Source organism: Protobothrops mucrosquamatus, unplaced genomic scaffold, assembly GCF_001527695.2.
Source record: "Protobothrops mucrosquamatus isolate PMUCROS unplaced genomic scaffold, P.Mucros_1.0 scaffold_281, whole genome shotgun sequence".
NCBI classification, from domain to species: Eukaryota; Metazoa; Chordata; class Lepidosauria; order Squamata; family Viperidae; genus Protobothrops; species Protobothrops mucrosquamatus.
Window position 1 is genome coordinate 1,072,851 of NW_015386357.1, and position 62,528 is coordinate 1,135,378.

At 36.4% G+C, this 62,528-nt stretch overlaps 2 protein-coding genes across 2 annotated transcripts; both read right to left on the minus strand.

Annotated features, from left to right (window-relative positions):
• Positions 1–11,303: 11,303 nt before the first annotated feature.
• LOC107302685 (NACHT, LRR and PYD domains-containing protein 1b allele 5-like) lies at positions 11,304–30,116 on the minus strand. The gene is made up of 13 exons (XM_015831819.1): positions 30,011–30,116; positions 27,504–27,551; positions 27,259–27,303; positions 27,126–27,169; positions 26,981–27,030; positions 24,893–25,110; positions 24,554–24,804; positions 23,507–23,638; positions 23,125–23,263; positions 22,015–22,068; positions 20,745–20,822; positions 12,578–12,867; positions 11,304–11,324 (listed from the first exon to the last, which is right to left on the minus strand). The coding sequence occupies exons 1-13, from the start codon at positions 30,114–30,116 to the stop codon at positions 11,304–11,306; spliced, it is 1,476 nt and encodes a 491-aa protein (XP_015687305.1).
• Positions 30,117–31,569: 1,453 nt separating this feature from the next.
• LOC107302686 (NACHT, LRR and PYD domains-containing protein 1a-like) lies at positions 31,570–39,890 on the minus strand. The gene is made up of 11 exons (XM_015831820.1): positions 39,715–39,890; positions 37,598–37,692; positions 37,192–37,239; positions 36,948–36,992; positions 36,815–36,858; positions 36,670–36,719; positions 34,591–34,808; positions 34,252–34,502; positions 33,150–33,281; positions 32,774–32,912; positions 31,570–31,729 (listed from the first exon to the last, which is right to left on the minus strand). Exons 1-11 carry the CDS (start codon positions 39,888–39,890, stop codon positions 31,617–31,619), a joined length of 1,311 nt encoding a protein of 436 aa, XP_015687306.1. The 3' UTR covers positions 31,570–31,616.
• Between the last annotated feature and the right edge of the window lie 22,638 nt (positions 39,891–62,528).

The following is a 62,528-nucleotide window of genomic DNA, read 5'->3' on the forward strand; positions in this document are numbered from 1 at the left end:
ATGCCTTTTCTCCCCCTTCAAGTCAAAATTTCTGGTAACTACAATGACTAGTCCCTGCAGTTTTCCTGGCAGTATTTTTTAGATGGATTTACCATTGCCAAATTCCTATGGCTAAAGGGTAAGTGACTGACTCAAGCCATTCAGCTGGTTCTGTGCCTAAGATAGGGCAAGAAGTTATAGTCTCCAGGTTTCTAGCTTGGAGGCCTTTAATTAGTACAGATAGTCCTTGACTTACGACCACAATTGAGCCCAACATTTATGTTGCTAAGTGAGACATTTGTTAGGTGAGCTTTGCCCCATTTTATGAGCCTTCTTGCCACAGTTGTTAAGTGAATCACTGTTAAGTTAGTAACATGGCTGTTAATTGAGTCTGGCTTCCCCCTTGACTTTGCTTGTCAGAAAGTCACAAAAGATTATCACATCATCCCCAGATGCTGCAACTGTCATATATATGAACCAGTTGCCAAGAATCCAGTTTTAATCACATGACCATGGGAAAGCTGCAACAGAAGTGTGAAAAACGATCATAACTCACTTTTTTCAGGGATGTCATAACTTTGAATGGTCGCTAAATGTTGTAAGTCGGGGACTATACAAACTGGCTCTCTTCCATGCCCATGCCTAATTTAAATTTTATTTTATATTTTTTAAATTATTCTGTGTTGTTTTAACAGCACATTTACATTCCTGATATCTGTTCTATGAATGCCCCGGGTCTCCACAGCTCCCAGACTCATTCATAGAAAATTTTAAAAAATGGTTGTAGCCTAGTGCTTTGTTTGAAAACACATCCTTGTGCTCAGAGACATATTCCCAGTTTTCCAAATGTATTTATTAATCAGAAGAATAGGCAGTATGCCAGGGGAAAGAATAATAAGCTAAAGTTACTGTTCTTTGCTCCTGTTTAAACTCAAGCATACATAAAAAGTGTGAAAATGGCATTGTATACAGTATGAGTGTCAAGAAGTTAATGTAACAATGGCAATTGTATTGCCATAGGCAAAATACGCTATCACCTATTGTTTAACTATACTTGAAATGACTAACCCCTGAATCCACAACTTTGTGTTGCTTGAAGCTATATTCCTTTGACTACCCAATAGCAAAGCACTTATTTTTAGCTGAACTAGTTTTATTAAAAACAAAAATGTTAGCACAGGTGCATTAATTCTCTGCTTAGCTTGATATTGGCATATTAATTTTTTAAAATCCTTCCTCCATACAACTACCCCAGAAGGTTCCCCCACTCAAGAACAAAAGCACCATAAGAAGCCTGAAAAAAATGTCATCATTACCACAAAAAAATGTGTGTCTCTATTATAAATGGTGATGATGAGCACTTTTGATGCAGTGCATTATCGATTCTGCAAAGAGTTGAAATACTGCATGATAGGGATACCACACATTTTGAGCTTTACGTTTTCAAGTATTTATGAAGCAGAATAGTGGCTAAGAATTAGAAAGATTAGTGGTGGAATCTTTCTTCTGCATCCATAGAAGCAACATGGGGTGTGATTCCAAACAGCTTTCTACTGAGTGTTCCAAAGACACTAGGTTTATTTCTAGATAAACATGTATGGGAATGTCCTGTGAGAATGGCTAGTTAGAAACATATTTTATCTCATTGTGAGCAGTTTCAAAGATTTGAACAAAGAGGAGAGGAAACACAAACACCCACTTTCTGCATTGTTTTGTCATGTTCTAAGTTCCATATTATACATGAAAATGGATGGGGATAGAACATATATATGGGCAAGTGCAGGAAAGAGATGTGCTAAATTGCCAAGCATAAGTCAAAGAAGTAGAACTCTGCTCTTTGTTATTTAGAAAGTCAAAAACTATTAAATGTATAAAAAGATACAGCCAAGCAGTGTGGAATGATCATAATAACCAGCACAATTTTAATTGAGATTAATATGGATAGTTCAGATTCAATTAATATGCTCCTCTCCTATACAGAAAATATTTAATTGTGTCCTGGACCTCAGTCTCGCTGAAGATCCTGGGAATGAACCAATGATCAGAAAGGCTTGCATGAAAGAAAGCTGTTATTCTGGAAAAATATATGATCACCAAATAAATCATGACCCTCAGACATTTGTAAGTTTATTCATGATTTTTGCTTCAAGGAATCTTTTTTGGAATTTCTTCATTTCTTTTAATTGCTGTTCTTTCTTATAGGCTTCCTGCAGAGACACTATCTATGCCATTCTAAAGTCTTATCTAACAGATATCCAGAATTGTAATTTTCCAGAACTTTTGAATGCTGTGAACGACATAATGCAGGTATGCTTTTATAACATTATCCCAAATATTGGAGTGTTGTCATGTAGGCAAGATTGTTTTGATAAATTAGCATTTAAGTAACTGTTTTCATGCAAGGGTGTGGTTAAAATTACTTTAAGTATACAAAGTTAAATTCTGATAACTAGCATTTATAAGTGGGGCTAAAAAAATCCTGATAGAATTCTGTTCTAAGAAACAGTTGCTAGCCAATAATGGCAGAATTGGATAAATGAATCCATGGTCATAAAACAATTGCCTATGTTCCAGCTGGTATAGTTGCATTGAAAGGACCTGTCTTTTGGCAAAGTATTGGGTTGACTTCAGGGAAATCAAGTGTTTGTATAAAATAACACTGTTATTTCCCTGGCACTTACCTCATATTTCTATAGGCAAATACAGTCTTTTCAACCTTAGACCCCTGTGATGGCCTCTAGAACTGGGAAGTATCCAGATTCAAAGAAGAAAATCTGATCCAGGGTTCACATGACTGTTTCTGCATGCTTCAAAAGACCCTTTTCCTTTAAAATTTGGACTGCTGGACCCTTTTCCTTTCAAAGTTGGACTCCTATATCATAGAGACAAGCAACTTGTGGCCATGGATTTGCATAGAAGTCTTAATCTACTTTCAAAAGAAATCAGTTGACCTTTTTGGAAAGAGTCGTCCCTTGCTTTTCCATGCAGGCAGGGAAAAAAGGAAGTGAAAAGTGCAGAATATATGTAGCTCAGTGTTGAATTATTCCATGAAGCAAGTTCAGAGAAGAACAAGAGCTAAACAAAGAGAAAAGCGATGGCTGAGAAAAAGAAAGAGCATCGCTCATGTTTAAGTTCAGTTTTACCTTCAGCTACTTCAGCCTCCAAGAGGGAGCTAGAGAAAACTAACCTAAACAAAACATCAAAGTTACCGTATCTCTCCATAAAGCTTATTTACTTAAACAGAATGCATTCAACAGTAAAGATGTGAAACCATGGTAATACTATTTTAAACAGGGCTTCTATAGGTAGTCTTCGACTTACGACTACAATTGGGCCCAAGACTTTTGTTGCTAAGCAAGACAGTTGTTGAGTGAATTTTCTCCCATTTTATGATCTTTCTTGCTACAGGTATCCCAAAGATGCTTTTTCATGAGGCAACTGGACTTTCTTGTTTTTCTTTGAAGATGTTTCGCTTCTCATCTTGAGTGAAACATCTTAAAAAAAAAAACAAGAAAGTCCAGTTGCCTCGTGAAAAAGCATATTTGGAATAACTATGACATGGATGACTGAGAATCTCCATAGACATATTGCTACAGTGGTTAAGTAAATCACCAGTTGTAAATCAGTGGTTAAGTAAATCACAGTTCTTAAGTGAATCTGTTGATTTCCCCATTGAGTTTGCTTGTCAGATGGTCACAAAAGATGATCACATGATCCCGGGACAGACACTGCAACCATCATAAATATGCATCAGTTGCTAAACATCTGAATTTTGGTCACGTGACCACAGGGATGCTGCAATGATCATAAGTATGAAAAATAATAATTAAGTCATTTTTTCAGTGTCATTATAACTTCAAATGGTCACTAAATAGTTGTAAGTCGAGGACGACCTGTAACAGATTAGTTTCAATATTTGGCATTAATCTTTTCTTTTTTTTGTTATGCATCTTTTTCAGGCTTTGAATGACAGTCACACCCAAGTTCAACCTCTGTCCTCATCTCAGACTCCTTTAATTGAGAATTATGAGATGCAAATGAAGCAATGCAGTACTTTGCAAATTTTGCAACAGCTCTCTCAAACCATCCACAGGAGTTTATCATACCTCATAAGCCTCAAGAAATGATAACTAAAGGAAGAGAATTAAAATTCTGCGAAAAGAATTATTGATCCTCAAATACTTTAAATTATCTATGAAAGAGAGAGAGAGAAATCAAGCACAGTCTATCTCAACTTTATCCCTTGACATAAGATTAGCAATATCTAAAACAGATAATTCCACACTGTAGCATGCCCTGAGCAAATCACAGGAATAAAATTCATGAAGCCAGGTGGCCTATGAGGTGTTCTTATCTAACACCAATTTGGCAGTGCCATAAAGGAAAGCTAGATCCCATCTTTTCTAACAGAAACTGGCAATACCAACCATAGAGAATTACGTAATACAGAAGAATCCATGGGTGCCATATACAAAGGTTTTTTTTCTCTGCTAATTATTTTTTTTTAACAAATATCACCTTTCCAGGATTGCAATGCCTAACTATAACAATAAAAGCAGGGCTTCCCAAGAAAAAAAAATTATGTAGCCATTTTTTTCCTTCACTCTGCATCATAAATCTGACCTTCATTTTGGTTTTGGGGGTTCAGTATAATTACAATAATCTTTCTGAGTCCCACAACTGATGCATCAAATTCTAGTTCCATTGATTACCAAAAGGAAAAGAGACAGGCAGGACTTTCTCCCAAGTGAGGGTCTGCTAAATCTGGAACCAGCCTTTCTTTCTGGGCAATGAAATACAGAACAGCCATCTGCTATTCTTGTATAGCATCCATACTCTGCTTTCTGAGACTACACAGGATTTTTGTGGAAGTTAAAACTAAGTTGCTCACGGCTACCTAATTCAACAATCTGTACAAAGAGATGAATGAGCTATCATGGATATGCTAAGAAAGGCCTGTTTTGGGATTCGTGTATGGCAGAAGAAATATTCATCTCTTTTAAATATCTTGCACTTATTTTCAGGTTGCTTCTGAGAAAAATATGCTAGAAAAGAAGTCCATAATAGTTCTTATGTTTTCCTTATATTTTCTTCCACAATAAGCCTTCTTGATTCCAAGGGGCTTATACTCAGGAAAGTGCTTATAAGATTATAGCTTATAATTGAATATTCCATTATGTCTCTTAATTTATTTCAATCCAAATGACTATTGCTTTGCTCTTTATTGTGGCAATTATTTTCTCTGTTTCTTGCACTAAAATTTTAGTTATATTTCATTCTTATTTTTTATTTACTTGAAAAAATTATATTGTGCCTTTCATAAAGTTTTTTTTTAAAAAAGAAAATTGGATCTGTAATAGATTTATGCTAATCTTAATGTCAAGTGATAAGTTATTTGATGATACTGGCTAATTATAAGCAAATGTAATATATAAATATGTATGTAATACATATATACATAAATATATATTTAATATATAAACACCTTCTAAATTAATTTATATTTATAATCTAAATTATAAAGTTATAGTGTGGTTTGTTCATTGCTAAAAAATAAATATAATAAAAGACACATTCATTTAAGATTTAAAAGATGCTTAGAGTATTTTTTGTTTGTTTGTTTGTTTGTTTATATCCTACCTTTATTATGTTTATTTTCTGAGACTCATTGATCTTTGTACCAGATATATGCAATTTTCTAATGGCCAAGAGCCATGTTTAACGTTTGGGATGAGTTAGGAGATTGCAGGGGGTGAGAACATTGGTGCAAATGTATATTACACATGTGAGAACAATTAGGATTTCTAAGATTGTTTTTCAGAAGCAAGCATGTTGAAGACCACTAGATGGCAGCAAACAGATTCATAAAAGCCACAAATGATTCTCTGCTGCTATCTATTGGTCTCCTGGATTTTTGCAGCTCAGATCTGGTAGCCCAATAGTTATATGCTTTGTGATTTAAAGTAAAATAAAATTATCATCTAAAAAGGACTTCCTTAAGACACAGATTTAAAGTTCTTAACCAGCTCTACCACTACAAATGTGCAAGAGTCAAAACTGCAAACATGCAGTGGCAAGACAAGAGACAAATATTTTATACATTCTAGAAACATCCTTTCCTTTAAGGTTTATTTTATTTTGCTAACATTTGCATTCAAATAGATATCCTTCATAATTCTTATTTGACATGGTTCTTTAGGTACATTGCTTTGAAACCATAAATTAGTTGTTGGCATCTCCATCAATTTATTCAGTGATGACTGAATTTAAAAAAATTGCTCACTTTAACCCACAGTTCATTATTTTTTCTTTATTTAATTTGTCACTTCATTAGCCCATTTTTGTCCCATGCATTTCTGATTAGATTTCAAGGTAATTAATTTTTATCACTTCATCATTTTGTGCTCCATATATTTGAATGGCTAAATAAAACTTTTAAAAAACAGGAAAAAGAAGGTAATCTTCTCAAAACTCATATTAATACCTATAACAGAAGCATGATTATAAAATTCATATATACCATACTTTTTTAGACTTCATAAAAGGGCAAATTGTGGACAATTGAATAAGCCACCAGTCCCCTCTAATTTTATTTGACTATATCCCACCTTTTATTATTTTTACAAATAACTCAAGGTAGTGAACATATCCAACACACCTTCTTCCTCCCATTTTCCTACGACGATGACCCTGAGAGATGAGTTGGGCTGAGAGTGAGTGACTGGCGCAAAATCACTCAGCTGCTTTCATGGCTAAGACGGGACTTAAACTCCCAGTCTTTTGCTTTCTGGCCTTATAATTTAGATCAGACATGTCAAACTCGCAACGTCACGTGACGCCGCGTGACGTATTGGAGCTTTTTCGCCGTAGCTGGCAATGGGGTGGGTGCGGCTTCGGCATGATGAAACCAGCCCGCGGGCCGGCAGTTTGACACCCCTGATTTAGTTTATAAATTTCTTCCACTCCCATTTTTATCTTTCTTTTTACATATCCACTGCTTTTTTATTTAACTTCTGCTTTTTGTTTCTTATTGGTGTCATTTATCATGGAGCAGGGTTGTTACAGTGTTTTTTAAATGAATATGGGATGCTTTTTTGTGAAGGAAGGATATAAACAGAATGAACTACACACAGAAACCATTATAGTGCACTCACTTCTGCTCAAGGAATTTGGTACTTCCAATTCAGCTCTGCTGGCTAGGTTGGGAATGTCTTATGTAGTCACTAAAACATCCTAAAAAAGGAACATTGTTTGCCAAGTAACTATATATGTAGTAGACTTGGTAGTGACATCCATGGACAAGAGGGGTAGACTGAACAGGCAAGATGGTGGTCATAACACTGGTAACTAAAGTTTTTTGTACATCCATGTTTGGATTGCCCCTGTGGATGCTATTGGATATATATCTATGGAGATTCTCAATCATCCAGGTCATGGTTATCCCAAGGATGTTTTTCCAAAAGGCAACTGTACTTTTCTTGGTGTTTACTTTGAAAAAGTTTCACTTCTCATCCAAGAAGCTTCTTCAGTTCTAACTGACTGGTGGGGGATGGAAGATTTATATTCTTTGTTAAAATTGAACAGCCCTCCCTCAACAGAGGGGGAGGGATACCACACCACCTGTCTCCTGTTTACAACACAGTCCTTTCAGAAGTCCCACAAAAGTTCCACACCTATTTATATTCTGATTCAGGTGACTCCTGAATAAACCCCAAGTGGCCTCAATGACTCTCAGAGAGCTAACAACCAACCCTCAGAGTGCTAATGACCAGATGACTGCAAAGAATATAAATCCTTCCATTCCCTCAGGTCAGTTAGAACTGAAGAAGCTTTTTGGACGATAAGTGATACATTTTCAAAGAAAATACCAAGAAAGTATAGTTGTCTTTTGGGGGGAAAAAAACACGCCTTCTATTGGATAGACCAACATATGCTGCAATTAATGCTCCTCCACTAGACATCTTGGAGGTGATTGGGGTGCTAGGGCCCTTTTTAAATTGCAAAATAGATGTTGTGAGTTTGAGTATCTTGGAATAGACTGCTTTCTGATGTGGTGGTTTCTCCTTCACGGGAAGTATTTCAACAGAGACTAGATGACCATTTGTCAGGGAAGCTGGACTAGCAGATTCTTGTAATGGGTAGAAGGTTAGACTAGATGAACTCCAAAATCCCTTGCAACTCTCACGTTCTGTTAGGTTATGGCTGTACAATTATATTTCCAGCTCTTTGCTGTATTTCTGCAACAGAAACAGGATGTTAATTTTTTCTGATAGAGAAATGTGGACAGCTAGAAGGGCTTTAATATTAAAAGAGTAAAAGACTAGATTAGGATGAAACCTTATCCCCAATAATAAAGTAACCCCTTTATTATCTCCAATAATAATATAATCCCTGTCCAGGAAGGAAAACATAGGAAACCCAATGTTGCCCTTGTGATATAAATATCATAGAAACCACAGCCCATGTTCTTCTATATTGCAAGTTCTACAGAGATTTACGCTACCGGTTGATTACCCGTTTATAAATTTCAAGGGCACTCTGATAGCTTTTATGTATCTGTTAAATAATCAAGATAAATTTATATCTGTAAAAGAAGCAACATTTTACTACATTATGTGTAAGCTTTGCCCACAAATGGTTCTAATAGTTCTTGTTATTTAGGAAATAGTTTTGTGTTGTTCCTTTTATTGATTGTACTTTTATTGGTCAATAACCAAAATAAAGTTATGTTTGTCTTCAAATAAGCCCCAAAGTGCTACAATGAGAAATTCCCAAAACAATTCTCAAATATCCAGAAAACAAGAAAGAAAGAGAAGTTTCGTTGTTAAGGAAAGAAAACTTTTGAGAAACTGCAAAACAGAGTTGGCCTAGCATCAGTGACTGTTTAGACTGCTTCAATATAAATAAGACTGCACACTGGCATGTACATGTATTTAATTTTAATGAATTATAAAAGAAATACAAAATACAATCTATTTAAATCAACATACCATCAAAAAAATTTCTATCACAAGAAATATTTATGCACCAGTATATACATTCTATCTACAGTTCTGAAATTAAATCCAATGCTACATTTAAAAAGATTTTTTTAAAAAAAAATCTGAGGTATCTTACGGAATTTGATGCCAGTTTTACATGGCAAAGTATACTTTTGTGATTACAAAATTATTTTTTAGGGCCAAAGTTTCATTGAGAGGTGGATTTGCTACATTACTGGGGGGTGATAAATTATATCATCAAATGTATCCACTAATACAGGGAAACTTTTGGAAAAATATACCTAAATAAATAGCAAATCTGTACACATATAATTCTACAAAAGTATTTGTAAAATGCTTTTGGATTATGGAGTGAAAAATTGTGCACTTTCAAGTAAGTTTTAGTCCTAGCGTTTCCAACATGATGCTCTAGGCCAGGGGTAGGCAACCTTGGCTCTTTTATGACTCGTGGACTTCAACTCCCAGAAGAAGCCCACGAGTCATAAAAGAGCCAAGATTGCCTACCCCTGCTCTAGGCCAAGTTCTGGAATTCCTGATTTTTGTTGAAAATGTTAAAACATGACAAAAGCGTATTGGCGTGATGGAAAATCGCCCATAATGTTTTTATATCCAAAGTAGCTTACAATAGTGCTGTGCAAATATGGCCCAACAGTTAAGATCACTGTATCTAGACTGCAAAAATCCAAGCAATCACTAGATATCAGCAAAGAGTTAGTTTTGTCTTTTGTCTCTCTTTACACCATTTTAATAGTTACTGAAATTTTGAAGTCCAGCTTTGGCTACCCTAATAACAGTTCACTTAAACATTCTTGGCCATGCAGGAAAAGCAAAAAAATAAAATAAAATGGGCATCATGGACACTCCTCAGATTTTAAAAGGAGGTAAGTAGTAATAGAGTTATTCTCCATCTGTTTTACCTGGGCATTTGTTTTTCTATTTGTTTGGTGTTTTACATCTTTTCTATTTCAACATGGTTTACAAAAGCAGTATCATTTAGCCCTGAAACCAGATAGCTGGTCTTCAATTTCTTGCCTAAGCCATTTTTCTCTGAACATCATCAGGGAAGTCACTCACAAAATGAGAGCTGAAATAGAATCTGTGGATTTAAAAAGATTGATTTTGTGTTAGTTCAGACTTCACCTACACCTTGTTTTTTAGTTCCTTAGAGAAACTGATTTTCTTTTAGCCTAGGGTCAATTGGTTGTCTTCTTGAAAATGGGGTTAATTTCAATTTGGCTAGGTTTAGCATGGCAGCCACTCTGTTAAGAGTGCATAAGGTACTCGCAAAATTACAAAATGAGGAACAAGCTAACATTTTCAGGAGAAATAATGGCTAAGTATTTCCTGTATTTTGACAATTGGATTTCATCAATGCTTCTTACCTCCCACTAAAACCAAACTGCCATTTAAAACAGGAATTATTTATGCAAATTGGTATCATTCTATATATATAAATCCTCTGAAGATCAACTTTTTTTCACAGAAATTTTGAACTGCTTTAATATACTTTTGAACAAAAAAGCAGGGGATTTCTAAATATTTTGCCAGCCCTCTAAATAAAAACTATGGAACTAGGTCCATGAGTGATTTAAATACCACAGAAAAAGTAAAATGCATCCAATGTCCCTTCAGTTGCATCCTGCAGAAGAATGTTAGGACAACCATAATATCTTCCAAGAAACAAATATTGCATTATTAGTTGTCTCACTGAGGAATCCCTAATAAACCTTTGAGGAACCCTAAGTTTTGTTTATTACATTAACTGAAACCAAACATGTCGCAAGGCACCAGAAATTTCATTTCTAAGCCTGGTAGCCAGAAAATGGTCTGAAAGCTACAGTAGGGATAGAATTTAGAATGAGAACATTTGATGAATGTTCTGTAATGAATGCTTCTATTTTGGGGCATGCACAGTTAGAAAGTGCCTTTGCAACACTATGCCAGATTGATGATTTTCATATGTGTGTGGAAAAGAAAGGCAGAAAGAGAAGATCCCACCTAATCCAAACAAACAAAAAAACTGAAAACATTTTGGGAAAGCACCAGTTCTCCTGGGTGTGATGAAGTTGTTGATTGTGCAAATGTCTCTGGGAACCTGTGAGTAAAACGTAGGGGGAAATGCCTTTATAGAAGTTCACGATTCCCCTCATTTTGCTCCCTTCCCAAATCATATTGAATCCTGAGTTTCAATAATCGGTCCATCATTTGCTTTTGTTAATTTTAAAGTGTTGCTAAGTTCACAACAAAATTCCTTTTAGGCAACTGGAAAATTTACAGAAGAATATTCCCAATATTTCTGTTTGAAGTTGTTTCCATATTAACTCACGTTTGCTGCAAAAAAACCTGTAAAAAAATAAAGCAGTAAAATTAGGCAATACTTGGAATTTAGGTAAATACAACTGTGTACATGTCAAAAGATTCTCATGTGAGGTCTGCTACTTTGAAATCTCTGTTGAAATGTGTAGAGGCCTACTACAGTTAGTCCTCATTTAGCGACTGCTTTGTTTAGCAACCATTTGCAGTTACAGCAATTTGACGACCAATCCCTGTATTTTCTCCTTTACAGTTCAATAAAGCAAAAGAACGCTGAAGGAATCTCATTTCATTTAATGAATACTTCACTTAACTATCAAGTTGATAATCCCAATTGTAATTGCTAAGAAAGATTACATATAAATACAGAATGAGTTGAATTTATTGATCATAACTGACCTTGTGGGACATATTACTCAACATTTTCAAAATGGGGAAATCTGTTCTATAGCAACATCCCAGTTACTCAACACTGTAAAAGATGTAGCAAGTTATAAACATCAATACCAAATGGAACAGAAGAGGCTTTTATGATACTGGAGTTAAACAAGAAAGGTGGCAAATTAGTTTGTCTGATTTTAACATGGAAGAGATCCTAGTTGGGATCAACTGCGATGAGCTCTACATGGGGCTTCTTCTGAAAGACATTCAGAAGCTTCAAATAATTTTGAATATCGTACCAGGCTATATTACTACCCCAACTACATAATCAGACCCTTTATTAGCTTCCTATTTGCTTTCAGTGAAATTCAAAGTGCTGGCTTTGATCTATAAAATCCTACACAGCTTGATACCAAAATACCTTCAGGATGATCTCCTCCAGCTGGAATTGGGCTTTGCATCCGAAGAGAAACTGCTTTTGGCCCCACACTATCAAATGGGGAGGGGGAATGAGGCATACCACTATTGTTTCATGGGGGCTGAATCTAAGTTAGGAGCTTCCTGGTTAATAGTAGACTCTCCCCACAATAGTCTACAGTAACTGATATGGTGCTGATGTATGGATGGGTTTGTTTATTTTATATTGGAGCATTTGTAGAATTTATTTTTTACTTCATTAATATTTTTGTTCTAAATATCCAAGAATAATATGTTTGCAATGGGAACAAATCGAATAAATGAATTAACAAAGTCTTAAAGGTGAATAATTCTTCATATCAACACGAAGGAGAAATTGGGCACTAATATGACAGTATATCCTGTAAGATCAAATTTCTTATGCTGGGTCCTGATTCTGTATTTATAAGAAATAACAAAAAAAAACTTGACAAATTTTTGATTACATAGGATACAAGGGTACCTTTCAGGATTTCTAGCACCTCGTGGGATGCCTGACCATCAAGACATTTATATAAATTATGGGCTGTTCCATTATTCTGTTCAGAATCTCTCCACTTCCGCAGCATCATACATTTATACATATTAACATCTTCTTCCTTTGCCTCAATCTGTTCGATATCTTGCAAGGTCAACTTCAGGCATCCAATGCCAATGACTTTCCAGTCTTTACCCATTTTCATTGCAAGAATCATCAGCTGATGATCTGTTAACACGTGATTACTGTTTGTTCCATCTAAATGCATAAAAGCAGAAATTGGTTATAGGTAGTGATTGCTTTTACCTTGTATATATTAAAGAACCCTGCAGCATGAGGTAAAAATGGCACTCTGATTTGTGTGGAAGATTGGATGACATACAAATTGGATGACATACAAATTACATCCTTCTCATGTACCCTGAAGTAGAAGCAGCTAGTAGCTAGTTAGCTGTGTTCCATGCTGCATCAAAATTGACAGTGACATCTTCATTGGAAATCTCACTGAGCTCTGCTGATCTCTTTCAACTAGCATATTATTTCCAATGCAGATATATTATTGTAATAGAAAAGGAATAAAAGATAAAACTGAAGGGCAAAACACATCATGGAACAAGGCCACGACTTTAAAATCTCCACCAGAGCAGCAGGGTACCTAACAATTGATCCACAGCAATCCACCAGAGCTTCAGTAACTAAACCAAATAAAGAGGTTGGATAAATTTGAGTTTTGAGACAGGGGGAACAAGGCATAGAATAAACACAAAGGGTCTGAATATGATGGAAATTTTATTCACTCCCCTATCACAATTTTAAAAAACCAAAATATATTTTAAAATGGATAGTTTGATGGAGCTTTTTTTAGGTTTCATTGAACTGATGACCTCCAAGCTTTTCACTCAAGGCCAAACATTGACAAAGGCAGGCCAAACAAAGGAAATACCACTTGGATCTTTACCAAATTATATATAAATGTCACTAGAGATTCTCTATGCACTAATGCTGCAAGGTTTAATTCTATTTGCTTGCTTTGTTTATATTGCTATTTTCCGTAAAGCCAATTCAAATATGAGTTATGAAAAGAACTTTTTTAAATTTGGGAGGTGCAAAGCCTTATATCGGTGCCCTAGGGTTAGGTTCATTTTTTTTTCTTTTGACAGATCAAAGACCAACAAGAATCAATAATTTAGCTTCTACGTCCTATGTCTCTAATCTAAAGCCCTAAAAATGACTTGACATGAGGGATATATCTGCTAAAAGCTTGCAAATCATATAGATGTGCAGGTCTTCTATTTCTTCCTCCTATTTATAAGTGTCCAGTTTAAAAGAATAAATAAAATTTGAAAATGTGGAGGCAGAAGCATGCTTGGCAGGACTAAATTTATGCAGCCCCCCCCCCAAAAAAAAAAACCCCAGCCTCATTTTGGAATTGATTGGGAGTGGCCTGGCAAAAGAACAAGCCAAATCATCCAAAATTATTCTAGGTTCCCTTTGCAACTGTTGTTTCTCCTACCCAAGTTTGTATTTGACTTGGAAACTGCTAAATATTGACCACAGGTTACAATGAAAAGATCCCTGAATTGATTAAACCAGGGGTAGGCAACCTTGGCTCTTTTATGACTCGTGGACTTCAACTCCCAGAATTCCACGAGTCATAAAAGAGCCAAGGTTGCCTACCCCTGGATTAAACTGTCAATTTGAAAGCCCTTGGCAATGACCTGATTCACACTGATATTCTTAAAGCAGACATATGAATGGTAGCATCTTCTATTTACCACTTTTTACTGCCACAGATCATGCTATAATCATACCCAAAGATTGAGATTTAACCATCATTATTCCTATTAAGGGGGAGGAGATCTGATCAAGCTGTTAAAGAAATATTCATAAACGGATTCTATTAAGAATCTATTGCTAATATCTCAAGATTAAATTTGGTAATATAACACTTTAGTAGATGAGCAAGCAAGCTTCAAACAAAACACAGTCAGATTTTGATCCTACCCCACTGAGTAACAAAGGAAAGTCAATTTCCAAGACAACCCAGTATGTTGCTTTGGTAGATTTCAAGTCAGCAATTGATTTGTTGTTAAGATATGGGTGAAACTTAACTGAGTGAAATTAGTATTGTCAGACAGCTCCTTTTGTTAATTTATCATTTGTGTGGCGATACCCATTCCAGTATTAGAGACAAACTGTCAGATAGGATCCATAATAAAAAAAAATGCATTGAGCATGGTTACTTGTTAGTTCCATGATTACATAACATCTATACAAATTATTTAATTATATATCTTGCCTTTTCACAGCAGCATTATCACCCTGTAAGGTTGCCTGGCAAAGGACCCTCTTTTTTGCTTTATGAAAATGTTGTTTGTTTTCACAGACATAAGTCAGATTAGGAGTCTGGCTGAATATAAACTGCACTAAAACAAAGATTGTGAAGTATGTCACATGACTGATTAAATACAGATGACATATTAATAGACAGGCAAGAGACAAGTAGAATGTTATAAACATTGGATTAACTTTTTGTGACCCAAGATTGTAGAGTGAGCAATTGCCATATGCAGCTAATAATGCCCAAGATGCTGCCTCTGCCACCCTGAGATTTCATCACAGAGCCAGCACTCACTTAGTATTATAACTTTAATGCCCAAGTTTTACTTGCTTGTGAAATTTAGAAAGAAATATTTTGTCTGTATTTTTAGATAGACTGACCAAATCTGTACATCTTGGACAAATTGATAGATGATGATGGTGATGGTGATAATGATGATGATGGTGATAATAATAATACTTTACTTTTGCTGTTATCAAGTGCAAAGAATCAGCACCACGCATTAAGTTGAAGCACAGAAAATTTATTCAAGCCTATATGCAAGACTCTAATCCACGGGTGTCAAACTCGATTGTGTCACGTGACATATCATGACGTATCATGATGTTTTTTGCCTTTGTGAAGCCGGGATGGGCATGGCCTGCACATGACGCATCTGGCCCACGGGCCACTAGTTTGACACCCCGTTCTAATCAATTCAACTTCAACACTAAGTTGTCACCAGATAAGGATGACCATCTTGCTCAAAACGCAATCAATATCTTTAGAAGGACACTACACTCATGTATTTCCTTTTCTAATCATATTCAGAAATTACTTATTAACTCATTTTCAGTATTAGAAACCACTGGATCAACAAATCTGAAAATACCAGGTGAGTTTCTTCAATTCTTAATGAAAGAAAAATTTAACTACAAGCTTAGGAACTTTAAAAAAAAATGAAATAAATAGCAAAAAAGACTTTGATTTTAGGAAGTTATAAATGGATTAAGGATCCAGATAAATTTGAAATAATAATTTAGAATTACTTTTAAGAATCCTATTTGTGGGAAAGTTGACATGTTTTAAATATAAAAGAGATAAACCATTTTTAAAAATGGGCACTAGAGGGAACCAAAGGCTTTAATTTAAAGCAGAAGCAAACAGTTACAAAAGAAAGCAAAATATTGTAACATTGAAAATGCTGAAGGATAATTTTGAAAAATGGAATCAGCAGTTATAATAAAATGTTAATAGCAGTGTTTGCTTCTATGGATAGACTTCTATGGATAAAGGTTGAGAGGTATGCTGGAGGTGTATCACTAGAAAGTATAAAAGAAGGATCTCACAAGCCAGATAGATCTCAATGGACGAGCCAGACTAAGAGTATCCAGAAACCCATTAATCATGATGAAAGAACAAAAAAAGAATCCCATACCAGCTTGGTTATCATATGGGGTAACAAGGACCACGGCAGTTACTATCCCTGGGCAAAAAGTGCCGAAAAGTGAGTTACAGGGTTAGAAAAACACCTGGTGACTTCTCTGCAAAACAATTGCCAAGAAAATTCTATGGAAAGGATCTGAAACGATGCCCAATGATAGGACAAAAGGAATACCAGTTGCTGAGGCATCCAGTGGCAGAAACAAATGTTTGTGTTGTATTAAGATAGGGTAAAATAGATATTGCCAAATGTGAGATGATCAGATTGGAAATTGATCTCCTTGGTGTTAGTTAGCTACACTAGTCGGACAATGGCTTTTCCCAGTCTTGAGGACTTCACTGTCTATTATTCAGGACATGGTACCAGGAAAACAAATCGAGTAGCGTTTTTTTTGTAAGCAAGTAATTTGTTAGAGCAGGGGAAAGCTTCTCAACTGTCAGTGACAAAATTATGACCATCAGAATTTGTGCCAAGACCCTCAAAATCACAATTGTCCAAGTTTATGCCCCAATGACTGCTTCAATAGAGCTTGAAATAGAGGCGTTTTATGCCATGGTCCATGAAACAAGTGGCTCAGAAAAACATTGTTCACATCCTGGGTGACTTTAATGCAAAAGTTGGCAAACAAGTGGAGACAGGCATCATTGGTCGTTTTGAACTAGGTGAGAGGAATGATGCAGGTGATTGTTTGCTACAGTTTTGCCAAGAAAACAGATTTAGGATCATGAATACATGGTCCTAACAACACACGTGTTGCTTATACAGCTCAGTCCTTGCTGTTAAGACATGCTCAAGTGCCAATTGCAGCTCAGATCATGAATTGTTGGTGGCCACAATTAAAATCAAACTATGCACCATCAAAAAGGCAGTGCCTCCAAAGAAGTTTGATGTCCCCCAAATCCCTACTACATATGCAATAGAGGTGAAAAACAGGTTTGAACTACTGAACACTGACGAGAAGACACCTCGTGAACTGTGGCAGGAAATTCAATCAACCATTATTGGAATTGCAGAAAAACACATACCACACAAGAAACCAGAGAAAAAGTGAAAGTGACTGTCAGATGAAACCATAAAAATAGCTGAGGAAAGAAAAGCAGCCAAGGCAAGCAGGCATATGGAAAAAGAAAGAAGATTGAATGCAGCTTTCCAGAGGGCAGCAAAAGAAGGATAATGAAGTTTACTGGAATGAGCGATGTAAACAGCTTGAAGCAGACTACAGGTGAAACTCAAAAAATTAGAATATTGTGCAAAAGTTCATTTATTTCAGTAATGCAACTTAAAAGGTGAACCTAATATATGAGATAGACTCATTACATGCAAAGCAAGATAGTTCAAGCCGTGATTTGTCATAATTGTGATGATTATGGCTTACAGCTCATGAAAACCCCAAATCCACAATCTCAGAAAATTAGAATACTGTATTACATGCAATCAATAAAACAAGGATTGTACATAGAACAATATCGGACCTCTGAAAAGTATAAGCATGCATATGTACTCAGTACTTGGTTTGGGCCCCTTTTGCAGCAATTACTGCCTCAATGCGGTGTGGCATGGAAGCTGTCAGCCTGTGGCACTGCTGAGGTGTTATGGAAGACCAGGATGCTTCAATAGCGGCCTTCAGCTCTTCTGCATTGTTCGGTCTCATGTTTCTCATCTTTCTCTTGGCAATGCCCCATAGATTCTCTATGGGGTTCAGGTCAGGCGAGTTTGCTGGTCAATCAAGCACAGTAATCCCACGGTCATTGAACCAAGTTTTGGTGCTTTTGGCAGTGTGTGCCTCTCCATTCTTCCGCCAGACTCTGGGTCCTTGCTTCCCAAATGAGATGCAAAAGTTGCTCTCATCAGAAAAGAGGACTTTGGACCACTGAGCAACAGACCAGTTCTGTTTTTCTTTAGCCCAGGTAAGACGCTTCTGATGTTGTTTGTTGTTCAGGAGCGGCTTGACAAGAGGAATACGACATTTGAAACCCATGTCCAGGATCCGTCTGTGTGTGGTGGCTCTTGATGCACTGACTCCAGCCTCAGTCCACTCCTTGTGAAAGTCCCCAACACTTTTGAATGGCCTTTTCCTGACAATCCCCTCCAGGCTGCGGTGTAGGGACGACGAACACGTGGAAAAAGAAGGTGTGAAAAGGGAAGGTGTATTGAAAGATAATTACACGAAACTATGTCGTGAAACCCTTGTAGGTTGAAGAAAACGTTAATGGAAAACTCCGAAAGGGAGGAATACCTCCCACAGTTACTACCAAAAGACGTGTTGACAGTCCAGTCGTCAGAAACCCATGATTGTGATACCTACTGAACCAGACTGAGAGACCACTTAAAGGCTCAGGAACCCTTTGCAGGTGTTATGGCTTAATTAGCTGATTAGAGTGGGACACTTTGAGCCTAGAATATTGAACCTTTTCACAATATTCTAATTTTCTGAGATTGTGGATTTGGGGTTTTCATGACCTGTAAGCCATAATCATCACAATTATGACACATCACGGCTTGAACTATCTTGCTTTGCATGTAATGAGTCTATCTCATATATTAGGTTCACCTTTTAAGTTGCATTACTAAAATAAATGAACTTTTGCACAATATTCTAATTTTTTGAGTTTCACCTGTACGTGAAGAGATACAAGAAGGAATGCATTTATGCAAGTCAAAAAGATCCGAGCACCTTTTATTGCTCGTAAAGGCATCGCTAAAAAGAAGCAAAGGAAAGAACTGTCCAACCAACAAGGCATCAAGAAGGGATGGCGAGAATATTCAGAATATACAGATGTACGCAGGTAGCAAAGAGACCTGGTGTATGGCTGACAAGGAAAGAGAATCAGAAATAGAACTCACCACCCTTGAGGAAGAGATATGGGTGATGAACCATCTGCCAAACAACAAGGTTCCAAGTGCTGATACTACAGTATCTCTGCAGAATTACTGAGACCTGTACCACCCAGAGTCATTAGAGACCTGTGCCAGAAAATCTGGGAAACCAACGCATGGCCAAGGATTGAAAAACAGGGTTCATTCCACTGTCAAAAAAGTATGACTCTAATTATCACACAATTACTGTCATCCTTCATAACAGCAAGGTTCTACTTAAAATTATACAACAATGCCTAGACCAACCATCAAAAGGGAATTACCAGATGTCTAAACTGGCTTCCAAAGTGGTCATGGCACCCACAACGTATAACGTTTAAACACGACCTAGTACCTTTATAGAACACATATAGTTTTCAAGTAAATACACGCGAAATAGTTGACGTTCTTTCGGAAACTAACACAACTAGTACTCTTCGATACCTCTCGGGATGTTCTGGACCCCCATGGTCGTGTAGACTAGTTCAACCACGTTAGTGACATGTGTTTAGTCCTTCAGTAACTCGAAACACCATATGGAGATCCTGATTGGTTTAAGATAGAGAAAGGAATGGGACAAGATTAAGATTGTTAGAAATAAAAGGAAGGATTATAAAATTGGCTTATTTGATCAAGGTTAATATAAATATTGGTATTACTCACAACCCTTAATGGACTTTTACTGACATAAGGACTGAAATGATGATGCTTTATGGATTTGTTTATAGACAGAGATGGGGCATGGGATAAAAAGATTATTGTTTATACATTGGGAGGAGAAAAAATACTAAAATTGTTTATACTTGTTATGATGAGGGTTGAAAGTCAATTCTCTATGTACTTTTTTCTTCACAATATTTTTCTGTTTTCTATTTTTTCCTTTGCACTTTTTATCCTTTCTACTCTTTTTTCTCTTTTTAGTTTTTATTAGTTTTTACTATTGCATTATAATATTTAATAAAATTATTTAAAAAAACAAAACATTTAAGTAATAGGTGTTATTATTATTTTTTCTTTTTTTATATTTGGCTTTTATCCTTGTAAGCCATCTGGAGTCACCGAGAGTGAGTAGGGCAGCCATATAAATTTTCTTAAATAAATAAATGAATTGTTTCTCTGGGGAGAAAGAATGGACACATATATACACAAGCAAACATTGCTTGGAAGAGAGTAAAAAGAACTTCTATGGGCATTGCTGGTAAAGGAGCATAAATAATTATCAAAGAGAAGGAAAATATAACTAATATCATCTTAATTAGAATTTAAGTATACTAATGAAAGCTGTCTTCGCTGTAATTCATTTAAAAGTATCAAAGTAACAGAAATCAAAGATCTCCCTCGTGTGGACATTTACAAATACATTACTATTACATAATAACGGATTAAAATTGATCACATATGCATTCAATCGTTACATTTCCATAGTTCAGATTGTTAATCCTATTTAAAATGCATCATTTCACAATATGGAAAAATGAAAAGCCACTTTAAAAAAAAAGTACATAAAATATTTACCTGAAATGTCTACCATTTTTTGTCGCTTACAGCAAAGTTCATCTTTAAGTTTGGTGGTAGCTTTTCGTTTCCCAACACCTAAAGCATGCAAGGCAAAAAACAAACAAACACAGGGAATCAAAGTGTATAGCCTTTCATGCTTTCTAAACATATGTACCATCCCAAGACCCTTAAGCGAAAGTGTCCTTTGTTCTTAATCCCACACATACCCCATTACAAACTGGCTTCAAAGTAATTTTCCAAAGCAGCTTTTTCAAGCGATGAGAACTGCAATTAAAGGGACTGAAAATCAGCCAATATCTGAAGAAATGTAAGTGCTGCCAATTCAGCTAGGGATGTGAAACCAGTGGTGCCCTGAATGATGCTAGGCTTCAACCAGCATCAGTCCAGTTACCATGTCGGCATCAAAAGAAATGCTCTGAAATTTAAATTTAAATTCTCTCAAATTAAAGCAGAGGTCCTAGGTGCAGAAGTTAGGATGGTATTAATGCACACAACCCCTGACACTGTAATATTGAACATATCTGGCTATAGACATAGAGAGGTTTAAAAGTATAGAAATATCAGGCTTCAGGGGAAGATATTTTGGGTGCAATGGTCTATTTGTAGTGGGTTTCCACTACATAATAGGTATGGGGAGAAGGGCGGCATATAAATCCTGTTAAATAAAATAAATAAATAAATAAATAAATATTGGGTATTGGGTATTGTATGTATAAAGCTTCTGCCTTGAACTTGGTTGGGACAATTCTATGAAAAAAGATATGCCTTTATAAAAAATTGGTGTTGGATTATGTTTTAGCCCCAAACATGCTTTTCTGTCCAATTTTAACTGGTGATCACCATCTTTTCCCTTAAACATCATTTGTCTGCTTCCTACACCTTTAATAAATCATTAATAAAACATTAAGGACACCGTAGCTGGATTATATTTTTTCTTAGATAGAACACAAGATTAACAAATGCATTATTATAATGCCGAGTTGTGCTTCAGCAATAATATTTATAGTCAGGGCTTTTTTTCTCATAGAACGCCCAGAACGGAGTTCCGGCACCTTTTTTGGATGGAACCTTGTAGGGTAGGCAAGGCGGGTTGTATGACGTGTGTGAGTTCCGGCACCTTTTTTTTTTTTTTTTTTTTTTAGAAAAAAAGCACTGTTTATAGTTGCAAAGACACATGAATGCTCCCATATGAGAAGTCATAAAAAAAGTTAATGTAATGGTATGGTGTACAAAACCAATTTTAAGCAGATCTGTTCCAAACACTTACAGTTAAAAGATTTTTCCTGCTCATTATCATTCTGCTTATGTAGAGTCCAATCGGCTATCCAATGCAAAAAAGAAAAAGCATGTGGTAAAGTAGTTTGCAATACTGATTAAATAATGACATAATTAAAGAATGATATAAACAATACAGGTCAAATGGGCATTTACTGTACAAATAAGTTTATTTTATAGCTTTTAAAAATATATGGCCCACATCTTTAAAGAATTTCATAACTTCGGTCAGCATTTTACATATAATAAATAAGAAAACTCCATTTTTCATGGAGCTTGAATTTGCTATTAATTTATTAATTTTAAAAATGTATACAGTATGCTATTCAAAGATTTGAATAAACAGAAATATTTTAAGACAATTCCTAAACTGAAACAAAGAGAAGGCCTCAAATCTATCTGCAAGTTGTTCCACTACAATTAAGACAGAATTAACTGTTAAGATTACAGCCAGTCATTCCAAAATAGTGAAGGTCTAAGAGCATATGGTAGAGTCTGTAAAAGTTAAAAGTGCTTTGTGTTGTGTTAAGTACTTTGTGTCTTACCCAGTAAAGACAGAATTTATTTAAATGAACTTTCCATAGATTATTTATGACTGATTGTCAATCATTTAAAAATAGCTATGCCCCACAATGATAATCCTATCTAAAATTAGAAAGAAAATAATACTACATTCAAATAAGGTGTTTGTATTCGCAATTGCTGCAAAGGCTTTTCCATGAACCAAGCCACAGACATATTAAAATAATCAAAAGATCAAAAGACAGCTTAGTAACCACATAAAACAGCAAACATAGCATAATACACACAGACTGTATTGTTGCCTTAATTTTCCCTCACCTTGTGTAATTACATAAAATCCCCAAACTAATTTTTCATATGAGAAATTTAAAATATTTATGTTTATTCTGTAGATTTTTTTGTAGGAGCTTTAGAATTAGAAGCTAATTTTATTTAGAAAAATAAATCAAATCCAAAGTAACATAAAATGTACAAATTTTCACTGTAGGCAAATTTATTAATTACAATTCATTATTAAATGTTTAATAAAAATGTCTAGCTCCATGCAGCGTACACTGGATTGTGCTCAATATATGCTTACATTCTCTGAGCTTTGCCTTCCACACAACTTCTTCAGACTCCAAATCCACCAAAGATAACATAAGTTCCATTGGCTGTTCTAAATATACCTCAAAGAAAGGCTTCTCTGCCAGGGTGGAGTCATCTCCAAACTGAATTTCCTAAAAAGGGATATTGAAATATAAAAAAGTCTGCTTATTGTGACAAAATACTTTTGTTCTTTAAAGTATTCTTCTTTATGAATGAATAAAGCATTTTGCTGTACATGTCATTATGGTAGCAAAGGCTAGATCTCATTTAAAATAACAATTGCCCTAAAATTGGAAGTACAAATGATGACATTTTCAAGTTTCACAAACTCTCCATATGTTGACAAACCTATTATCAAAGAAGAAGAAACATACCTCAGGGGTTATGTCAGCTTCCGGATCACTAGTTAATCTGTATTTCTTTCCATTTTGCAGTAATTTATGACAAGGAGGTTTTTCAATTTTAATGAATTTATTAAGAGATCGTCTTACAGTTTTGGATATATCCTAAAAATTAAACCAAACCTTTTTGAAAGTTGTCCATATAAAATGTAATATTAATAATAGACATATTAGATATACATTTTATCAACCTATTTCAGTCTAAAAAGGGGTTAGATTATCTGCTCAATATTTTAAATTCATTCACTATATTACATCTTCATTTAGTGTTCTGGCTCCCATTTGTTTTATTAGAAAGAGATTGTACTTTCCCAGTTTTGAGCATGTATGTAGGAATCCTAGAAATGTGATGCAGAACTGGTTATATTGAGGATATATGTAGGAAACCTAGAAATGTTATATTCAGAGAGATATAAGAGCCAATGTGATCTCATGGTTAAGGCAACAGGCTAGAAACCATGAGACTTTGAGTTCTAGTCATGCCCTAGCCATGAAAGCCAGCTGGATGACTTTGGGCCAATAAATCTTTCAGCCCTCTTTCACCTCACAGAGCTGTTGTGAGGAGAAGAGGAAGGTGTGTTTGATATGTTCGCTGCCTTGAGTTATTTATAAAATTAATAAAGGCGGGATACAAATAAATAAATATAAACATAGCAATTAATTTAATTATCTGTCTAGACTTTGTTGAGCAAAATTTTTTACTATTTTATTTTATTTTAGGTTAGAGACCAAATCTTTAAAAGTACATTCAGAACAAAATAAATTAAAAGCATATGGAGTTGAATAAAATATATATACATAAATTCAAACAGTAAAATGGTAAAATAATGATAAGCAGTAAAGCAGAAAATGTCATTGGAAATGGCATTTCTGTCTCCTAAATGTCACTCGGCTGATCCAGATTGAGGTGAGTTTAAACCCACTGAATTGCAATGGCAAGGGAACCAAAGTACCCACTAGAAATAATTTTACAGTCACAGCTTTTAACAAGGATGAAGAGTTAAAAAAAGTTGATCTTACCTTTATGAATGAATTGTTATTTGTAGCTATATACACACGGAATTTCAAGGAAGGATGATTGTTGATAACTTTATATAAAATGACTACCCCATGATAATAAACTGGATCATATCTCTCAATTACTGGTCCAACTGGAGACAGTGAGCTCACGTGCCATTTGACATGTGTGGTTGAATGATCAATGGAGCCTTCAAATTCTGGACCATTCTTTTTGAAATGGAATACTTTGAAGGCCTTCTCAGACAAATGATCTGCACGCAAATTCCAAAATGTTAGAACTTTCTCAAGAATGTGCGACAATACATAAATATATGAGATAATATTTACAACGAATCTTACCATTCAGGCAGAGGGTGTGTGGAAACTGAATGGAAGTAAGAACGGAAGAAGTACATTTGATATCAAATATAGGGCCCACAACAATCCAAGGATCTTTAACATAAGCAGCATATTTGGTCCAAGACAAAACTGAATATTCAATGGTGACAGCTCTGGTTACTTCAAAAATTAACCCTGTCGCTGTACATTCAAAGGTTCCTTCATCATCCAACTTCAAGCTAAACAAATGACATACAAAAGATAACTGTGAGTCTATAATATCATCAAATGATAGTTAACATTTTTTTATCTTTCTAAATAAATATTTAAAAACACACAGATGGAATATTGGTGCTTAGCATAATTCTTCCGCCTATGAGCAGTAAGATACTTTAAAAACGTTTTAAAGTTGTAGTCCTGCAAACTATTCTTTAACAAAACAAAAAGATGAAAATCACAAATGTTATTTTTGTTATATACCCTTAGCAGATTGTTAGCTATTGATATAATTAGAAGTATTCATATCATTTAAATAACAATAATAATAATAAAGTTGGAAAGGACCTTGGAGGTCATCTAGTCCAACCTCCTGCTCAGGCAGGAAACCCTATACCATTTCAGACAAATGGCTGTCCAGTCTCTTCTTAAAAACTTCCAGTGTTGGAGCATTCACTGCTTCTGGAGGCAGGTTGTTCCACTGGTTAATTGTTCTAACTGTCAGGAAGTTTCTCTTTAGTTCTAAGTTGCTTCACTCCTTGATTAGTTTCCATCCGTTGCTTCTTGTCCTGCCTTCAGGCGCTTTAGAAAATAGCTTCACTCCCTCTTCTTTGTGGCAGCCCCTGGGATATTGGAAGACTGCTATCATGTCCCCCCTCGTCCTTCTCTTCATTAAACTAGACATACTCAATTCCAGCAGCCGTTCCTTATATGTTTTAGCCTCCAGTCCCCTAATCATCTTTGTTGCTCTTCTCTGTACTCTTTCTAGAGTCTCAACATCTTTTTTACATCGTGGTGACCAAAACTGGATGCAGTATTCCAAGTGTGGCCTTACCAAGGCATTGTAAAGTGGTATTAATACTTCATGTGATCTTGATTCTATCCCTGTTAATGTAGCCTAGCACTGTGTTGGCTTTTTTGGCAGCTGCAGCACACTGCTGGCTCATATTTAAGTGATTGTCCACTAGGACCCCGAGATCCCTCTCACAGTTACTACTATTGAGCAGGGTACCCCCTATACTATACCTGTACATTTGGTTTTTCTTGCCTAAATGTAGAACCTTACATTTTCCACCACTGAATTTCATTTTGTTAGATAGCACCCAGTGTTCAAGTCTGTGCAGATCCTCCTATATCTTAAGCCTGTCTTCTGGAGTATTGGCTATTCCTGCCAGCTTGGTGTCGTCTGCAAATTTGATGAGTTCCCCATCTATCCCCTCATCCAAATCGTTGATGAAGATGTTGAAGAGCACTGGGCCCAGAACAGAGCCCTGGGGCACCCCACTACACACTTCCCTCCATGTAGATGCGGTTCCATTGAGGACCACACACTGAGTACGGCCGGTCAGCCAGCTACGAATCCATCTGGTGGTAATTAGCATGCATAATATAATTAGTAAAATTAGTGTACATAATAGTACTAGCCTCTTAGACTATGTTTCTTACACTTCACATAATGATAATGAATGTATTTTAATGTGCTTTTAATAAGTAATAGTAAGCTAGAAAGTATACCAAAAAATTCATAATTTCCATCTTCTATGAAGTGGACTTCCTTTTCATAATTCCAGAATAAACAATACTCTGAAATAAATATATAACAGTATCTAGAAAAACAAGGTATATATAGCAATTTTTGTATGAATGTTCTTGATTTTATAATTATCAACCAATAACTTTCCTTCATTTTTTTTCTATTCCATCAAAATACTTGAGCAATGAAGTGAATATGTAGAATTAGCAGCAGATCCTCCCATGTCCTTTACTAACTGATAGCATGCTTATATAAATTTGGACCTGCACAATTATATACATGTAAACATAAAAAAGAAAACAATTCCAGTAATGTTTATAATAATAATAACAACAACAACAACAACAATAAATAACTACCAAAACTGTCCTTTCAGAAATCTTCTGGGAGTGACTTGTTCATGTTGCTTCTTTATATTTAAAAGAAAAGAAAAATAAATTATTGAAATATCAGTGGTACCTTTATGAAATAAGATTTAAGGCAACTTGAAATTTTCAAACCTACTTTTTGGATTATGCAATGTTTACAGCATTGCTGGATGTTAACTTCTAAAATGAAACAATAGAACAAAATTAGATTTTTTAAAACATAAAACTTTTTAACACTGCAACATATACAATGTTCTAAGGGTCAATACCAGATTTGCCACCATTCTGTAACTCTTTTTCTTCTGGTTTTTCAACTGTAAAGCAAACAAAAAAAAATTAATCATAAACTGAACCAGATAGGAATTTTAAAATTGTTATCAAAACATAACATTTGAATGATCCCTGTCCTTTTAGATCTCCCATCCCTGTTTAATTAATTAATTAATTAACTTTAATTCATTGCCTCAATTTTCCAGAATTCTGGACAATATTGCAAAATATACAATGTCTGTACCTGATTCGCTACAATATAGCTGTAACTCTTTCTCTTCTGCTTCCTCAACTGTAAAAAAAATAATAAAGTGAATCATAAGCTGAATCAGTTAGGATTTTTTAAATCGTTATCAAAATGTAACCTGTGAATAATTCTTGTAATTTGAGGTCATATCAAATTAACACCCTGCACCCTGTGCATTTTATTTTAATTAACTGCCTGTGCTTTATTTTCCAGAATTCTGGCAATCTCAATATTTTCATATTATTTTAGGGCAACAGAAGATACTTCTCACATGATATAATCAAGCTACACAACTTGCTATTCTATCATATGAGAGCCATCACATTAAATCAGCTACAGAAACGAACATAGTGCTAGACTTCCACAGCTATTAGCGATGACAGCTTGTTAAATGTTCCTTACTCACCTGCTATCCTGGGTAAACTACTAGTGCAAAGTTACTATTAAGGAACTCACTTGTAAGCTTGCTGGAAGCATAAGACTGACTGCTAAAAGAAACAGAATATTGAACTAGGAAGATAATTCACCTGTCCTAAAAGAGATTTTATGTTCCTATACATTCAGTTTTCCAGTCTGTAATGAAAGTGAGAGATGATCATGATAACCATATTCTTATTACTAATTATAGCTGTTGGACATTCCAGTCCACCTATTACAGCTGATGAAAATTAGAATTTTAATCCAAATGTGACTTCTGTTATGAGAGATAAGGTTGGCATTCACCATTGACCAATCTATTTAGTTAATTCACCTTAAATTCCGCAAAACCCTTTTTCGAAAATGATTCAGATCGTATACTCAATATCATTTCATTATTACCAGATTTTCAGCATGAAACTATCAGAAAAAAATAATCAAATTAGGTTTTTAGATACCTAACATGTTCATATGAATTGTAAAGTACTACGGAAGGGAATGCAAATTAAAGAGAAATGGAAAAATGCAAAACAATGGAGCAGCAGGCACCTAAGAAGTCTATTGAACATTGATCAATAGTGGAGAAAAATAGAAAATAGTGTTTACATAAACAAGATAAATAAACAGAGCAAGATATGCAGTCCTTGACTTATGACCACAATTGACCCCAAAGTTTCCATTGCTAAGCAAAATAGATGTTAAGTGAGTTGAGCTCCATTTTACGACCTTTTTTGCTACAGTTATTAAGCGAATCATTACAATTGTTAATTGAATCATGCAGTTGTCAAACAAATCTGGCTTCCCCCATTGACTTTGATTGTCAGAAGCCAGTGGGGATTACATGCCTCCGGATCACTGCAACTGTCATAAGTACATGCCAGCTGCCAAGCACCCAAATTTTGTTCACATGATCAGGGGGATGCTGCAACAGTTACAAGTGTGAAAACCGGTTGTAATTAATTTTTTCCATTGTCATTGAAAATCTGAATGGTCACTAAAATGAATGGTTGTAAGTTGAGAACAGTATATGTGAGAACACTGCATATGGCTCATAACTGGTGGGATGCAAGCAACAATAAAGTCACTTTCAAGGTAGACACTATATTAGAGATCCTAGTTTGAAGGAAAAGTTGAGCATATTTGCAGTAAAATTAGGCTTTGGTTGCTCCAAATATGCAAAAAGTAACAGACAGTGTCTTTACCATTTATAAGAAATGCTGCATGACAGTAAAACTGTCATAAGAATAAATGGAATGCTTTGCAAATGATTCAAAACTAATCAGACAAGGATGTCTGATGTACTCTTTATTATATTTAATATCTTTATTATATTTATTGCAATTTCAAGTTATACATACAGTAAATGGTAAAAAAAGGTAATATGATTCATTTTGAAACCATGGTCAAGTGTTTACTACACATGAGGAAATGGATGGGGTGATTTTGAAGCATGCAAATACTAGCAGAATGGTAGGGAGTCTGTTGCAAGGAATTAATGTTTCTTGAAATTATTAATTATTCTTTCTGCCAAAGGAGGTGTTACAAAGTACCAGACTGAGGGGTCCTTTTTTTTTTGCATCTGCTATGGCCACTTTAAAAACTGAATCTGTAAACAACTGCATATACTATGCAAGTAAGCATGCATTCAAATTTGCCAAAATATCTCCTTTTTAATTTGTACTCTGCAGACACTGGGTCAGCCCCTGTTCTGTTAAAGATACACAAACAACAAAAGTGCCTAAACTTTTGCATGTTAAGTCATTTCCTGTAACTTTTTCACTTTAGTCTGGACTTTTTTTTTAGTTGCTAAGAATACCACAGGCAAAACATATTTGATCCTAAAAATTATAAGTCGAACATCACACATTTGCAATGATACTGGTTTCCATTTGTATGATTAAAGAACAAGAGCCTGTCTGATTAAAATCAAGTCTCTTGTAATTCAGAATGCGACTTCCAACATTACCTCCCTCACCTTTTCTAACCTGATGCGGTTCTGAGTACAGGCACAAAGGACTTGAAATACGAGTAGTCCTCAATTTACAACTGGTTGCTTAATGATGATTCAAAGTTACAACGGATCTCACCAGGGATACTTGGTTCTGAAGATCTGACAGCCACCTCCTGGTCCTGTGACACCGGCACTAGGCAAATAGTCCACATTTGTGGCCATTTGCTGCATCCCACAGTCATTTTGTGACTTTTTTTGCCATTTTTTGGACAAAACTAGCATTTCCTTTAAGGGTTTTGGCAAAAACACCCATAGTGAACAACTGGTTCACTTAGCAATCGCTTTATGACTAATGTGTTCACTTAAGAAGTGCCACAAAAAGATTGGTCACGTGATAACCCACTTTAGGTTCATCACGACTGTAATGATTAGGCTCCATTATAGTCGTAAGTCAAGGACTACCGCTAGTATCTTCCTCACTCTCTGGCAATCTGAGTACAGTATGAGAGCTCCACCTAACTATTATACTTATTACTATTTAATCAGTTTAACTATAATTTCCTCAATTATTATTCTGAGGAAGAATAGCACTTTTGCGATAGTAGGATATTTTTTGAAGTTTTAACTATAATGAGCAAATACCATACCTTGGTCATTGTTAACTGTTTTCAAATTATCTTATGACCTCCTTAATAACATTAACAGCCAAATAATTTGCTTGCATTTCTAAGTATCTTCCTGCGATCTTGCAGAGCAATTCTGTTAGAGCTTTCCCACACAAAAACTACAATTAACGATAAATAAAGGATACCCACGTGGTTCATTTTCATTTGTCTCTGCAAATAAAAAGGTTGACATGGTGAGACAGAAAGATTTGTTGACTTGTTAACTTTTTGGATTACTTGTTCGTTTAAAATAAAACTAGGCATAAATATTAAAACATGTNAAGGGGAGTGGAAATTCCACCATTGAGAAATAATACCTGCCTAGAGCCAAACTTGCAATGTCTGTCTTGGGCAAGATCAAGTCAAAGACTGGAGTCTAAGGTCCAGGACGGGCGTGGCAACTTTGGCTGACTTGATCTGATTGGGCAGGAATACAGTCTACTACCCAATGGTGGAGTCTCCATCTCAGTGCTGGAGAAATATCAGGCTTCAGGGGAAGATATTTTGGGTGCAATGGTCTATTTGTAGTGGGTTTTTTCCACTACATAATAGGTATGTCATCCTTACAGTTGATGGGTATTGTATGTATAAAGCTTCTGCCTTGAACTTGGTTGGGACAATTCTATGAAAAAAGATATGCCTTTATAAAAAATTGGTGTTGGATTATGTTTTAGCCCCAAACATGCTTTTCTGTCCAATTTTAACTGATGATCACCATCTTTTCCCCTAAACATCATTTGTCTGCTTCCTACACCTTTAATAAATCATTAATAAAACATTAAGGACACCGTAGCTGGATTATATTTTTTCTTAGATAGAACACAAGATTAACAAAGGCATTATTATAATGCTGAGTTGTGCTTCAGCAATAATATTTATAGTCAGGGCTTTTTTTCTCATAGAACGCCCAGAACGGAGTTCCGGCACCTTTTTTGGATGGAACCTTGTAGGGTAGGCAAGGCGGGTTGTATGATGTGTGTGAGTTCCAGCACCTTTTTTTTTTTTTTTTTAGAAAAAAAGCACTGTTTATAGTTGCAAAGACACATGAGTGCTCCCATTTGAGAAGTCATAAAAAAGTTAATGTAATGGTATGGTGTACAAAACCAATTTTAAGCAGATCTGTTCCAAACACTTACAGTTAAAAGATTTTTCCTGCTCATTATCATTCTGGTTATGTAGAGTCCAATCGGCTATCCAATGCAAAAAAGAAAAAGCATGTGGTAAAGTAGTTTGCAATACTGATTAAATAATGACATAATTAAAGAATGATATAAACAATGCAGGTCAAATGGGCATTTACTGTACAAATAAGTTTATTTTATAGCTTTTAAAAATATCTTTAAAGAATTTCATAACTTCGGTCAGCATTTTACATATAATAAATAAGAAAACTCCATTTTTTCATGGAGCTTGAATTTGCTATTAATTTATTAATTTTAAAAATGTATACAGTATGTTATTCAAAGATTTGAATAAACAGAAATATTTTAAGACAACTACTAAACTGAAACAAAGAGAAGGCCAGCCTCAAATCTATCTGCAAGTTGTTCCACTACAATTAAGACAGAATTAACTGTTAAGATCATTCCAAAATAGTGAAGGTCTAAGAGCATATGGTAGAGTCTGTAAAAGTTAAAAGTGCTTTGTGTTGTGTTAAGTACTTTGTGTCTTACCCAGTAAAGACAGAATTTATTTAAATGAACTTTCCATAGATTATCTATGACTGATTGTCAATCATTTAAAAATAGCTATGCCCCACAATGATAATCCTATCTAAAATTAGAAAGAAAATAATACTACATTCAAATAAGCAGGTGTTTGTATTCGCAATTGCTGCAAAGGCTTTTCCATGAACCAAGCCACAGACATATTAAAATAATCAAAAAATCAAAAGACAGCTTGGTAACCACATAAAACAGCAAACATAGCATAATACAGACAGACCGTATTGTTGTCTTAATTTTCCCTCACCTTGTGTGGTTACATAAAATCCCCAAACTAATTTTTCATATGAGAAATTTTAAAATATTTATGTTTATTCTGTAGATTTTTTTGTAGGAGCTTTAGAATTAGAAGCTAATTTTATTTAGAAAAATAAATCAAATCCAAAGTAACATAAAATGTACAAATTTTCACTGTAGGCAAATTTATTAATTACAATTCATTATTAAATGTTTAATAAAAATGTCTAGATCCATGCAGCGTACGCTGGATTGTGCTCAATATATGCTTACATTCTCTGAGCTTTGCCTTCCACACAACTTCTTCAGACTCCAAATCCACCAAAGATAACATAAGTTCCATTGGCTGTTCTAAATATACCTCAAAAAAAGGCTTCTCTGCCAGGGTGGAGTCATCTCCAAACTGAATTTCCTAGAAAAGGAATATTGAAATATAAAAAAGTCTGCTTACGGTGACAAAATATTTTTGTTCTTTAAAGTATTCTTCTTTATGAATGAATAAAGCTGTACATGTCATTATGGTAGCAAAGGCTAGATCTCATTTAAAATAACAATTGCCCTAAAATTGGAAGTACAAATGATGACATTTTCAAGTTTCACAAACTCTCCATATGTTGACAAACCAATTATCAAAGAAGAAGAAACATACCTCAGGGGTTATGTCAGCTTCCGGATCACTAGTTAATCTGTATTTCTTTCCATTTTGCAGTAATTTATGACAAGGAGGTTTTTCAATTTTAATGAATTTATTAAGAGATCGTCTTACAGTTTTGGATATATCCTAAAAATTAAACCAAACCCTTTTGAAAATTGTCCATATAAAATGTAATATTAATAATAGACATATTAGATATACATTTTATCAACCTATTTCAGTCTAAAAAGGGGTTAGATTATCTGCTCAATATTTTAAATTCATTCATTATATTATATCCTCATTTAGTGTTCTGGCTCCCATTTGTTTTATAAGAAAGAGATTGTCCTTTCCCAGTTTTGAGCATGTATGTAGGAATCCTAGAAATGTTATGCAGAACTGGTTATATTGAGGATATATGTAGGAAACCTAGAAATGTTATATTCAGAGAGATATAAGAGCCAATGTGGTCTCATGGTTAAGGCAACAGGCTAGAAACCATGAGACTTTGAGTTCTAGTCATGCCCTAGCCATGAAAGCCAGCTGGATGACTTTGGGCCAATAACTCTCTTTCAGCCCTCTTTCACCTCACAGAGCTGTTGTGGGGAGAAGAGGAAGGTGTGTTTGATATGTTCGCTGCCTTGAGTTATTTATAAAATTAATACAAATAAATACATATAAACATAGCAATTAATTTAATTATCTGTCTAGCCTTTGTTGAGCAAATTTTTTTACTATTTTATTTTATTTTAAGTTAGAGACCAAATCTTTAAAAGTACATTCAAAACAAAATAAATTAAAAGCATATGGAGTTGAATAAAATATATATATACATAAATTCAAACAGTAAAATGGTAAAATAATGATAAGCAGTAAAGCAGAAAATGTCATTGGAAATGGCATTTCTGACTCCTAAATGTCACTCAGCTGATCCAAATTGAGGTGAGTTTAAACCCACTGAATTGCAATGACAAGGGAACCAAACCGAGTCACTGTCTTAGAACTTTTTATTAAGTACCCACTAGAAATAATTTTACAGTCACAGCTTTTAACAAGGATGAAGAGTTTATTTTCCCAAAAAAGGTTTTTTGTTTTTTTTAAAAAAAGTTGATCTTACCTTTATAAATGAATTGTTATTTGTAGCTATATACACACGGAATTTCAAGGAAGGATGATTGTTGATAACTTTATATAAAATGACTACCCCATGATAATAAACTGGATCATATCTCTCAATTACTGGTCCAACTGGAGACAGTGAGCTCACGTTCCATTTGACATGTGTGGTTGAATGATCAATGGAGCCTTCAAATTCTGGACCATTCTTTTTGAAATGGAATACTTTGAAGGCCTTCTCAAACAAATGATCTGCACGCAAATTCCAAAATGTTAGAACTTTCTCAAGAATGTGCCACAATACATAAATATATGAGATAATATTTACAACGAATCTTACCATTCAGGCAGAGGGTGTGTGGAAACTGAATGGAAGTAAGAACGGAAGAAGTACATTTGATATCAAATATAGGGCCCACAACAATCCAAGGATCTTTAACATAAGCAGCATATTTGGTCCAAGACAAAACTGAATATTCAATGGTGACAGCTCTGGTTACTTCAAAAATTAACCCTGTCGCTGTACATTCAAAGGTTCCTTCATCATCCAACTTCAAGCTAAACAAATGACATACAAAAGATAACTGTGAGTCTATAATATCATCAAATGATAGTTAACATTTTTTTTATCTTTCTAAATAAATATTTAAAAACACACAGATGGAACATTGGTGCTTAGCATAATTCTTCCGCCTATGAGCAGTAAGATACTTTAAAAACGTTTTAAAGTTGTAATCCTGCAAACCATTCCTTAACAATACAAAAAGATGAAAATCACAAATGTTATATTTGTTATATACCCTTAGCAAACAGATTAGCTATTGATATAATTAGAAGTATTCATATCATTTAAATAACAATAACAATAATAATAATAATAAAGTTGGAAGGGACCTTGGAGGTCATCTAGTCCAACCCCCTGCTCAGGCAGGAAACCCTATACCATTTCGGACAAATGGCTGTCCAGTCTCTTCTTAAAAACTTCCAGTGTTGGAGCATTCACCGCTTCTGGAGGCAGGTTGTTCCACTGGTTAATTGTTCTGTCAGGAAGTTTCTCTTTAGTTCTAAATTGCTTCACTCCTTGATTAGTTTCCATCTGTTGCTTCTTGTCCTGCCTTCAGGTGCTTTGTAAAATAGCTTGACTCCCTCTTCTTTGTGGCAGCCCCTGAGATATTGGAACACTGCTATCATGTCCCCCCTCGTCCCTTTCTTCATTAAACTAGACATACCCAATTCCAGCAACCTTTCCTTATATGCTTTGGCCTCCAGTCCCCTAATCATCTTTGTTGCTCTTCTCTGTACTCTTTCTAGAGTCTCAACATCTTTTTTACATCGTGGTGACCAAAACTGGATGCAGTATTCCAAGTGTGGCCTTACCAAGGCATTGTAAAGTGGTATTAATACTTCACGTGATCTTGATTCTATCCCTCTGTTAATGTGTTGGCTTTTTTGGCAGCTGCAGCACACTGCTGGCTCATATTTAAGTGATTGTCCAGGACCCCGAGATCCCTCTCACAGTTACTACTATTGAGCAGGGTACCCCCTATACTATACCTGTACATTTGGTTTTTCTTGCCTAAATGTAGAACCTTACGTTTTTCACCATTGAATTTCATTTTGTTAGATAGCACCCAGTGTTCAAGTCTGTCCAGATCCTCCTGTATCTTAAGCCTGTCTTCTGGAGTATTGGCTATTCCTGCCAGCTTGGTGTCGTCTGCAAATTTGATGAGTTCCCCATCTGTCCCCTCATCCAAATCGTTGATGAAGATGTTCAAGAGCACTGGGCCCAGAACAGAGCCCTGGGGAACCCCACTACACACTTCCCTCCATGTAGATGCGGTTCCATTGAGGACCACACGCTGAGTACGGCCGGTCAGCCAGCTACGAATCCATCTGGTGGTAATTAGCATGCATAATATAATTAGTAGAATTAGTGTACATAATAGTACTAGCCTCTTAGACTATGTTTCTTACACTTCACATAATGATAATGAATGTATTTTAATGTGCTTTTAATAAGTAATAGTAAGCTAGAAAGTATACCAAAAAAATCATAATTTCCATCTTCTATGAAGTGGACTTCCTTTTCATAATTCCAGAAGAAACAATACTCTGAAATAAATATATAACACTATGCTAGAAGAATAAGGTATATATAGCAATTTTTGTATGAATGTTCTTGATTTTATAATTATCAACCAATAACTTTCCTTCATTTTTTTTCTATTCCATCAAAATACTTGAGCAATGAAGTGAATATGTAGAATTAGCAGCAGATCCTCCCACGTCCTTTACTAATTGATAGCATGCTTATATAAATTTGGACCTGCACAATTATATACATGTAAACATAAAAAAGAAAACAATTCCAGTAATGTTTATAATAATAATAATAACAACAACAACAATAAATAACTACCAAAACTGTCCTTTCAGAAATCTTCTGGGAGTGACTTGTTCATGTTGCTTCTTTATATTTAAAAGAAAAGAAAAATAAATTATTGAAATATCAATGGTACCTTTATGAAATAAGATTTAAGGCAACTTGAAATTTTCAAACCTACTTTTTGGATTATGCAATGTTTACAGCATTGCTGGATGTTAACTTCTAAAATGAAACAATAGAACAAAATTAGATTTTTTAAAACATAAAACTTTTTAACACTGCAACATATACAATGTTCTAAGGGTCAATACCAGATTTGCCACCATTCTGTAACTCTTTTTCTTCTGGTTTTTCAACTGTAAAGCAAACAAAAAAAATTAATCATAAACTGAACCAGATAGGAATTTTAAAATTGTTATCAAAACATAACATTTGAATGTTCCCTGTCCTTTTAGATCTCCCATCCCTGTTTAATTAATTAATTAACTAACTTTAATTCATTGCCTCCATTTTCCAGAATTCTGGACAATATTGCAAAATATACAATGCCTGTACCTGATTCGCTACAATATAGCTGTAACTCTTTCTCTTCTGCTTCCTCAACTGTGAAAAAAATAATAAAGTGAATCATAAGCTGAATCAGTTAGGATTTTTTAAATCGTTATCAAAATGTAACCTGTGAATAATTCCTGTAATTTGAGGTCATATCAAATTAACACTCTGCACCCTGTGCATTTTATTTTAATTAACTGCCTGTGCTTTAATTTTCCAGAATTTTGGCAATCTCAATATTTTCATATTATTTTAGGGCAACAGAAGATACTTCTCACATGATATAATCAAGCTACACAACTTGCTATTCTATCATATGAGAGCCATCACATTAAACCAGCTACAGAAACGGGCATGGTGCTAGACTTCCACAGCTATTAGCGATGACAGCTTGTTAAATGTTCCTTACTCATCAGCCAATGCCTGCTATCCTGATAAACCACTAGTGCAAAGTTACTATTAAGGAACTCACTTGTAAGCTTGCTGGAAGCATAAGACTGACTGCTAAAAGAAACAGAATATTGAACTAGGAAGATAATTCACCTGTCCTAACAGAGATTTTATGTTCCTATACATTCAGTTTTCCAGTTTGTAATGAAAGTGAGAGATGATCATGATAACCATATTCTTATTACTAATTATAGCTGTTGGACATTCCAGTCCACCTATTACAGCTGATGAAAATTAGAATTTTAATCCAAATGTGACTTCTGTTATGAGAGATAAGGTTGGCATTCACCATTGACCACTCTATTTAGTTAATTCACCTTAAATTCCGCAAAACCCTTTTTCGAAAATGATTCAGATCGTATACTCAATATCATTTCATTATTACCAGATTTTCAGCATGAAACTATCAGAAAAAAATAATCAAATTAGTTTTTTAGATATCTAACATGTTCATATGAATTGTAAAGTACTACTGAAGGGAATGCAAATTAAAGAGAAATGGAAAAATGCAAAACAATGGAGCAGCAGGCACCTAAGAAGTCTATTAAACATTGATCAATAGTGGAGAAAAATAGAAAATAGTGTTTACATAAACAAGATAAATAAACAGAGCAAGATATGCAGTCCTTGACTTATGACCACAATTGACCCCAAAGTTTCCATTGCTAAGCAAAATAGATGTTAAGTGAGTTGAGCTCCCTTTTACGACCTTTTTTGCTACAGTTATTAAGCAAATCATTACAATTGTTAATTGAATCATGCAGTTGTCAAACAAATCTGGCTTTCCCCATTGACTTTGGTTGTCAGAAGCCAGTGGGGATTACATGCCTCCGGATCACTGCAACTGTCATAAGTACATGCTAGCTGCCAAGCACCCAAATTTTGTTCATATGACCATGGGGATGCTGCAACAGTTACAAGTGTGAAAACCGGTCGTAAGTAATTTTTTTCCATTGTCATTGAAAATTTGAATGGTCACTAAAATGAATGGTTGTATGTTGAGAACTACCAGTATATGTCAGAACACTGCATATGGCTCATAATTGGTGAGATGCAAGCAACAATAAAGTGACTTTCAAGGTAGACTCTATATTAGAAATCCTAGTTTGAAGGAAAATTTGAGCATATTTGCAGTAAAATTAGGCTTTGGTTGCTCCAAATATGCAAAAAGTAACAGACAGCGTCTTTACCATTTATAAGAAATGCTGCATGACAGTAAAACTGTCATAAGAATAAATGGAATGCTTTGCAAATGATTCAAAACTAATCAGACAAGGATGTCTGATGTACTCTTTATTATATTTAATATCTTTATTATATTTATTGCAATTTCAAGTTATACATACAGTAAATGGTAAAAAAAGGTAATATGATTCATTTTGAAACCATGGTCAAGTGTTTACTACACATGAGGAAATGGATGGGGTGATTTTGAAGCATGCAAATACTAGCAGAATGGTAGGGAGTCTGTTGCAAGGAATTAATGTTTCTTGAAATTATTAATTATTCTTTCTGCCAAAGGAGGTGTTACAAAGTACCAGACTGAGGGATCCTTTTTTTTTTTGCATCTGCTATGGCCACTTTAAAAACTGAATCTGTAAACAACTGCATATACTATGCAAGTAAGCATGCATTCAAATTTGCCAAAATATCTCCTTTTTAATTTGTACTCTGCAGACACTGGGTCAGCCCCTGTTCTGTTAAAGATACACAAACAACAAAAGTGCCTAAACTTTTGCATGTTAAGTCATTTCCTGTAACTTTTTCACTTTAGTCTGGACTTTTTTTTTAGTTGCTAAGAATACCACAGGCAAAACATATTTGATCCTAAAAATTATAAGTCGAACATCACACATTTGCACTGATACTGGTTTCCATTTGTATGATTAAAGAACAAGAGCCTGTCTGATTAAAATCAAGTCTCTTGTAATTCAGAATGCAACTTCCAACACTACCTCCCTCAGCTTTTCTAACCTGATGCGGCTCTGAGTACAGGCACAAAGGACTTGACATACGAGTAGTCCTCAACTTACAACTGGTTGCTTAATGATCATTCAAAGTTACAACGGACCTCACCAGGGATACTTGGTTCTGAAGATCTGACAGCCACCTCCTGGTCCTGTGACACCGGCACTAGGCAAATAGTCCACATTTGTGGCCATTTGCTGCATCCCACAGTCATTTTGTGACTTTTTTGCCATTTTTTGGACAAAACTGGCATTTCCTTTAAGGGTTTTGGCAAAAACACCCATAGTGAACAACTGATTCACTTAGCAATCGCTTTATGACTAATGTGTTCACTTAAGAAGTGCCACAAAAAGATTGGTCACGTGATAACCCACTTTAGGTTCATCACGACTGTAATGAATAGGCTCCATTATGGTCGTAAGTCAAGGACTACCGCTAGTATCTTCCTCACTCTCTGGCAATCTGAGTACAGTATGAGAGCTCCACCTAGCTATTATACTTATTACTATTTAATCAGTTTAACTATAATTTCCTCAATTATTATTCTGAGGAAGAATAGCACTTTTGCGATAGTAGGATACTTTTTGAAGTTTTAACTATAATGAGCAAATACCATACCTTGGTCATTGTTAACTGTTTTCAAATTATCTTATGACCTCCTTAATAACATTAACAGCCAAATAATTTGCTTGCATTTCTAAGTTATCTTCCTGCGATTTTGCAGAGCAATTCTGTTAGAGCTTTCCCACACAAAAACTACAATTAACGATAAATAAAGGATACCCACGTGGTTCATTTTCATTTGTCTCTGCAAATAAAAAGGTTGACATGGTGAGACAGAAAGATTTGTTGACTTGTTAACTTTTTGGATTACTTGTTCGTTTAAAATAAAACTAGGCATAAATATTAAAACATGTGCACAAAGCTATATTTGTCACTCAGAGACAGACACCATTTCCTTCAATTCTTTTCCTGACCATCCTGTTTTGCCACTTTTCCTGCCAATCTCAAGGGACCTGCTCTCATGGCACCTCCAGCGGAGTCCCTTGTGAACATATATTATGTTTGAGATAGAAAACTGTTTGCTGAGATAAAATATCACTCACCATGGCAACAACATATACCAAGGAGAGCAGAAAAGTAATAAAAAGAGCAAAAGGCAAAGAGCTGACTTACATACAGGTAGCCCTTGACTTACAACGGTTCATTTAGTGATCATGCAGAGTTACAAAGACACTGAAAAAAGTGACCATCCCTGTGGTCACGCAATCAAAATTCAGACACTTGGCAGCTAACATGTATTTATGGCAGTTGCAGTGTCCCTGGGTTATGTGATTTCCTTTTGTGACCTTCTGACAAGCAAAGTCAGTAAGGAAGTCTTAACGACTTAATGACCATGTTGCCAACCTAACAACTGCAGTGATTCACTTAACAACAGGGTAAGCCAGGTCGTGAAATCAGGCAAAACTCACTTAATTGTCTTGCTTAGCGATGGAAATTTTGGGCTCAGTTGTGGTCATAAGGCGAGGACTACCTGTACAGAGCTACCGGCTGCAGTTCAACATTTTAAATATTAAAACAGGACAAGTTCTATTCATTTATTTCTCCTTGCCTTCTTCTGTTTTTCAACTGTCCCTCCAAATGGTCAGGAGGAAGAATTCTGTGTTAATTTAACATATTCAGTTCCTTAGGAATCGTTTGAAAGAAGATTTTCCCCTTTAAGGTTCCCCCCCTCCCCATAAAATTACCAATTAATTATTGATATTCATGAAATGTAGCTGCATAATTACTGACCAGACTCGCTTTCGGAGCTCTCTGAGTCACTGCTGGAATTGTCGTTACCTTCATAAAATGAAAATGTATTTGTCTTAGTAATAGTTAAACAATGATGTAGATTAAAATGATACCATTGAATGTAACATTTGCTCAATCTAGTTCTGACCTTAGAAGAAAATGGTACTCTATGTAGGAAAAATGATGACTTTTCCTATTTGTACAAACTCTTATGAGATCATTTTCAAGACTCCTTAGTGACCCACTATAATTTGGACAGTGCAACCTATATTTTACTTGCTCATTATGTTTAAGGTAAACTGCATCCTAGGCTAAATATGATATAGACATTGTTAAAGAAAACAGCACCTGAAGATCAACTTTTGATTGAGATTACACCATGTGGGAGTGGAAGATTTGACCCTTCTTTCAAGAACTACAATTACATGATACAAAAATATCTATGCATCAAAACTGCACATAGGTTCTAGTACTTAAAAAATATTAATAATTTTGCATCACTTTTAGTTAAGACCTTAGCTGGATGGTGTAATTATGCTATGGAAAAAGCTTTGTATGGGATTTTGTTCAAAATTAATCACTCAATGTTTTTTCCTTCCTCTGCTCCAATTTGTTTGGATGAAGTCCAAATGAGGACTTATGTCATACTAAAACTAAAAAAAAAAATATTATCTGCCAGAAGTTTTCAACAGCCATTATTAGATAATAATTTATTTTCCTGTACAGTTTTCTCAATTTATTTTCTTGTGCAAAATCTTCATTTTTATTGTTACAGATTTAACTATGTAATTTGTGGGGAAAGAATGCAAAATTAAATATCCATTGTCTCCCTAAAAAAAGGGGTGGGCAACCCAAGGTCACAAAGGGTCACAAACTCCCTAATTTTTGTTTGTTTGTTTGCTATGGATTCTTTCCAGCTACAAATGCATTGCTGGTATGGAGCTAAGAACTGTAGCCTAAGCCTAAAATTGCATTTGCAAGTTTAAAGAACAAAGAATACCACTGCCAAAATGTAGTAAAATACACTAAAACCGATTTACTGCAGCCCTCCTTCCCCTCCCCCAAATATTAAATGTAGTTTTCAGTCTCTACAACAATATCTGGTCCTTCCTAAAATAAGGGAATATGTGAAAATTGCAGCAATCTTGTGAAACAATATTTAAAAAATTATTCTAGGTGATAATTTGTGATCCCTTTCACAAAAATGAAACATACGTTGGTCATTTTTATGTTTCATTTGTACATTTGTTGATTAGCTTTTAATGCAGAACTGGCCAGGCCTTCATCTTAATCAACAACATCAAAAGGTGGCAGAGATCATTTGAAACCATTTCCCAAGACATTATGGGAAGGAATGAGAGCCTCAGGGAAAAATGAGTGTATGTGGCAAGCAGACTGAAAGGGTTACAAATGCAAAAACAAGACCCACAGAATTTGATTGTCATATCAAAAAGTTTTTAAAAAGTAACAGAGTCATCTGAATCAAGACAAACTCAAAGAGAATGGCATTTTTTTTAAAAAAAGTATTACATAAGATAACAATCATAATTCAGAGAGAAGAAATAGTACAAGATATTTTATTTTCAAAATGGAATAACTGATTTGAAGGAAACTAGGTGGCTTAAGTCAGACTGTAGCAGTTGATTTGGAGGAAGGAAGTTAACAATTTCTGCCCAATTTACTCATCCAATGAAACCATGAAAATCTGTTTTGATTGACTGGAGATACACTTTAAAGAACATAATACTTTCCCTTCAGGGGAAGAGCAATCAATAAAAATATCTTACTTCCTCTCCTAGAGGTCAGTACATTATGAACCAAGGGAAGCCCTATCATTATGCAGAATGAAGCAGTCAGCGTAATCAGTGACTGCTAAGTACAGGTAGCATTTCTTTAGGAAGAGCTGCTGATAAAAGTTTGGGAATGCAAATCATTTACTTTGCATATCTCCAACTTGATGTGCCATGCATAGATCTAGTGAAAAACTTACTCCAATAGAAGAGAATATATGCAGTTTAAGGTTGAGCTGTAGAAGTTTTGGTGCTCTGTAAGCTTGGTTATTGTGTGAAGTAGACAACCAAGTTCACAGAGCACAAAGAACACCATAGAGAAACTACTGCTTCTAGATGTTTCTAGATCTTGGACAAATCAAAGGCAAATATATGTGTTCCAGGATAATGTTGCAGGATTCAATCTGGGTCGTTCACGGGGCCAAGGGGTTTAGTCTTCCAAGCTTTTGGACACATGCTGGAGCCCATCCACAGGGAACTTCTCTCTATCAGAATGTGTGCTTTGGGCTATTATAAGCATAGTATTTATGTGGTGCCTATTAAGCCAACAACTTAATAGCCGGCCACAAACACTCCAATCAACAAATAAAAAGCCACACAAACTAGGCACCACATAAATACTATGCATAGAAATGCCAAAATCACACATTCTGGTAGAAAGTAGTTCCTTGAGGATGGGCTTCAGCACGAGCCCAAAAGCTTGGAGGACGAAAGCTCTGATCTCAATGACCGACCTGGATTCTGCAGTCAAAGGGAGTTCTTAGAGGTGAAAATAAACTAAATCAAATTCAGGACTTCAATAGCAACAACACTGATGCCTTATCAAGGATGGTACAAAATGCCATCTCTCCATAGCCTCTTTAAATCATGAGGAAATTATCCAGAAATTATCAAAATGGCTACACAGGAGGGCCTAGCAAGGTCCCTATTATATAGGAATAATCTGCTTCCTTCTATGACAGTGAAGGCATAATGAGTAAGCATGATGAAAGCAAGAAGCAAAGATCAGTGGAGGCTCTATTTTCTTTCTTTCTGAAACCCTAAATTTTCTTTGTTTTCAGCAATCTATTTTGTTTGGATATATCTCTTTTTCTGACACCCTCTTTCCCTTTTTCTCTTCATCCTCAGCTTCTCAGGAAAGAAATAAATAATTATATTTAATTAATTTACCTTTACTAATAAAAGATACACTGAAGAGAATTATAGATTTTTGAAAAATTACCTTTGTCATCCTCAGAAGTACCATCAGATTCACTGAAAAAAATCAAATTAATATTTAAGTAGATGAGATTCTTTGTAGCATTAAATAGTATTAAATGCATCTTAATAAGAAAAATGGGTGTATTCAGTCATACATTTGAACCATTTCTTTGTTGGTTATGATATAAAACCATACCATTGTAGACATTGTACATTTGCTTTATAAACCTATGAATGAGATATTTGTTTAGTAAAAATTCTATAGGGTCTTTAATCAACAACCTAAGCTCTGTGCCAGAATTTCTAGACCAAGGATTCAATAGAAAGCTTTGTCTAAAGCTGATTGGTTAAAGCTGATTGTTCAGTTTGGGCACATCTCAAATGTTTCATAGCACATACTTTTATATACCATCTGGAATAATTCAAGGCAGAATTATTACTGTAGCAGAGATTGTGTCAAGTAATTCTATGTTAGACTCTTCTTTTTGCAAAGTGTTCCATTTGAAGACTTTTCCTATTAAAAAAAAACCTAAGAATGTGCCACAAGGACCATCACCACTTTGCATCTGAAAAAAAAAGCCAACAAAACAAAACAAAACAGGCAAAGCAAATACACAGGGCATCTAGTCATAAATTTACTTTATAAAGATAGAAAACCTTGTCTGATATGATGTTGCTATTAAATTTATATAATTCTTTTTAAAATGTCCGATATGTATGCAAACTGAATGCCAATGTGCCCTCTTTTTTATTACACATTCCTCTTTTGGGGAGATGTTTAAATGTATACAGTTAGCCATGTATAAATGGCTAAATAAAGCCACACTGGAAAATCAATTCCATCTTCCAGTTCAGTTCATGCTTTACATTTCCAACTGATCAGTTGTATATTTCCATTAAACAAGGAAACAATATCAATATTGTTAGACTATTGGTCCCAAGAATTAAAAAAAAAACTTGAAATACAGCATTTACCCTTTCTACTTCAGCAAACAACTCAATAATGGTATCATACTGGGTCTCAGCATGTTTTTAAAAGGAAGTTAATACAGGAGACTTATAAAAACTTGACTATCAGCTATGTTGACATGATGGTCAGAATCCACACAAATGTTGTGTGAGTAGGACTGTGCAAACTAGAAAGATAAGAGAAGATTTATATACTTTATTTCCCTTTGCATTCTGTTAACTGTCTAACTGTTTCTATGAGATAACAAGCTGCAGAGAATAAAATATTCAACAACAGTACTGTTATATAAATTCAGCATTGATATTGCTTGCATTTTATTAAAGAAATTAATTTTAAGAAACGTACAAAAACTTTGCAAAATATATACTCCAACTTATGACCTCATTTTCTAAAGTATTTTTATAACCATGTCATTTATTCTGTTTTGATTATTGTATATCTAGATTTAATTTAGGTTGTTATTTTTATTATTTCAACTCCTGCCTTAGCCATGAAAGCCAGCTGGGTGATTTGGGGGCTAATCACTCTCTCTCTCAGCCCAACTCAACTCACAAGGTGGTTGTTGTGGGGAAAATAGGAAGAGAAAGGATATTGTTGCTACTTTAGAGTTATTTGTAAAAATAATAAAGGTGGAATACAAACAAACAAACAATGCAATGCAATGCAATGCTCCATACTGTACCTTCTTGGTTTACACTCTAATCTTCTCAAGTTTACTCAGAATTTTAGTTGAAACCTACACAAACATACAACCACACAGGAGAGAGCTGTAGATGTAGGACCTTCTAATGAGATCACAGGATTGCACAGGAAACTATTTAATTAACTATTTAATATCATTCTAGAGCTTTGTTGCCATCAATGAAAAAAACTGGATTAGAAAAGTAATCTGGCATGTGGCAACAAGGTCAGTATGATAAAATAAATATATAAAACACAATCTACTTCATATTTTCATGTTGCTTTACGCTTGCAGATTGTTCTACTGGAAAATATTTCCTGAATTTGCACATTACTCTATTGTTTTCTCAAGTTACAAGGGATGTACTATTTATTTCTTTTCCAAACCTATTGAATAACCAATTCATTTATGTGCCAAAACAATAAGAAAACTACTTGTATTTTAAAGAATTTACATTTTTGCCAAAACTGGAGGCAAATAAGTGAAAACGTACATAAAAATGAATTTCTGCAGAGCAAAAAGCAAAGGATTTCATTATGTTAAATATTTCTATCAAAAAATTAGAAAACAGGCCTATTGTGGGATATCAGTATTTGAGTATTAATATCAAATTATGTCCATGTCTGGGTACACCAATATTTTATAATAGACATGTTTCATAAGAATAAGAATTGCACAGACAATGACAAACAGTGCACAGAAGGGGTTGACCAGGTTGCAAAATAAAGGCCTTAATTTTATATTATTAAGCTTTTGGAAAAAAAAAAAAGCCAGAGATACTCAGTTTTCAACCGAGAATAACAATAACAATTAAATGTAAAAAGCAGATCTTTTAAAGAAATCTGGCTACCTAATTCACACAACACAGGAATCCATGGAGAGAGACAACATCTGCAAATATGTCTATGAGGTTATGATCAAATGTTTTCCCCTTTTATATATGCTCTTAGAAAAGAGGAGCAGGTTTTACTCATAATGCTACTTCTGCCATCTTATTGATTTCGTCTACCCATTGCAGACTCTTCTGAGCTAACACAAGATTTGTGCTATGGCATACCAATGTTTAATGCAAATAATATTTTAGCACAGGTGCTCCTCAAATTACAACCATTCAAAATTACAACAGCACTGGAAAAAGTTACTTACAACCTGTCCTCGAACTTACTACTGTCACAACATCTCCAATGTCACATGTTCAAAATTTGGGTGCTTGGCAACTGACATATATTTACAATCGTTGCAGCCTTCCAGGGTCATGTGATTGCTATTTGTGACCTTCCTGGCAAGCGTCTGACAATGCAAAGTCAATGCAGGAAGCCAGATTCGCTTAACAACAGTGTGACTCGCTTAACAACTCCAGTGATCCAGTAACAACCATGCAAAAAGATGGTAAAATCAGGTTAACAACTGCCTTGCTTAACAACAGAAATTCTGGTCCCAGTAGTGGTCGTAAGTTGAGGACTACTTGTGCATTGATTTCATCTTTGCCTCCTTTCTTTGAGGGAAAAAGAGCATATATATTGGATGTCCACATGGCTATGGGCACTGGGAAACGGGCTTGCAGTGCTCCAGCATATAACTGCTCAAACCTAAAGTCCATCTGTGAACATGTGAACTGGCCTTGAGAGATGGATAAATACAAGTGGTAATGAAGCCATCACAAAGATCTATATTCACATTTGTTTTCACTAGCATAGTCCTAACTTTGACTGAAGAACTACAATCATGTTCATGGAATGTAGAATACAGCACAGTATACCTATTGTCCCAAGCTAAAAGGGGGTTTGTTTGATTTTGATATAGCATGATCAGTAAGCCTACCATTGTGGTTTGTAATCATGGCCTGTTCAGGGAGCCCAACCACAATTCATTCAATCATTCTTAGCATTACTTTTCAGCTCAGTTTATTGTTCTTCATCTTTATACTGCATAAAATCTACTGAAGTCTAGTCCTCTTGGTGTGTCTGAAAGAATCTTCTCTGGAAATTTTAATGAATTAAATCTAATTCCACCGGAATTTTTTGTATCTTTTTTTTAATTTCTATTCTGCTTTTCCTTTAGGCGTACCACAGAATCCCTTTCCTCAAAATATTATTTTCTCAACATTAATTTTGTGGGAAGTTTGGATTGAGTAAGTATGTAAAGTCCTTCAGTGAGCTTCTGTGGCCAAGGACAGATCTGAATCTGGGTTTCCCTTGTGCCAGTTCAACATTTAAGCATTACTAAGATTCTTGGCTCTTTTCATAGGTACGACTGGAGAATCTACATATACTTCATTGTGGGAGAGAAATGTGGCAAGGAAATCATAAAGGTGTGGAAATTCAGTCAGCCTTGATTGTTAATGAGCATAGACCAGGCATCCTTTTATCTTTCTCATAAGTGTTTGGCATCTGCTAAGACAGTGATGGCGAACCTTTTAGAGACCGAGTGCCCAAACTGCAACCCAAGACCCACTTATGCATCGTCGAGTGCCGGGTGGGCGTGGCCCATTGGCTAGGTGTGGCCAATTGGGTGGGTGTGGCCCATTGGGTGGGTGTGGCTGTGGTGGTAACAGCAGACTGGGTGGGACTAAAAAGTTCAATCAATCAATTCCAACTTTGCAAGATCTTTTTTTTTCCCACAAGAAGTTGAAATTGACTGATTGATTGAACCTTTTTTTGTGTACACGGCGCTGGAGGCCTAAAGTGAAAAGGTTTTATAAAACCCAGCTGAGGGCATAGGACTGGGCGACGGCGCGCGTGCCCACAGAGAGGGCTCTGAGTGCCGCCTCTGGCACCCATGCCATAGGTTCGCCACCACTGTGCTAAGATATGTTATGCTTCGCTGTATTTGCCTTAACAGTACAGAATGTCAAAGAAAGTTTAGAAATTAGTAATAACTTAGATGAGAAGGGAGGGAAGAGGAACCTGACTAGCTATCAAAAACACTTTTAAGGAAAAAAGACAAAACTAGATAATGTAATGAAATTTATTTGTTGCATTTGTACATAATGTACATTTCTAGCTTTGTATATAGATTTTCCTGCTACATGTAATTTTATCAAAATACATTAGGCTTTTCATGAATTAGTATACAGTATTAGCTTGAAGGTTCTTTTCCTATTTTATAAATGCATTTTGCAAAAACTACAATTTTCTTCCATTTTCTCTCCTCTCTCATCTCTGGGTTTATTTATTTTGTGTGTGTGTGTGTGTATCCTTTAAGAGGAAGTTGAAGTGGAAAATGGGAAATGGGAAATGGTTACACTAAGATTTGATCTGATTTCCTTCTGATCTCTAATATTGGTTTGAACGGCTAAAGAAACAGGATGATGTTCAAGAAGACCAATTTGATTTCAGATATTATTGTAAAAGTTGAAAAGCAAACATTGTTGCTAAAATCTGTGCATCTTAAGGGATGTATTTGATGTTTGCAAACAATTTTCCTAAAGGAAGTTACAATGATATATAAAAATTAATCTCGAAATATGGATCCCAAGTTAAATGAACATAGCTGGAATATTCAAATTCTTTAAATGCTTCCCATAAACTCTGTTAGCAACCCTTATAAACATCATCCGAGTTTTTTTTTAAAAGCCATAATCTGGGTGAAATGACCCATGCTAAAAATCCTATCTGGATGTCAAGTCAGGAAACTGCATTTGAGCTCAGGCTTTCACTCACGCAGGAGGAAAAAAAACAAAAACAATACAGTAATAAGGAAAGATGTCGATTAAGGGAATATCTGGCTGCTGTCCAAAACCAAGAAGAGTCGAATCTGCACAGAAAATCGCTGGGAAATCACCGGGCGAGACTGCAGATTAAAGCAGGGAAATAAATAAAAAAATAAAATAAAATCCAAGAAGAAAGCAATGGCCTAATTACAATTTTGCCGTCCAGGAAATTACATGGATGCGCGGCTGTGAATCTTCGAAGAAGAGAAGGGGGAGTTTCCTTTCGACACTTAAATTGTTGAAAAACAATACACTGTAGTAAGTTGCAAAGCGCCCAGAATCGCCTCCCAGCGAGATGAGCGACAAACAAATTAAATAAACGAAGGAGCGAGCGATTCGTCTCTTGCCCGCATAGAACAAAAATCAACCCCACGACGGGCCCTTTCCCTCCCCGATCCCCCCCCAAAAAAGAAGGGACTCGGGGTCGAGAACGGGAGGGAGCGTTCCCACGTGTCCGAGAAAACGGACGCCAAGCTGGAGAGAGGCGTTTCCTCCGCTCCGCCCGTCAACACACCCGCACGCACGCGCACCATTCTCTCGGATGGAGGGGCTGGCGATTGTTTTGGCTTTTATTCTGCGAGCAACGCCTGCCTTTCACCCGGCCTAAACGTCTCTCGCGGCCCTCTTCCTTGCGCCGCGGGGGGGGACTGGCCGGCCGCCACGAAAGTTTCCCGCCTATTTCATTTTCCTAATACCTGCCTTCTCTCTCCCTCCCCCCCCCCCGCCCAGCTCTCCTGCCTTGTGCAATGGCGCCCTTCCTTTGTTGCAGCGCCGAGCGGAGCGGGCTGCCAAGCGGCTCCCGGGCGCTGGGAACGGATGCCAGGAAAGGGAGCCCCGCGCGCGCTCGCCCTGCACGCGTCTTGGCTCTCTCGGGCGACCCTTTGAAAAATTGCAGGGAGAGAGAGAGGCGAGCCCTCCGGGCGCAGAGGCAACTCGGTTCCCCTCGCGGCGGTGCCAGGTCTTGCCCTGCGCGTCCGTTTGCCCCCGGCTCGATCCACGCCAGACTCACCTGCCCTGCACCTGCCCGCGCTCCCGCTCGCTGGTCATCCTGGACGCAAAGAAGAAGCGCACCGAACAGAATGAAGCTTCGGCGACCCGGCGCTGATTGGCGGATGAGCGGCTTGGGGAGGGGGCGGAGGAGAAGCGGGCTCAAAGCCATCCCCGAACGTGCCGCGGCAGCGCTGAGCGAGGCGTGCCAGAGAAGCAATTAAGGGGGGGGGGGAAAAAGGCGCCAAAGCTCTCCGAAGGTGCTGAAAGAGAGCAGCGCGGGGCTCCGAGGCATTGAGCCCGGTTAACGGGCTTGAACCCCTGGTCCCTCCCTCCCTCCGTTCTCAGGTTATCGGCAACACGCTCTCCTCGTCCCCTCGTCCCTTTTGCAGATTTTTCTGAAGGTAACACCGTGGGAAACCGGATGCTCGAGGACGGTTGGTTGCCTTTTTAGTTCGCACCGACAGCAAAAGAGCAAAAACGAAACGGCGGCTTAAACTGAGCGTTTTTAAAATGATCGCTCGGGTCTTCTGCCCAGCCCGAGTGCAATAGTGGAGCGCGTTGCGTTTGTAACCGTACCTGAAGATTCAGGTGAATTCCTTTTGGGGGGGGCGGGAGGGGGGGAACCACTGGAAGAGTTAGGCTTGGGGCAGCCCCTGGGCAACATCTGTCTGAACTGGGCCTCTTGGGTGGCACCCCTCCAAGGAATCCCAGGGCTGAGAAGGTGGGGGGGGAAACCCACCCATGCCCAAAATATTTGAGCTCACTCTTTCATTGATACAGGAGGAAAAAAAATACAGCCACAGGGAAGGACTTATGGCACTGGTGGCGAACCTATGGCACGGGTGCCAGAGGCGGCACTCAGAGCCCTCTCTGAGGGCACGCATGTCGTCGCCCCAGTCCTAGGCCTTCAGCTGGGTTTTATAAAACCTTTTCGCTTTAGGCCTCCGCCACCATGTGCAAAAAAAATATAAAAGGTTCAATCAATCAATTTCAACATCTTGCGGGGAAAAAAAAGTTCTTGCAAAGTTGGAATTGATTGATTGAACTTTTTAGTCCCACCCAGTCTGCCGTTACCACTGCAGCCACGCCCACCCAATGGGCCACGCCCACCCGGCACTCGAGATGCATAAGTGGGTTTTGGGTTGCAGTTTGGGCACTCAGTCTCTAAAAGGTTCGCCATCACTGACTTATGGGATGAATGTTGATGAAGGGAATACTTGGCTGGTGACCAAAAGCCAAAGTGGTTTGTGGAGCTCTGCACCTGGGCTGCTGCAGGTAATGTGCTTGGTTTGGTGTGCAGCTTGCTTCCGTTTGTGGACTCTGCTCAGGCTATTTTTCCTTCCTTTCTTGTCCCCTTTCCCTCCCAGCTCTGCCACTCAGTTGTCTTGCAGTTCCAAGAATTGAATTTTTTCCCCTGCTGTCTGAATATTACTGTTGAGCTTACTGCCTTTGGGTTGGAGGTTTCTCTTTCCTGCATCCTGCTGTCCTCTGGACTTGACTCACACCTGCTTGTTTTCAGATCCTTTTTTTTTAAATAAAACAATCTCTCCAACTAAAGTAGCACCAAAACAAAGAAAAAAAACCACCTGCTTATTTCAGGTGAGGAATTGACACTTACACACTGATCCTCAAAAGGAGTGGTCAGGCTTTATTGGTCCAGAACTTAACCAATGGCTCCTTGTCGAGAACATGTTAATTAATTTTTGTGAATAACAATTTTAAACAACAGGTTTCCATCACAACATGTTATTTATTTTATAATATTTTAAAAGCTCAAAGGAAAAATGCACACAAAATAAATATATCATCCTTGCTTATCCAAATTATACTAAAGCTAAACCAAGGGGGAAAAAAACCCTGACCAAATACTTACCATATATGTAAGGAGACATTGTGTAATTTACTAATTAATAATTGATGCTATTCCAGAAAACAGTTGAAGGTTTTGTTGACAGTAAACTCACAAAAGGCTCTGAATACATTGTCACCATAAGTTCTTGCCTTGAAGATTCCATTTGATCCAAGTGAGGCAAACATTTAGTTTGGTTGGGCTCAAGGAAAGTGCCATCATTTTTAGAGACTGTACGTGGAAAAATTAAAGAGAAGGGGTTTCAGGTAGTCCTCAGCTTATGGCAGCAATTGGGACCAGAATTTCCATAGGAAAGCAACATGATCGTAAAGCCCAATATCACACGACTGCCACTTAGCAACAGCAGTTCTGACAGTCCCACTTGCCATTGTTAAGAAAAGACCTCACATGATCACAACTTACAACTTCCTACCAGCTTCCCCGTTTGTTTGTAGGAAGTGGGTAGGGAACATCTGATCACGTGACCACTGAGGCCTGCAAGGGCTGGAACTCCAAGGACCAGTCATAAGTCCCCTTGTTCGTAACCCTGAATGGTCACTGAACAAATGATCATAAGCCAACAACTGCCTGTATTCTCTATGCATAGGAATAGACCTCTTCTCTATTGTTGTAGAGGGCAAGACCAGAACAAATGGATTAAAAGTACAATTGAGGATGTTCTGGCTAGAGAACAGGAGATTCCTAGTGGAATTAGTAGGGGCTCAAGTCACCCCCAAGTGCTCCACTGGATCTTGGATAAGAGAACATCAAAAAATACACCCCACTGGCAAAAGTGGAGAATAAAAACAAAAAGTCTTGGGAAAACGCAAAGGTAAATCATTTTATTGCTGCCAATTCATATAGTCACCGAAAGGATAACTCAGCTCAACAGAATCTATTGCTTGTTGCAGACTTATGCTATTATGTTAAAGAACTTCCTTTCAAGAGTAGCTCTGTGTAAAAAGTATTGCTATAATCAAGACCAAGTCCCTTCTATCAAATCTTCCAAGGGGAGATCCAATCTAGAACTAAAGAGAAATTTCCTGACAGTGAGAACAATTAAACAGTGCAATGGTTTGCCTCCATAAGTTGTGGGTATGCTATCATTGGAGGCTATTAAGAAGATATCAGACAGTTATTTGTCTGGAATGGTGTAGGGTTTCCTGCTTCAGCAGGGCATTGGACTAGAAGACCGCCAAGTTGCCTTCCAGCTCTATTATTCGGTATTCTGTAAGACAATTATTAAGAGTGACACTGTGGGTAATGGAGTTATAAGGGCCTAAGATTATAAATGAAAATTAGTTATCTGAACTTGTATAGCAAGGAATATTTTTATTCAAGCAAAGCTACTTTTCGATACAACTGATTAATACCTACCATTCTACAAATGCTATGCCTTAGACTATTTGTCTAAGAAATCTAGAATAAAAAGATTAGTGACTGTCCTCTCACACTGCATGGAAAAACTTGTCAAACTCTCCTGGTCTGTTGGTGCTTGATTTATACAGCAAGTTAATACTTGAATAAAGATTAAGAAATTGATAGATAATAACATTATCTCTCTTTTTTGTTTATTTGGTAACATGTAGGTACCAGTGTAAAAGAACAAACCTTAATAAAGTTTTATTAGTTTCCTTAAAATTTCATTTTATATATAAAATAATTGTATGGCCCTAATAAAAATGTTATTGGTATATTTATTCAGTATATTGTGTAAAGTATACTTCCATTTGTTCAGTATAGAGAAAATAGCTTGTTTACATTCTAAAAGGAAATGCCCACTGCCCTGTCAATAATTGCTTGCTGTTATATGAGTGAGTCACAAAGCATACATTGAACAGTGAAAAGAAGTTAATATCTGAGTAAATGACTTGCAGACAAACACACTAAAACTGCTTTGAAAACTCTACAATCTAGGACAGTGGTTCTCAACCTTTTTAATGCCGCGACCCCAACCGGTCGTAAGTCGAGGACTAAACCGGTCGTAAGTCAAGGACTAAACCGGTCGTAAGTCGAGGACTACCCAACCGGTCGTAAGTCGAGGACTTTCCCTGCCCGGGAGCGCTGTGCATGCGTGGTTCTGCCCCCTGCGCCGGCCGAGGCGTAGCTGGCAAGCGGCAGAGACGGAGCAGGCCGACCACCAGCTGGCCCAGCCCAAGGGAGATAAGGCACCCGCCGGAAAAGGGGAAAAAAATGGCGGACAAAAAAAATGGCGGACAGCCTTGCTTGGCGACCCCCGTGAAATGGTCGATCGATTCCAAATGGGGTCCCGACCCACAGGTTGAGAACCACTGATCTAGGAGTAAAACTAATGTTTGAGAAAATTGACCCAGAGCAAAAACAAAAAAAGGGGGGGGATTGGCCTAGAGATGACCTGAATGGCTCCTCCAACTCTTAGATTCTAGTCTCAGCATAGAAACAGGCTTCTCTCACTTTATGCTAGTGTTACATTCCCCAAATGAATTGCAAAAAGCAATACACTGAACTAATCAGGAAAAAAAAGGGTTGCTGAGTATTGTGTCTAATGTTGCAAGCCAAATGCACTCATAAATATTTAGAGCATTAATTCTTAAGCACTAGGTTACTCAAACATGTTTTCTTCTTGTCTTTTGTTCTATGTACAGCAAATACCTCCATATTATCTACAGCTAGATTACTAATGCATGTAGTTATCACTGCAGACAAAGAGCTATCCCTACACATTTTATTAGCATTCTTCATTATGTTGCACTAAGTATATTCCCCCAGGATAAAAGTTACTTCCATAGTTAAGGATCCTTCAACATTTTTGGCTTGATGTAAGATGTCCAGTTTTGTTTATGGTGTTATGTCCTTTTCCTTCTCATTTTAGGCAATGGGGTTGAACAAGATACTGATGGCCAGTATCTTTGATACCATATTAACAACAATAACAACTGTTGCAGGTGCAAAAATAACTGAAAGGCAATATGCACAATTGGAACAACCACACCCTATGATGGTAAATATGTGAGTGAGGGCAGAAAGGGATTTTGGAAGGAACAAGTCTTGGCAGGTTTCCATATATTGACTATGCTGGCACAAATTGCATGATAGCATTTTCCCCCTTATAAACGAAATTCTTGGATGAAAATGATCAACCACATAAAAGCAAATTTGCATCAAGAATGAGAAACCTGTATTGCTGCCATGTATCTTTGGAGCCTTACATCTAGAACCTGTTCTTTAGAGCCCTGGTTTTCTATTTGTGATAACATTAGAATGTACTGCCCTTTGTTGATATGCTGTCTTTGGGCTCTAAATGGGTTTTATAAGTTTTGTTTACAAAATGGGCAGATAAAGCACAGAGTTTGTTTGAGAATATAGCAAGATTCTCACAAAATGACAAAGGTAAACAAGCTCCCCAGAGTTGTGGGTTCTTGTATGAGAAGATCCCTGAGATTTGTTTGAGAGGTCCCTGAGATCCATTGTTTGAGAAGATCCCTGAGAAATATACAGGATTTTAAGTTCTGGGGCTAAATAAGGTTTTGCTCAGTTTAGCAAATTAACACTGGAAATGTTTTTCAAAGTCTAAATATTTGGAAATTGTTGTTCAGAGACCAAAGGTTCTAGTTTGATTCTTTATCGATGTTCTATCTCTTGTTTGTTTGTTACAGGTATGGTCTCAAATGTGATTGCAAGCTATTCTATTTCAAAACATTGCTGCAGATGGATAGTTGGCTCTCTTCCCAGAAATTATTCTTCTTTTTAGTTATTTTTAAAACCCAAGACACAAACAGAGTTCAGTGAACTTGGCAAAGTCCCAGGAATTAAGTTGTGTGAAAATCTGTGAGATCCAAACAACTGCTCAGAAGGTCCATGAGCCCCAAGGGTGGGCTGTTTTCCTGCCCATTGGTTGAATATTAATATCTTTGGGTATGCCAGAAGGCCTCTTGTTCTTGAATATTTTGTGAGCTTCAAAATCACTTTTTTATGGAAAGCAGCAAAAATAAGAAAAACAGGCCTAAATTCTACTGGGTATGTACACTTAAACTGCTATTTGGATAAAGTTTATTATAGAAATATACATCTTTAAAGATCATTTGTACTCTAGAAGACAAGATGATGAAGTTATTTCTGTGTCCAAATGTATCCTTACTCAGGGTACATCCATTCTCATACAACACAATACATTTTTTTTTACTGTACTGGAATTCAATTGATAAAATTCTATCTGCAAAGAGATTTATCTTTAATCAATAGATTTAAACATTTGGGGGGGGGGAATCCTACCTAAAAGTCTTTTCAGTGCAATAATAAAGAGTGCTAAAATGCTAATATTGCCATTATTAGAATGCTAATAATGAAGCCTAAGTTCCATGCAACAGCATCAGCTGGATAACGTTAGCTGTGGTTAATATAACTATAAGCAAATATTGCATATTTGTTTGAATTTTGTGACCACTGTTTTTTATGTTTTAATATTTAATATTGGCTTTTCTATTGTTCCTGTAAATATGCCATTTTGCTGATAGTCCAATCCAATCGTTACAAATTTATTTTTGGGGTAAGGCAGGTTATTGGAAGGCAAATGTCCATATGTTCAAAAAGAGGCAAAGAGGAAGATTTGAAGAAGTAAAGATTACTTAGCTTGACTGTTAACTGAGAAGATCTGGTGAAGGTGCTGGCCTAAAAACCAGGAGACTATGAGTTCTAGTCCCACCTTAGGCATGAAAGCTGGCTGGGTGACTTTGGGCCAGTCACTCTCTCTCAGCCCAACCCATTCAGAGCATTATTATTGTGGAGAAAATAGAATGAAGGAGTAATTGTGTGTTTTCACTGCCTTGAGTTACTTTAAAGGCAGGATAATAATCTAATAAATAAAAGTCAGAACGGTATATCAAGAACAAATCTTGCCACATTAATCTCATTTTTTAGATTGAGTCATTTCCTTCATAAATTGTGATAATGCCGTACATCTAATACATTTCATTTCTGCAAAGCTATTGAAAAAATATTCTATGCACTTTGATGAGCCAGTTAGTTAAGTGTAGACTGGATAATATTGTAATTAAATGGATAGGTAGTTGCAGTGGTTCCTCATCAAATGAGTAAGGTTTCAAATGGAATGTCTTATGGTTCAATCCTAAAGATCAAACAACTCTTCAATGTTTTTATTAATGAATCAGATGGGGGGAAAAAATCTTCATTTAAGTACTCTAAAAAACTTTTTAAAAGGTCAGAGAAGGATGACAAGGATTATTTGAATGTTAGAAATAATGTTCTTATGAAGATGCTGAAAAAGGAAGTATGCACACTCAGTGATCTTTTGCAGGTGCTGACTGTGGTTTGAGTAAGATGGCTATTCCCTTGTTTCCCAGAGCACTAAACCCAAAAATTTCTTTGAAAGGGGAATTAAAATTTTGGTCTTCTCATAAAATGTAGTATGAAGACATTCACTGCTCACAGCTCAACATTGTACTTTTAATTAAGGGCTCTTCCCATTAGGATCTTTGCATTACTTCAGAATCACGTAATAAAGGCTGGATAAAAATCAAATAAATAAATAAATATGCACAAATATACATTTCACTGTAATGTGTGTATACACAGAGAGAGAGAGAGAGAGAGAGAGAGGGAGAGAGAGAGAGATACACAAACATATGTTACAGGTACAGTATATTTTCTTTACAGATTAATATCAATAAATATTAAATAATATGCTTTATGCTTAAAAAGAAAGACCCTGAAGGCAGTTACAAGTCAAAAGAATTAATTTGTTCTTAAGTTACAGTCCAGATATCTGGAATCTGTCAGTTATGAAGAACTAGAATTTATTATACAAAGAATGCTGAACAAAGGTAATTATATATTCTTGGACTGATATTCGTGTACTGACTGTAAAAGTCAATGTAGTTTTATTTGTCAACTTCTGCCGTTGGCTTTTATCCAAGGAGAGGCAAGATCAGAAAATATTATTCCATACAGTCTATTAGTTTCAAATAACTTTTTAAAAAATTAACAGTATATTCATATAAAATTAATAACTTCAGAATGTAAAATTATACAATTTTGAGACTTGAATAGTTTGGTATTTGCAGTCATGGGGTTTTATATATTTTTTTTCTCTGTTTTTTATTTTGTTTTATTTTGTTTTGTTGCAGGTTTTTTTAGCTACATATTTTGATTTTGTCACCTCGTGAAAGATCGCAAAATTGGAATGGATTGATTGACCTTTTTTCCCCAAAAAACCCTTCGTTTCCTTGCACGCAGCGGCGGAGAAGGAGAAACAGCACAGGGCTGGGAGTCAGGTAAGGAAAGAAAGGCAATTTCTGGGGGGAGCGAGGATTTCTTTCCTTACCTGCCCTGCTTGTTCTGAGGCTGCTTTCCCCTCAACCGCATTGCTCTTGCCAATGGTCTGACTGCCTACTTCAGCACCCTCCCTCCCCGAGCCTCCGGTGCTCCACCTTCTGCTTTGGTCGGCCTGCCGGCTCCCACCTCAACACCTTGCTCCTGCTGCTCCACTCCACCCCTCCGCACGGAGCCCCCTGCCACTGCTCCCCCACCCCCACACGGCACCTTCTTTCCAGCTCCGACACATCACTTCCTATGCCGCTGTGTGGGTCTAGAAATAAAGTTCAATCAATCAGTTCCAATTTTGTGAAATTTTTTTTTCCCACGAGAAGTTGAAATTGATTGATTGAACTTTTTTTTTTTTTGCACACGGCGGCAGAGGCCTAAAGCAAAAAGGTTTTATAAAACCCAGCTTAAAAAGCCACTTGTCCGGGCAGATTTTGGTGCAGGTTGCTCATGGACGGGACTGAAGGCCTAGGGCTGGGGCGACAGCACACATGCTCACAGAGAGGGCTCTGCGTGCCGCCTGTGGCACGTATGCCATAGGTTCGCCACCACGGGTATAGAGTTTCCTGTCTGAGCAGGAGGTTGGACTAGGACCTCCAAAGTCCCTTCCAACTCTGTTATTCTATTCTATTCTATTCTATTCTATTCTATTCTATTCTATTCTATTCTATTATTCTATTCAGCTGATTCCATTTGAAACACTGAAGTCCTCCAAAACTTTTTTGGAGGGGAAGTTTTCTCACTGATAGGAATTCTTATTTCACCGCCTCCAGCACTCAAGCTGATCTCTTCTTCCTTTCCACTGGGTTCTACTATTGTAGCATCAGAAAGTTTACATCATAATTTCTCAGCTGTTTAATTGCACAAGGATTGTGACTTTGTTGCTTTGCAACTCTACTTCACAGCAAACATTCTGTTTCCTGAACCAAAAAGCAAAACTGTGGATGGGAGATTATATCAGCTGAGAATGTCTTTTTTTGGTCAGCAATAATTTGGTGTTCTCGGTATTTGAAAATCAGCAGAAGTAAAAGTGATCACTAGTTGGCTTCAAAATTCTTTTTAAAGCTGAAGGAATGAAAATGAAGTGAAAGTGTCTTCCATCACACTTCCTTTTCTCATGACATAATTATTACTGAAAAAGCTGATGGTATCAGTCTGCAAACCAGTTTTAAACTTAAAAACTAAAAGATGTAACTAAATTATGAACACCAAGCAATTGTGGCAACACTGAAAGCAATCAATACTTTGTTCGCAATCATCATTAAAACTTTAGCTGTGAATATAATTCTATTTACTTAATTCAATGGAATTACCCCTACTGAAAACAATATGATAAATGTGCCAATTATGAATGAAACTCATTTTTGAACATGTGCTGATGTTCATCCGCCGAGTCGTGACCCAGCTCCTCAGGATATGGCCCAAGCTCNGAAGCGGTCCGGAAGTCCATCCTAAGGAGTGCGTGATCTGACCATGACAAAGGCTCTATAATTATCTCCCCCATTTCCAGATCATTCTGCCACTGGCCAGAGACAAAAATTAGATCCAGTGTATGTCCTCCCGTGTGAGTGGGTGCATGAACTAATTGGGTCAAGTCCATGGTCGTCATGGAGGCCAAGAACTCCCGAGATAGATCAAGATGACAGGCATTTGGCTACATAATTACCAGAGTTGGGCCCAATTTGATCTATCAACTCTTCAAGGTAGGGCATGTCACAAGAAAGTCATTGCAAGGATGTTACAGTATTGTTGCATTATAGTAGGATATAAAATCTTGAAAACCTGTTCAAGCTTCTCTCTTTTCCCTCTTCAAGAAATAAAATCAAGTTGACTTCCGGTTTGCCATCAGTGCCTCCAGACGCATGGAGGCGAACTTCAGTGTCCGATTTCATCCCACTGGGGGACCCTGGAAAGGGTCGAAAGTCGCCCTGTAGGGGCGATGAGCAAGGAGGGGATCACTGCTTGATCACAGGAGGGTGGCAGCCTTTCCGTTTGATCCAGGACAGATCTCCAAACCGGTGGGGGAAAGACCGGCCATAGAAATGGCTCATCATTAAGCTGCTGACAGCTGAAGTCAAAATTACTACCAAGCACCTTTAAAGCAACGTGGATGAAACTGGGTGAGATCTGGTCTTCTCTTTAAGACTCTAAATAGCTTTCCTGAAAAAGCTGCCCTAGGTATTTTTCCCCTGTGAGGAGAGAGGGAAGGGAATTCCTGTGTCACCCTCTAAGAACAGCGGCGACTGACTACCCAGGGGAAACAAAGCAATTATAAAAACAACTTTAATCTAATTGGATGCATATATTTTCGAAATTTGGGGACTAAAAAGTTTTCCTAAAAGTTTTCTTATTCCTACTTCTACTGGATATGCTGATTTTTATCTAAAAAGAAAAGAAATAAACTTTGAAAAACTATTATAAAAACTGGGACTTTAAAAGTTTTAAACAGCATTGGTGACATCTTGTGGCGAAGTTTGGTATTACAACTTGTTATTGCCTAAAAGAGACTTGGCTTGAAGCCCAGACTTCAGATAAAACTCTTTGGACCTTGATACCACCTGTGAGAAACTCAGCTGTAAAGAGAATGTCTGGGCAGCATAACTGGCCTGTTTGAACTATGAATGTAAACCTTTACTGACTTTCAGAGTTATATGTGGGGAATTGCTTTCCTATCTCTTTATTTGAGGAACATTGGTTATTATATGAGATGATGAAATACCTTGGACTATAAAATTTTACTTGACAAACTATAAAGACTACCTATAAATATGTGAAATAGAGGTCCCATACCTAGTTATAAAATTATTTTTAACATCTGATTTTAAAGTCCTCAACTTAACACATTATTAAGAGAATATGGATGAAGACCAGGAAAAGATCCTTTCCATGTTGAAAGCAATACATGAAACCATTCTTTCAGCTTGTGACAAAATAAGACCCAACATAAAAGAACAAGATGCCAGGTTAGATACACAAATCCAAATTTTGACTACAACCAAAGAACTAACAACGCAGAAGATAACAGAAGAAGTGAAACAATCAAATACTAAGACAGAAGACTCAATTGACCAGCAAATAAAGTTAATGGAAAATCCAGAAAAGGGAGTGATAACACTGAAAATGGAAAAGACTTTCTATATAAATCAGAAGAAATTTGAGAAAGAAGAACAGATTGAATATCAGGACAATCATGGGAAATTGAAATAATAGGGAGACGATTTAATGAATACAAATGGGCTAGCCCTTCCAAAAAAATGGCAACTAAATGATCTCTCTGATTTCAAATAATATATATAATAATGGAGATCTATTTGATGATCTAAAAGCATTGACATGGAAAGCTAGTTGGCAAAGGAAGAAAGCCAGAATAAGGCTGAAGAAAACTGGGGTTCTGATTTATTAGAGGGGATTTCATATTACTAATTAGAGGGTTAAAGAGAGATTTTTTATTTATTTATTTATTTATTATTTCAATTTATATCCCGCCCTTCTCCCGAAGGACTCAGGGCGGCTCACAACATTATTAAAACAAAGAAAGACCCACACACCCCACCGAATAAAACCAAATTAAAACCAAAATTTTTATGTTGTGATAATTAAAATTTCTAAAAAACCCA

Coding starts and splice junctions, on each gene's coding strand:
- LOC107302685 (XM_015831819.1), bottom strand. CDS start 30,116: ATGACTGTGGGATGCAGCAAATGGCCACAAATGTGGACTATTTGCCTA. Junction 27,304..27,503: donor GCTATATTGTAGCGAATCAG/GTACAGACATTG, acceptor TTTGCTTTACAG/TTGAAAAACCAGAAGAAAAA. Junction 22,069..23,124: donor GAAGGCAAAGCTCAGAGAAT/GTAAGCATATAT, acceptor TGCATTGGATAG/CCGATTGGACTCTACATAAG.
- LOC107302686 (XM_015831820.1), bottom strand. CDS start 39,890: ATGGGTGTTTTTGCCAAAACCCTTAAAGGAAATGCCAGTTTTGTCCAA. Junction 37,693..39,714: donor TTCAGAACCAAGTATCCCTG/GTGAGGTCCGTT, acceptor TGTTTCTTTTAG/CAGTCAGTCTTATGCTTCCA. Junction 36,720..36,814: donor AACATTGCATAATCCAAAAA/GTAGGTTTGAAA, acceptor TTAAATATAAAG/AAGCAACATGAACAAGTCAC.